The sequence below is a fragment of the Papaver somniferum genome, unplaced genomic scaffold (assembly GCF_003573695.1).
Source record: "Papaver somniferum cultivar HN1 unplaced genomic scaffold, ASM357369v1 unplaced-scaffold_132, whole genome shotgun sequence".
In the NCBI taxonomy this organism is placed as follows: Eukaryota; Viridiplantae; Streptophyta; class Magnoliopsida; order Ranunculales; family Papaveraceae; genus Papaver; species Papaver somniferum.
In genome coordinates, this window is record NW_020622381.1 from 2,239,544 (window position 1) to 2,311,632 (window position 72,089).

At 37.0% G+C, this 72,089-nt stretch overlaps 5 protein-coding genes across 8 annotated transcripts; 2 read left to right on the top strand and 3 right to left on the bottom strand.

Moving 5' to 3' along the window:
* Positions 1-7,002: 7,002 nt before the first annotated feature.
* LOC113333081 (putative exopolyphosphatase) lies at positions 7,003-9,919 on the top strand. Its single transcript, XM_026579571.1, has 8 exons — positions 7,003-8,234; positions 8,355-8,528; positions 8,630-8,671; positions 8,767-8,847; positions 8,967-9,086; positions 9,279-9,383; positions 9,501-9,648; positions 9,771-9,919. The coding sequence occupies exons 1-7, from the start codon at positions 7,134-7,136 to the stop codon at positions 9,543-9,545; spliced, it is 1,668 nt and encodes a 555-aa protein (XP_026435356.1). The 5' UTR covers positions 7,003-7,133; the 3' UTR covers positions 9,546-9,648; positions 9,771-9,919.
* Positions 9,920-10,070: 151 nt separating this feature from the next.
* On the top strand, positions 10,071-13,789 carry LOC113333082 (heparan-alpha-glucosaminide N-acetyltransferase-like). Of its 2 annotated transcripts, XM_026579572.1 has the most exons (12): positions 10,071-11,002; positions 11,158-11,295; positions 11,377-11,458; positions 11,535-11,611; positions 11,724-11,830; positions 11,909-12,041; positions 12,273-12,389; positions 12,477-12,568; positions 12,745-12,811; positions 12,993-13,163; positions 13,291-13,434; positions 13,562-13,789. In XM_026579572.1, exons 1-12 carry the CDS (start codon positions 10,772-10,774, stop codon positions 13,700-13,702), a joined length of 1,500 nt encoding a protein of 499 aa, XP_026435357.1. In that variant the 5' UTR covers positions 10,071-10,771; the 3' UTR covers positions 13,703-13,789. The 2 variants fall into 2 exon arrangements, with proteins under 2 accessions (XP_026435357.1, XP_026435358.1); XM_026579573.1 differs by lacking the exon at positions 12,993-13,163.
* A 1,180-nt stretch (positions 13,790-14,969) lies between these two features.
* Positions 14,970-19,104, bottom strand: LOC113333066 (protein FAR1-RELATED SEQUENCE 11-like). 3 transcript variants are annotated; one of them, XM_026579561.1, is made up of 5 exons: positions 18,804-19,104; positions 18,120-18,203; positions 16,922-17,929; positions 16,124-16,567; positions 14,970-16,038 (listed from the first exon to the last, which is right to left on the bottom strand). In XM_026579561.1, the coding sequence occupies exons 3-5, from the start codon at positions 17,888-17,890 to the stop codon at positions 15,172-15,174; spliced, it is 2,280 nt and encodes a 759-aa protein (XP_026435346.1). In that variant the 5' UTR covers positions 17,891-17,929; positions 18,120-18,203; positions 18,804-19,104; the 3' UTR covers positions 14,970-15,171. The 3 variants fall into 3 exon arrangements, with proteins under 3 accessions (XP_026435346.1, XP_026435344.1, XP_026435345.1); XM_026579559.1 differs by having other exon boundaries at positions 18,120-18,233; XM_026579560.1 differs by having other exon boundaries at positions 18,120-18,245.
* A 21,603-nt stretch (positions 19,105-40,707) lies between these two features.
* LOC113332744 (F-box protein CPR1-like) lies at positions 40,708-42,789 on the bottom strand. The gene is made up of 2 exons (XM_026579256.1): positions 42,685-42,789; positions 40,708-42,588 (listed from the first exon to the last, which is right to left on the bottom strand). Exon 2 carries the CDS (start codon positions 42,529-42,531, stop codon positions 41,335-41,337), a length of 1,197 nt encoding a protein of 398 aa, XP_026435041.1. The 5' UTR covers positions 42,532-42,588; positions 42,685-42,789; the 3' UTR covers positions 40,708-41,334.
* Positions 42,790-44,917: 2,128 nt separating this feature from the next.
* On the bottom strand, positions 44,918-45,391 carry LOC113333213 (zinc finger BED domain-containing protein DAYSLEEPER-like). The gene has a single exon (XM_026579726.1). The coding sequence runs from the start codon at positions 45,389-45,391 to the stop codon at positions 44,918-44,920; it is 474 nt and encodes a 157-aa protein (XP_026435511.1).
* Positions 45,392-72,089: the final 26,698 nt, after the last annotated feature.

A 72,089-nucleotide genomic window follows, 5' to 3' on the forward strand; every position in this document is an offset into this window, starting at 1 on the left:
GAGCTTTCCGCCGTTCGTGCTGAGTTAGAGCAAACTCGCGGCCAAGTTTCAGCTTTCACAGGTTTGGTTCTTCTTCATCTTTTATCCCTCGTAATTCCTCTCTACTACTTTTGTTCTGTCTGAGCCTCCCCACCCTATCTTCAGTGGGTGGCGTCCCCGAGCTGATATGGCTTCGAAACGAAAGGGCCCGGCAAAAATCTCGTATCAAAGAGTTGGTCGAAAAAATTAAGAGCGAAGCCAAAAAGTGGGACGCTCGAGCTGAGGGATGGCGCGCAAGGCATGTTCAGATGGTTGATATGCAGAATATGTATAATCATGACCGTAATTTGTTCAATGGCACGCTGCTGTGGACACGTGAGAATCTGCGGGAATCCCGTGAGCGTACTTCGTTGTTGGAGTCTAGAATACATCTTCTGGACGAGGAATTACAAAAGGCTCGCTCCCTTCCTTTTCCGGGAATTAAGGAGAGTATGTTGTGCCTTACTAGAGAAAGGGACGATGCCAGAGCCGAAGTTGGGGCTCTCAGCAAAGCCCTTGCTGCGTCTCGCGCTGAAATAGCCCGCCAGGCTGAGTCTGAGAGGAATCTTGAAGTATGTATGTACAGACTTAGCAAAGGGGTAATAGAGATAAACAACGAAGTCAACCACCTTCGTCACATGGATTCGATGAAGCAGGTAGAATTAGATGCCAGTTAATTTACTCTCACCAACCTTCAACTAGATTATAAGAAATTATCCGAGCAATATGACTATCTTGATGAAGCGCGATATGCGGTTGTTAATGAGTATGAAGAGGCTTCGGCTTGTGTCGAAGGTATAACCCTATTTCGTCGAGTGTGATTGTGTCTTTTCTGTGCTAACTCCCTTGTGTTGTCTTTTTCAGAGCTTGAGGGACAACTCCGCGTTGCAAATGAAAAATTTGAAAAGGCTCAATCTTCCTTAGCGCAGCAGGAAGAACAGACTAATCATTTTAAGAGTTTGGCGGCATCCCGCGAGGAGGCCGTTGGTGCTGCTTTTAAAGGAGTGAATCGTCTATCTTCGTTGTTATCTCAAGCCCACCAGCGGACGACAGTTATTATGCATAAGGCTCGGTGTCAATTGGATGAGGAGACAAACAAGATGCTGGAGAAGATTGATCTTGTCCTTAAGACCGAGCATGGCCTCGTGAAGAGCTATCCGCGTCGTCCTGTACCTTCCTCCTTGCCTGGCTCCTCGGGACCCTCATCTGGTGGGAGCGTCCCTTCAACTCTTCGGAACAACCCTACTGATGGGGCGACATCATCTAAGTAGAGACCGCGGCATCATTAGCCTTCCGTTAGATTTTGCTAGTATTTTGTAAAAAGAATATTTTTGATGTGTTTTCCTTGTATTGGCTTTGCCGCTTTTTGTAACCAACCTTTATGAAATGGATCATTCTTTTGATATACCTGCAATATCAGTTTGTTGTTTATTTTAAGCATTGTGAGGAAGGACACTAAAAACAAAAGAAGAGTTTTTTAAGTGTTTGGGTGCGATACCGAAGGGAGGTACCTTCGTGATCGTCTTGAGACCTGTCACCCCGCTGGCGAACCCTTGGCCAGAGGATTCCCAGACGGTGGGGGTCGAGGCAACATTCTAGGATATGGGGTAAAAATATTTACATACACCCATTCCGTCGACCCGTTGCCTTAAGATTGGTTGGGTATCTCTTTCTGCTGGGTGCCTTCTCCCCGGTCTTACACTTATGGACACTGATGGGAGAGCCCTGAGAGATTGTAGGTTGACTACTTTCCCCAATATTGTTGATTAGTTTTGTTTACTCGAATTTCAGAAAGCTTGTTTGATTGATAGGTTGAGGCTTGCTACTCCTCGTCCAGAGATGGAAACATGTAGAGCGGTTACGCTGCCTTCTTCTTCTGGGATTCTTCACGCAGATGCAAAGCTGCGTTGCACCTATGGGTAGTATGGTTTGAGACACTTAGCATTCCAAGGATGTCGGAGAACTTCTCCTTTCAGATTGCGAAGATGGTAGGAACCGTTCCCCGCAATGTCGTGTATTATAAAAGGTCCTCCCCGCGTAGGTGCTAGCTTTCCCTATTTCTTTTCTCGTTGATACTGTGGGATTGTTCTTAGCACATACTGCCCCTCTACAAAATTTCGAAGTTTTACCTTTTTGTTGTACTCCCTTGCTAGTCTTTGTTGATAATTTTCCATCTTCTGCAATGCTGCTTCCCTTTTTCCTTCCAGGTCATCCAATCTCTCCAACATCATGTCTGTTGTGAGATTTTTCTCCCATGCTTCAGTATTTGTGGTTGGCATGAGGATATCTGTTGGGGTGACCACTTCAGCTCCATAAGTGAGGAGAAACGAGGATTCCCCAGTGGCAGATCTTCGTGTTGTCCTGTATGCCCATAACACATTGTGCAACTGTTCACACCATCGCCCCTTATGTTCGTCTAATTGATTTTTGAGGATAAGGGCGAGGGTCTTGTTAGTGGCTTCCGCTTGTCCGTTGAAAGTATCGAAGAGCATGTATATATTTTTCCCTTGTAGCTGCTTACCATTATCGGACACGATTTCTGCTGGTATGCTGAACCTGCAAATGATGTTTTGGAATATGAAAGTAAACACATCCACGTCTCTGATCCTGGCTAAGGCTTTAGCTTCCACCCATTTACTGAAATAGTCCGTGGCTACTATCAAAAATCGTCTTTTCCCTGATCCCTCGATGAAAGGCCCGACGATATCTATGCCCCATTTTGCAAATGGCCACGGGCTACCTACAGAATTTAACGTTGTTGCTGGCGCGTGTATCTTTTTGGCGAAACGCTGACATTCTTCACATCGTCGGGACATTCTTGCGGCATCCTGTATCATTGTGGGCCAGTAATATCCTTGCATTTTTGCTTTGTCGGCTAGTGATCTCATGCCACTATGATTCCCTGCGTCGCCATAATGGATGTCGTTTAGAATTCGATGCCCCTCTTTCCTGGACAAGCAGCGTAGTAACGATAATGGCGTTGTAGGGGGATGGGGCGTCAACCACGCTGAATCGTGTTTCTACTTTCATGGGTCCGGCGTTCACTTGCAACACGATGTCTCCCAATGGCTTCGTGGGTGCCCCATTGAATCCGTAGATGGTGTAATAAGAGGTCATCAGCTGTTCTTCATGGAGTTTCATTCGTTTGAATGCGTCGTAGAATAGAACGTTTACTGAGATTCCCCCGTCTATGAGGATCTTTTTGAGGTTACATCCAGCCACTGGTAGTGTCAGGACCAGGGGGTCATTATGGTCTTCCATATCTTCTTCGATATCTTCAGCGTCGAAGATAATAGGTGAGTCCATCCACTCTTCGTGCTCGTCCACTTCTACACCATCAATCTTATACAATTCGCAGTGGTCCTCGAACTGTTTCCGTAGCCTCTTTCCTATATGTGCTGTAAGTGAGGGCCCCACGGCTTCAGAACACGAGATGGTATTGATTGTGCGGTTCCCCTATGGAAGTTGGACTTGCTTTGTTCGTTTGGATCTGTCCTCGGTGACCTCCTTTCGTACGTATTGCTTGAGTTCGCCAGCATCAATCAATTTTTGGATCATTATTTTGAGGTTTTTACATTTCTCGGTCTGGTGTCCGTTGAAGCAATGATATTCACAGTAATCTTTAGACTTCTCGGATCTAGGGGATGTTTTCCCTTAGACCATGGCCACTCCAAATTTTCCCTTCCTTTGATCTCTCGCAGGATCCGGGCATAGCTAGCATTGAGCTTCGTGTAAACTTGATCTTCGAATTTTCGATCGTCTTTTCGTCGTTCATCCCTTCGTTCCTTCCTTTCTTCGTGGGGAAGTTCCACTGAGCTATTCCTTTTGACTTTATTGGTTTGTTCTGTGGAATTGGTACGGTGAGACCTCTGCGGATACGCCCTCGGGTTTTCACGCTGGATTTCTCCAAGAAGAGCGTGCTTTTCAATAATTATTCGAAGATCTCCCTCTGTCTTTGGCACGCTTCCATGAATCTCAACAAATAGTGGACTCATTCGGTCTAATCCCCACTTGTAGCAGTTGATACTTACCACTAGGTCCACACTTCCTATGGCTTGGCAGATCTTGTGCCATTTGTTAGTGTATTCCCTCGTGGTTTCCTTGTAGCCAATTGCTAGCGAAAAGAGCTTATCCATTCCGGTGTTAACGGCTTTGTTGTACATGTAAGTTCTTAAGAACTTTTTTGCGAGTTGGTCGTAGGAGTGGATGGAGTCCGGCGGGAAATTATCAAACCAAGACAATGCCGATCCCTTCAGGCTTGATGGGAAGTATCTACAGAGTACGGTGTCATTATGACTCCATCTGGCTAAAACACGGTTATAATACCGAATATGTGCAGCGGGATCACTGGATCCGTCATAGCATTCGAAGGTCGGGACAGGGCACTTCAACGGAATAGGGGTGTTGGCCAGGCGATGAGTTAGGGGCGTTGAATTAGCCTCTCTCATGACCTCCTCTAACCTTCCCCCGCCTTGTCTAGCTTTTAACTGCCTGATCTCGGCCATCATTTTATCACGTAGCTCTTCCATCGCACGGTAGTTCCCTACGCTCTTCTACTCGTGATATTCTGACTCTGCGTCATTAGAATCCGGGTCGGACGCGCTACTTCCCCTAGTCGCGTCTCCATTAGCTGCTACGATGACTCTTCGGTCTCGATTAGGTTCTGGTACCTTTGAATTGGCTTCATCAAGTTGTTGGCTGGTCTTCGTACTTAAGGCAATCCGGTCTTTTAAATCTTGGTTTTCTCTGGCCAGCGGAGCTACAGCATTTGCGTAAACCTGCTGGCTCTTCTTCAACTCTTCAAGCTCAGCCATCAATCGATGTGATTGGTTTGACCCCTGATTGGGAGTCCCAGCTCGTGCTACTACGGCCATGGTGCCTCCTTCTTCTACGGTCTGTACTAAAGGTGGTAGAGGTTCAACTTCGATTGTTGGCATTTCCAAATCGGGCTGAGTGCCCATCTGCGGTGTTAGAGCCGCCGGCACAGTTTGATTCTGATCGTTTGTTGATGGCATTCCGAAGGTTGGCGGGTGCGCGGGTTGATGTGTTCTGGATTCATCCACCTTTTCTTTTGGCTGATGAAATTGATTCGTAGCAAAAGTTCTGCTGGCTTCTGCAGCCTTCAGGGTTGCCGCCGCCGTACTGTACTTTGTCGCCGCTGCTCTGAGAGCCGCGGCTGCAACGGAGTTAGCATTCATCGGGGAAGTGATATCCGCGGTATCCTGCCTCTGACTAGTCATTTTGGCTTTGTCCCCTTTCTGCTTGCTTCGGGTGATGACCGGGGTTGTTCTTGGTGCTTCCTTTGACGAGGCTTTGGACTTTCCTGCTTCCTGCATCTTTTCCATAATGGGTCCTTTTGTCGCTTTCTTTCTGCACAAGGGAATTTCAAACAGCGAGAAACAGAAATGTCCGTGCATATCGGGTTAGTTTGTGAAATACCTTACTCCAAGACAGGGAAAAACTGCCCGATGGCCACAGAGAGAACTCTTAGGGAGGCTCATTCGATTAAAACACATGAGTTAAAATACACGGGCTAAAGTCTTACTAAAAGTGTGGATTCATTGAAGTACGTGGAAACGCGAGAAGATCCCTTTTAAAAATGCCTGTAGATCCTTTGAAAATTTACAAAAACCCACCGGGAAGACATGTCCGTACGAGATCTAAAAAAAAATGTAAATTCATGAATCTAGGTAGTAAATCTTTTAACCAATAAACGAAGATACTGCCGGAACTAACGAAGATAACGGATGCGTTTTTTGAATATGGTAAAATAAATACTGTCAGAGCTAATGAAGCAGAGCAATCATATGCTAGTTTAAGATGAAATCACAGGATAAGATAAATCTTTTACCGGGACGAAGTCCCTGTTTCTAGCGCAAAATTGTGAACACGTAAATCACGAAGGCATCTATATGTTCACAAACAATGTTCGCACTCTAGGTACATACTCGCACTGATGATACAATTGCATTGATTCCTTGGATCAAAACCTTCGGGTTTATCATAGCCTCATCTAATAATATCGCGAGAGGCGTTTACGCAGGGGAAGATAAAGAAAACGAAGTATAAAAGTAAAACTCATGGAGCGTTAGACGAATATAAAGTGCTGAAATGTAAATAAGACTGGGATTTACGTGGTTCAGCACTAGGGCCTACATTCACGGGGTTGTTGTTTCACTATGTATTTGATGATTACAGAGATAGTCGAATGACTTTGGAGTTTACATAGGTCTGTGTATTGTAAATGACAAACTTACACTCACAATCCTTCTCTCTCCTTCTCTCCCTCCTTTTTCAGATCCCCTCACTCTTGGTGGAGAGGGGGTATTTATAGGGTTAGAGTGTGGGACCCATTTCTGAGGGCCGTTGGAACCTTATCTTCTTGTGTTTTGTGTCCATCACGCGTGGATCTTCGCTCATTACTTGATCACGCAGAGTCATCCTCGTTCGTTCCACGGGTTGATCGACACCTATACTGCTCAGAGTGTTTAATGCGGGTAGTTGAGACGCATGCTCGTGTCAGACAAGTGTCTTCTGCCCCTGTCACATCCATGTCAGTTAACCTTCTCTTCACCGTTGATCTTAGTTTCTTTTGGGGATGAGATAAAGTAACTCTTCGGGAGTTATTTGGTGCTCCGCAGTACATCGTGTTTTCGATACATCTTTTAACTTCTGTCCTTAGATTTGTTCGGGCAAAGATCCGACATCGACGGGACGGGCTTCTTAGCTGTGGGCGTGTGTCATCATGTTTTGATGACTTTGTCCGTATGCTCTCCACGTGTCTTCCTATATACACGTGATGATGAAATATGTACACACAATCAAATAAGTAGTTATTCTCCTTCTCTATCTTTATCTCTATTTCTTGCGTTATACTACGAAAACTTTTAATTTTTTTTGACTGGATTACACCAAAAAGTCATTTCTTTATGCGATATATCCAAGCACCCTATGATTCAAAAATAAAATAAAATATCCAAGCACCCTCGTTATCTCCTAGCAAATGAGCTAGGCATCACGTAGGATGTCAACGGTTACCTTCGTTGATTTTCCGCGCCGGTCATAATTTCCCAAACTCCCCAAAAGCAAGCTCAAACCCCAATTTTATACACTACATGGAGATGGATTTATCAAACCCTAAATTTTTAGCGGCAATCGATATGGGAAGCAATTCTTTCAAATTGTTAATAGTCAGAGCAGAATCAAATGGTAAATTCTTAGTAATTGATCATTTCAAAGAACCTGTTGTTCTCGGCCGAGGTATGATTTCAAATTCATCATCTATTTCCCCAGATTCAATAATCAAAGCAACTTTAGCATTAAAAAAATTTAATCAAATATTACAGAAAAACCACAGAATTTACAGTACACAGATTGTTGCCACTTCAGCTGTAAGAGAAGCAGTGAATAGAGGTGAATTTTTATTTAACATTAAAGAGAAATCAGGGTTTGGTGATGATGAAATCAGGGTTTTGTCTGGTGTGGAAGAAGCTAGATTTGTTTATATGGGGATACTTCAGTTTTTACCTGTTTATGATAAAACTGTTTTAGCTATTGATATTGGTGGTGGTTCTACTGAATTTGTTATAGGGAAGTCTGGGAAAGTGTTGTTTTCGATTTCTTTAGAACTAGGGCATGTTAGTTTAACCGATGAATTTGGTAAGGGGGAGAAAATGATTGTTAATTTGCGGAATTATATTCGTTCGGTTATTTACGACTCTGGACTAGTTGAGAAAGTTAAAGAAATTGGGTTTGATATTGCTGTTGGTTCTTCTGGAACGATTAAGTCGATTGAAAAAGCTGTTTCTTTGAGGTATGGTTGTGATTTGAGTGGTTCGGTTGTGGTAAATGCCGGGGAATTTAGTAGAGATTGGAAGTTTAATAAAGAAGAATTGGTTGGTGTTGTTGAGAAGTTGTGTGAAGGTGGAGATGATGATGAGGAGATTAAGAGAAATGGATTTTTTAAGAGACGATCGGAGTTTATACTTGCTGGAGCTGTTTTGTTGTTGGAGATTTTTGAGATTCTTGGGATTAAGGAAATGGAGGTTTCAGAGTATGCTTTAGGAGAAGGAATTATTGCGGAAACACTTGCGAGTTGTTGTGAGGATTATGATATTAAAGCAAATGCTAGGTGGCTTTCTGTTACAAAACTCGCGACGAGGTTTAATACTGACAAGAGAATGAAATTAGCTTCTCTCTCTGTTGGTATTGCTAAGGTACTACTCAACTTTTATCCTTGATGTTAACTTGGTCTAACTTCTTCAATTATTTACCTATTTTGGTTTGAATGAAAAGAAGCACAGGAACCTTTTCTCACTACTAGTGAAATCTTACAGGAAATGTTCAGAGGTTTAAGAAAAAGTGATGGGCTTGCTAATCATCAGTTTTTGGACACAGTCTCATTGGATGAAAAAGATCTTGAGTATCTGGAAGCTGCTTGTTTGCTTCATAACATTGGATTGTTTATTGGTAAAAAGGGGTATCATAAACTTTCACATCGTATTATCAATGTAAGTTTCCCTCACTGATTAGAAGCTCCAGTTACGTCAATGGATAAGATTTCTGTTATTCAACCTTTGGCATGAGTAAGAGAATCTCCTTTTCTGAACAGAACGGTGAGCATCTTCATGGTTATAGTACCGAGGAGGTAGAGGTATGCTACTTATCTTTGAGTACACTTCTTATGTTTTCTGATATTGGTCTATCAGATTTAGCACTTTATGCTGACTGATATTTATATATCTGCAGTTAATAGCACTACTTGCGAGACATCATCGAAAGAAGTTTCCAAAATCTACTCAGGGTTCTCTTGAAGGGTTCCCGAAGGAGGTCTCATATTATGTGTTTTAATCTTTGTATTGTGCTTCAGTATATTGTTGTTTACAATTGTTAGGTTTACAAAGTAGTTTGTCTTATAAAATACTAATTTATTTATATTGCTATTTCAGTTGAAAGAAAAATTCAAAGTCCTCTGTGCGATTTTGCGAATATCAATTGCGGTTCAGCATTGCAAGTTAATGACCTTTCATGGATTGGAAACTTCAAACTGTCAAGAAGTTTTCAAACTGGTATGTGCAAAACTTGAAAATCTACGAAGTAGTTGCACTGGCAGATGGCAAACAGTTCCTTCATTTACCTTTTTCATGAAAATCATCTTTTTAGCAGTTAAGCTAGTATTAGGTATTGCCACTACCTGAGGGGAGTTTTCTGTTATCAGTTAAACATTGCTGTCCAGGGTTGACACTATCGGTTCTTGACAGGTGTTTAATGAGAAAAGCGGTCAATCTCTGCCTCCTGGTGAAGTGAAACTTTCTGCAGAGGATGTGGAGGCTGAACTAAAGTCAGAATTGAATTATTTTCAAGAGGTGAACAGATAAAACTTTTTTTTTTTACATAATGATGGACAGTAAATTTTCAACCGAAATCAAGTTTAGAACAAAAATTCTGCTAATGTCAAATTTGTTTTTGCCTTTCTTCTTCAGGTAGTTAAAATGAAATTACTAATTGCAGTTTCACCGAGCTCGTAAAAACCATCAGCATTATGTACATATACTTCGAAACAAATACTTGTATTGTGTTGTCTTACTCAACTTTGAAAGTCTTTCTTCAGAGGCCAATAAGCAAGTTCAGGTGAGAAGTTTTACAATTACTACCTCCGTTTTTAAAAAAAAAAGAGATTATCTATGTAATAATTACTAATTCAGGTACATAACAACCCGTTAATTTATTATTATTATTTTTCTTGATTGTAGAACCTCTTATTCTGTGGACATAAATCAACTCTAGCGACTGATGTTTTGATTCTCCATGGCACTGCTTGTATCCAGCAAAAAACCCTCAAATGCTAGAATTCACCGCAGAACCGATTTGCAGGTGCTTGATAACCCCATAGTTTACTGCGGAAACCCCAAAAAAATAGGCAAAGTTCACTGCGAAAATTCGCAGATCTTAAATCAGTGCGAGGTTCCACTGAAATCTGCATTTGCAGCTCTGGATAAAAAGCTGAGATGTTACTTGAACTTGTAAGCTTAAGTTTCGATGCTGTTTGTTGTTGCTGCTTATGTTGTACTCCCTCCGTTTTTTGGAAAAGAGTTACCATCACTTTTTCATCAGAAACAGAGGTAATACATGTGTAACAGGTGCTGCTGTATCATAATTCCAAGTGTATATATATCTCACATGAATGGAAAATATAGATGTGTTGCTTGATTAAAGATTGACACAGAGAGGGAGATGTCTGAACTCCGGGGTGATGTTAGATTGGATGATGAAGTTCATCTTCCCCCTTTCCAGTTGTACAACTTCTTCTCTGTGTATTGTCGTAGGTAAAGATGATAGAAGACAGTGGTCTCAAAAGAAAAAAGTTGTTCATTCAATTTAATTCCTGTATGAAGCTGATTGATAAATTAAGCCCCTTTTCTCTGATCAGCTTTACGACTGGGATAGAGTTCATCTTCAAGAATGACCATCACCACTGCAAATACAAGATGATGAATTCAATTCCCACAGCAGAATTACCATGTATGGAGTTTCCCAGTTAAGGGTGTCAGCCAAGCGTAAGAATCCCAAAATTTTAGAAGAACTTGGATGGAAATATAATGTCCAAAAGGACTTTGTATAAAGTTTCGAAGGGGCTGTTAGGTAGGCAAAAGACCATTTTGACCCCAACAAAAGCTCCAACTGAAAGTGTGAGACAGAGAGAGAGAGAGAGAGAGTCAGAGAGAGAGAGAGAGAGAGAGAGAGAGTCAGAGAGATGGAGAGCTCAGTTGGTGTGCGTACAGAAGTAGAAGAAGAACGAAAACCTCTTCTTCAACAGCAACAAAATTCATACAGAAATTCCAACGAGCCAGAAGAAGAAGAGAATTCATCATCATCACTCATAACAATTGAACAACCAGAAGAAGAAACTGTAAAACCCATCATCTCTAATGATCAAAATCAACGTCTGGTGTCTCTTGATGTCTTCCGAGGTCTTACTATTGCGGTAAAACACAAACCCATACTTTAATTTCCTAAGTTTCTCTTTATTTCTGCTCAAATTTCACTTCAAATTTACTTCCTTTTTTCTTAGTTCACTATAACTTTCATTTCAAAGATAGTTAACTTGACTTTAGACTTTGAACTTTCCCTTTTGAACAGTTAATGATTTTAGTTGATGATGCTGGAGGTGCGTTTCCATCGATAAATCATTCTCCGTGGTTTGGTGTAACACTTGCTGATTTCGTCATGCCATTTTTCCTCTTTGGTGTTGGTGTTTCTATCACCTTTGTTTTTAAGGTACCTCCAAACATATTTTTTTTAATCATAAATTGTTTTGGCATTCTATTTGGTTTGTAATGTACTTTTAACATCATGTAGAGAATACCTAACAAAAAGACTGCAACTGAGAAGGTTATCACAAGGACAATTAAGCTATTTCTCTTGGGTTTGGTGTTACAAGGTACTGTATGCACTTTAAAGTTGTTGCGTTGTTTGTTGGAAATTTGACACTGAACTACTACTTTACGTACTTTTAGGTGGATACTTTCACGGGCGCAATCATCTGACATATGGGGTTGACATAGACCGTATACGATGGCTTGGTGTGCTACAGGTATGATTCTTAACTATGTGAGCTTCGTCAGACTGTTTCATTTGGCATTTGCAGTTTACGTGTGGTGTTAGCGGTTTTTTCTAACACTCAGGAATTGTGTTTGTATTTTCAGAGGATAGCGATTGGATATTTTCTAGCTGCGATTTCAGAAATATGGCTTGTTGGCAATGGTGTAGTGGATTCTGCAGTGTCATTTGTGAAGAAATACATCATTCAATGGTTTGTAAATGAGGTTTTTTATTGACTCGGTGTTTTAGATTTAGGGAAGAAGGTGCTAACTTTTACTTTATTGTGCAGGATGTTTGCCGTCTTACTTTGCTCTTTGTACGTTGGTTTGCTGTACGGATTTTATGTTCCCAACTGGGAATTTAAAAGTCCAATCACAAATCTCAACTCGTCAGTGACAAACTACAGCTCTGGTAATCAAATGGTGAGCTATAATCTCCACAAGTACTTTAGAAGATAAGTTAAGTAAGTCAAATAATGAGTTTGGTATATCTAAAATTCAAGTGACGGATGGATCTTTGAGTCAACAGTGCGAGTCTTGAACTTACCAATGTTCCTATGAATTCTTGCAGTACATATATATGACAATTTTATGATGCAAGGTTTATTTAATGTAATTCACGCATGTTTGGGTATACCTCTTTGTGGTTATTAGGTGAATTGCAATGTGAGAGGAAGTCTTGAACCTCCTTGTAATGCAGTTGGTTTAATTGATCGAATTCTTTTGGGTGAAAAGCACCTTTATCAGCACCCTGTATATCGACGGACAAAGGTTAGTTTATTCTCATTTCTTTCTGAAAAATAAATTTTTAGTCCTTCAGACAAGTTAATTATCTTTCCCTATTTATTGTTTTTGCAGGAATGCAGCGTTAACTCTCCAGATTACGGGTCACTTCCACCAAACTCACCTGGGTGGTGCCTTGCTCCATTTGACCCAGAGGGCATCTTGAGGTTAGTTATATGTGTTCTGAAGTGAACATTTATGCTCTTTGGAATTCCTGCTAAACTGCAGTTCTTGTGTTGGAGCAGTTCGTTTAAGATAACATGTAGAAATGTCTTTTCGGTGTTTCTTTTATTTCTCTCTAGACGTTTCATTCCTAACATTTACTTTATTGGTAAATTTTTAGTTCATTGATGGCCGCAGTAACTTGTTTCATTGGGTTGTACTATGGACACATAATTGTGCATTCTAAGGTATTACTCTTATCTGGTTGTGCACAAATCATGTTTTTCATTTAAAGACAAAATTTTCTAGTATGTATGAAAAAATTGCTGGAGTCTTCTACAGTTGTTGTGTAAAAAATTTGTGGCTATTTTTTTTCCTGATCCAAAACAACTTTTCAGCCTTAACTTAAATGAGGTCTTCTCTGAACAGAATCATACACACAGGATTCTCTTCTGGTCTGCATCTTACTTGCCCATACTTCTAACTGGATATGTTATGGAGATGCTAGGTATGCCTGTGAGTAAACCATTGTACACACTGAGCTATATGTGCATTACAGCAGGAGCATCAGGACTCATCTTGACCATTATTTATTACATTGTGAGTTCAAATCCACCAAAATCATCGCTGCATTCGTTTTAAATTTTGATTGATGTGCTAATCTCCAAGCTTTACATGCCTTATCACCTACCATTTTTGTGATGTAAAAAGGATTTTGTTTGTGCAGGTTGATGTCAAAAAATACAGAAGACCGACTTTGTTGTTGCAGTGGATGGGGATGAATGCACTCATTGTTTATGCTTTAGCTGCATGTGAACTATTTCCTGCACTCATTCAAGGATTATATTGGCGCTCGCCTGAAAACAACCTTGTATGCATCTGATTCCTTGTTAGTTAGTTCTTTAATTTTCTCTGGTAAAAGCTCACTTAGTGCCAGTTTTTCCCTGTTCAAGTTCACATATTATCCAGTTATCTTAAATGGGTTATTTGAATTGCAGGTCAACGCTACAGAATCATTATTGCAGATGGTATTTCAATCTAAGAGATGGGGTACTCTAGTTTTTGTATTGGTTGAGATTGTATTTTGGTGTCTTTTTGCAGGTTACCTCCACCTAAGAGGCATATATGTAAAACTATAGCCTGTTGTTGCTATACTAACCACATTTATATAATGCCCTTACATGTAATGAAAATACAGTCTTCTCCAAAAACACTGATTTGTTTAAGTCTGTATTTGTTTCATAGAAATCTTTCATCTTGGGTATCGTGTAACTGGCACTGAATGTTATGCCATGGTCGGAGGCTTGTTTACCCCTTACCAACATTTTGTGTGTGTGCCGGATACATGAATTTCTGACTATGCCCTAGAATGCAGTTCAATCTCTTTAATGTTGCTCAGGTATATACCTCTTTAAGGTGAGGTGAGCTTCCTGTAGCAGCAGGCTTTCAGGTTGTAATGTGGACAGCTTTCAGGGTCGGGAGGCTGATGCAGTGACAAAATCAATGGCCTGCCATGCGCTAGCTTTAAGTTTCAGATAGTTATCTTTATTCTTACAGGTCATTGCATTATTAGGATAAAATACCAGCATGTATAAGGTGGTCATGGTCCTCACATACACACCTTCAAGTTTCTTTCATGACTGGTGCCGACACATCAGCCTCAAGGATTTCCAAATAGTCTAATTGCTTCGCCCAAAAGTTAACAGAGATTCTCATCCAGCTGAACAGGAAAAGGTGGAAGAATGATACTTCAGTAGGATAGCCAAGTTACGTGGTTAAAGATTTAAGCTGCATGATGAACACTTTCCCCTGTTTCCATTTATTTTCTTCCTTTATGAGATGCTTTTCTCATGCCTTTACACCCTCCCTCAGAAATGAATCGTTTTCACTGAACCCTATAAGAAATCATACTTCACCTAGTGATGCCCAACTTCACCACAAGATATTACTCACTTTCTCCTTGCATCAACTGACGACTGACTTCAGCCAAACATCGGCTTATCTAATGGCATCTAAGAAAGAAAATACCTAAATTACGACCACGCACATGAACGATGACCGAGAAGAAGGTGAAACTGAAAGATCGCTGAATATCGAAGCTACACAACAATCCCATACCGGAAAAGCCATTGCACAAAGAGCACTTTATGGGTCTAATCGCCGTAGAACCGGAAGCAGAAAGGGGGTGAAAAATGATACTACCCGTTCGTCGTCCAGCAGGTTAAGTAAGGTCTCATTCGCTGATAACAGTTAACACGGACAGGTAGTGCATTTAACCTAGTTGTAGTTCGTATTATGAAGGCCTAATAGAACAATTCCATTGAAGAAGATGAAGATCATAGAAGTGATGGTTTAAAAAATAAGTCCAACTGTACTTGTAAATACTATTAAGCAATATATAGGAAATGTGAGACAAAAAAGCATATATCATTGCATGAGACAAAAAAGCTTATATCATTGCATTCATTTTTCATTGCATTTGAATAGGTTGAGAATTTCTGTGTTGGTGCAAGATCATTGTGGGTTTTGGGGAGCAAAAGGTTGGTGAATGAAGATTCATCACTACATAGTTACTACTGTAAATGATCGACCAAAATCAAACTCTTACCTACAAGAACCCAAGGCCATCCACATTCAAGCCTTCACCTCCCATCATTGGACAATCAGTAGCATCAAGCCCAAACTGCCAATAACAGGGAACAGAACGTCTTCGTTTTCTACAGAAGTCATGTCCATCCTTCTGCCATCTTTCTTTCAACTTCTCTGATATTATAGGAGATTCATGAGTATTCCCAGCAGTAAAGCTCTGAACAATACCATCTGAATCTTCCACTTCAGGTAGAATCAATGAATCTGATGGACTATCGTTAATGACATCAGTTAAATCATGTGAAGACGATCTAGGAAATTCCTTAATGCTAGATAATACCATAGATATTCCTTGGCATGCAACTTCTAAGCGCTCTGTTCCAACTGACTCAGCAAGAAGTGTTGAAACCATAGACTGCAACGTCTGAAATTTCTCTCCATGTTCCATATCTGAAGTAGCTAGATTAGATTTCATTGAAGAAGACAGGCTGAAAATACGCCAACGACTGGGTAGATATTGGTCCGGAATGTTAAAACAGTTATTTGTTGAGAGGACATGAAGAACATGTCTACAAACAATGCCAGAAAACTCAAATTGACGGCAACTGCAGCTAATGTGGTCTTCAGTGGGGACCCAGATAACTTTGCACCCTCCATCTATCTGGCTATGGTGCCTCACATGAAAACAACCTTCCTCTATCTGGAATGATGCATACTGTGGAGCTAAAACAATCTCTTCTTGGAGTTTACTGAAAGCATAAGGTGTAAGAACACTAGCAGCATGTGATTCAATAGGTGATCCTGTTTTTAGATTTACTTTGCGGAGCTTTCTTTGCATTTTTTGTTTCATTCCCGCATGATCTCTAAACTCAGCAATAACCCCCACCTGCAGTATAAAAAGTTGAACAAGGTAAGCTTTTAATCAGTAATATTAAGTTTAAATCAGGTTTAAAATTTTATAACCACCATACTTGATGTACAAATTGAGTAAGTTGAGACTGTGCGTTTAAGAAACATTGGATGAAGGTATTTATCGAGTCTGATTGGGCTGTGCTTGTCAATCCTGCGAAAAAATAACGCCTCAAGTATGATAATGCCCAGTACGACCTTAATGCATATAAGCTAACAACATGCTTATTCTCATGAAGCTGATATGCATTAACCATCTCCTGCCATCCCACCTCAAAGTCCTCCGCTGTTTCCAAATTATAGAGCCGATGAAACTCAGCTTTCCAGTTATCATAGTGAGACCCAAGAAGTACAGAAAACCAATCTGAGAACTTTGCGATGATGTGCCAGATGCAAAAAGCGTGTTTGGTAGTCGGCAGTTCCGTGGCAATTGCCTCTTTCAGCCACATATTTTGGTCAGTCAAGATGGTTTGTGGAGCCTTCCCTTTCATAAACCCCAAAAATGCCTGTGAAAAATACAAGTATAATTAGGCATGAAAAGCATTTCGGATCAAACTAAAAATTTGACAGATGATGAGATATCTTTATCATCTTCAATGGACTATCCCTCACACACTACATGCACTTCCCAAAATCATTTCTTCGGATTGTTAAATTAGTCTACAGCTTCCTGACTAAAGGATAGGGAAGAATCAAGATGGAAAGTTTACATGTCTAACCAAACTATACATAGACATGTAATGGGCCTTTCTTACTTTCTCTTTCTATCTCGTTCGGGTTGATTGTGAATGTATAACCTGTACGAACAATTGAGTGAATTGACTTTGCGAATGAAGTATGATTCTAAAAAAGCAGATTACCTTCAACGCCCATGAGAAAGATTGCATATTCTCATCCCTTAGAAGTACACAACCAAAAAAACAGTTCATTCCATGATTGTCTACTCCAACCCAGATTCCTACAGACATATCATAGGCATCCAAGCGATGGGTTGTATCAAAAACCACAGCATCTCCAAAGGCCTCATATGATCGAAGAGATGAAGAATAAGACCAGGCAATGTGCTCTAATCTGTTATGCACATCAATCTTGTAATCATATTTAAAGTCAGGACTTTCATCCTTGATGTTCTTACACATTGCAAGAAGGTCAATAGCATCATTATCTCGATCGACGTTTCTGAATGACTGCAATAGGTTTCTTACATCTATCTCCGTGAAAGGTAAGCAACCTAGCTTTAAACCTTTCTCTAGCTCCATCAATCTTAGCATTTGTCGCACAGACATCCCAGCTTTTGCAAACATGCAGATGCGAGTCTTGTCATCTGCAGATATGATACAATATGCAGGAAGAAGACCCACTTCACTTGACTTCAACAGTTCATGGTTATGCGTGTTACTAAAGCCTGTAATTCGCCACTCAGGGACATCAAAATCAGCCCTTTTAACTATCCGCATGTAGGCTAGACAACCACAACGGGACGATTTCCTGTTCCTTTGTAGTTTTCCATCATCTGATGGTTTCATTTGTGGATAGCCACCACAATGGCAGGTAAAATCCCTCCTCGTTACTCCCCTCCCAACTCCATCTTTCCCTCTAGTACGATGACGTCTGATTGAAAAACCACATTGCTTTGCAAAGCTGCAGTAGAATTCATATGCAGCATCTTGAGAAACAAATCTTTGTCCAATAAATGGAACAAGGTTCACGGAAGTTTGATGAGATAAAATTGTGTTTTCGGGTATTTCCTCTACAGTACTAGCATCATCTGGCGACATATCTGTGCCATTCTCAGAAGTTTCCATCAACAGACTTGTTCCTTCAGACATTCTTTCCACAAAAGATAGTTGAGATTTCAAATATAATACCTGAACACAACATGAACATTTCAGAACACAGAATCTCAGCTTAAAAGTATATATGAAGCAACAGCGAAACTGTAAAATGTATCACAAGGCAGCCTCTCAGCCATGAAGCTTGACTTATATTATGAGACTTTAACATAGGCAAAAATATGGACTAAACTGCATCCATGACAGCTTAGGGGAAAAAAATTACCTCAAACCAAACTGTGTCGTAATGCCTTCTCTCTCGATCAGATAGAATGTTTTATGAATGCCTTTACAAAACTCTAACGCTTCACTGTAACCAACATTTTTGTCAGGAAAATACCTGGCCAACAATCTCAAAGAAAAGGAATTATAATTAATCTCTCGCAAGAGATAAGTAAGGATTGTTTTAGCTTTCCTACAAGTGGTCTTAACTGATACATAGACAAATACTCAATTCCAGAAAAATCCTACAGTCTATACCTGACAATGGCAACATCTACATGCTTTGCCACAGTCAAATTAAGTGTTCATAATGGTTCATACATACATTAAGAACTATGCAAAACACAAAATTCAATAAAAAAATGGGGCAACACAGTATCAAATTTGAATCAAAATGGGGCATGCTTGAGAGCTAACTTCCTACATGCAGTTTTGATCCCCAAATTATTTGAATCCCTAGAAACTCCCAATACTTCATATGGATATTTCCTAGTTCCAAATGAGGTTTTCCATCAAAAATAAAACAAGAAGTTAGATTCAAATCATTCCTAACGAATATCACCAAATTACAAACAATAATTGAAATTTTAATATACAAATTAAATAAAATCCATTGCATACATCAACTCAGAAAATAAAAAACCCTAATTCTAATTGGAATTCTATTGATTAAAAAAATTCTACGTACCAGTTTGATATTGTAAACACTAATAACGACCAATAACGAATCAGGCGGGGGAAATGGTAAAATGGGAGTAACGCGCATCCATGGAGTTAAAGATAATTGTTCATATGGCAGTTGAGCTATTGTGCGCTAAATCTAAATACAAGGTTATCAAGCGCATACTTGATTATTGACCGTTGGAATCACCTGCTAACCACACACCGTTTCCAGTAGGTCCATTCTTAGTGTGTTTTGACCGGAGAAATGGTAGTGATCGACTGACCGCAAGAAGTTTTTACCGATTTAGATTATTTATCTTTTTTAAAGAGAAAAGAGCTCCACTGTATAAAAGGACCTGAACGGATACAAGAAGGTGGAGAATCAACATTCCACCACATATTTACATTTTCATGTGTAACATGTTCGCATAACATATATGCCAAATTGTTCGCACTTTTAGGAACCGAAACAAAGTTTATATCAGTGAGAGAAGTGGATAAATCTCTAACTTCCAAAATCACATACCTAATACTCCAGGGAATGTCAGAACCATCACCAAGCACAGCAGTAGTACATTGAGAGCATCACCTTCTATTATTACTTTGGTTACACCAAATCTTTTACCCAGTTCAACTCCCAGTTTACAGGCCATAGATTCCGCTAATAAGGAAGAAGTAGAATCAAAAGTGCTGGTAACACAACCCAGAAACATACCATTATGGTCCATAGCAATTGCACCCGCAACACCATTATTTGGAATGAAAGTTGCGTCAACATTGATCTTAATAAAGGGGTGAGAAGGAGGAGACCAGTCCGATTGTCGATGACCCTGTAAATCAGTTGCAGAACTTTCTGATACATCATGGGAACACAAGCCAAAGTCATGAGTTGCATTTTTGATAATTAGGGTTTTTGAGAAAGTAGCCTGTGAGAAGACAATAGCCGATTTAGAAATAAATTATCTTTTATGTTGTAAGTTTTTTAGTCCTTTCTCGTTCCAAGAGTCAAATAGCCGGAAATATTAGGATGTGTGCTACTTAGGATGAAGTTCTAAGCTTTTGGCCGTTAATAATTCAGGTATCCCATGTTTTAGGGCATACTGAATAAAGACAAAAACGGGTGTTGATGGTGGTTTTTAGCTTAGGGTTAAAATCGTAAAACTGTACATCTGACATGACGTCACTATGACCATTAGCACATTTATTGAATCAATCAGCATGCCTACGTAAGAATTAACGGGGTACCTTTTTTTTACATGGGTCATGTTTCACGGCCACCCTTCAATCCTAGATGCAAATCCTAGCCGTCCAAGGTCGCCAAACAACGCATGGGAACCTTTGGCCCAAAACCCTAGTTTTGGCCACGCCAAATCGCGCCAAGGCATGCCATGCCACATGTGTCAATGGCATGCCCACCACATTTCCGCGCCATACCATGCCGACCTTCCCTATGCGGCTACCAAAAACGAAGGCGTGCGACGATCAACGATCACCCTTCAATCCTAGATGCAAATCCTAGCCGTCCAAGGTCGCCAAACAACGCATGGTAACTTTTGGCCCAAAACCCTAGTTTTGGCCACGCCAAGGCATGCCATGCCACATGTGCCAATGACATGCCCACCACCTTGTCGCGTCATACCATGCCGGCCTTCCCTATGCGGCTGCCAAAAACGAAGGCGTGCGACAATCAACGGCCACCATTCAATCCTAGATGCAAATCCTAGCCGTCCAAGGCCGCCAAACAACGCATGGTAACCTTTGGCCCAAAATCCTAGTTTTGGCCACGCCAAACCGCGCCAAGGCATGCCATGTCACATGTGCCAATGGCATGCCAACCACCTTGCCGCGCCATACCATGCCGGCTTTCCCTATGCGGCTACCAAAAACGAAGGCGTGCGACGATCAACGACCACCCTTCCATCCTAGATGTGAATCCTAGCCATCCAAGGTTGCCAAACAACGCATGGTAACCTTTGGCCCCAAACCCTAGTTTTGGCCACGCCAAACCGCGCCAAGGCATACCATGCAATGGCATGCCAACCACCTCGCCGCGCCACGCCATACCGGCCTTCCCTATGTGGCTCCCAAAACGAAGGCCTGCAACAATCAACGACCACTTTTTCATCTAAGGTGCAGATCTTAGCCGTCCAAGGTTACCAGCTAACGCATGGAAACCTTTAGCCCTAGTTGGTCGCGCCTAAACAAAGCCAAAACCATAACTTTTGGCCGCGTCTAAACTAGGCCATATTAAAGCCATATTGATCATGCTTTCATGCCACTGGCTACCAAACGAAGGGTTGCAATAATCAACAGCTACCTTTCCTCTTAAGATGCAAAATCTCGACCGGCGAAGGTCACCACTGAGCCGGCAAGTATCCCAATCTCAACTTGCCAGATAACAACAATGTGCTACATGTTTTCCCTGAAAACACTCGAGACATCAACACATGTCACAAACTGGGGGATACTCATTGGGTATTAGTTTGGCGGTTTACAGCGTGCGGCGTACACTACGCCCGTTATAAGAAAGTGTCATAAGGATGAGGCGGTTAGTAAATACAGGGAGTAATGGTGAAACGCTTTCTTTTATAGAACACCAATTCCAGGCGTTACCGTTTACCACCTCCTCCCATTTACTCACCCGTTTTCCATTTCTTAATGAGACCAGAGTACGTTTCACTTCGACTTGTATAAATAGGCATTACCTATTTCCACCGAACAACAGGTTCAGGTCAGGAGCATACAACACTCAGAAAACATTTTCTAGCTTTCCATTTGCTAGCTTCCCACTTTATGATACAAGTCGTAGAAAACAACTACTCTTCCAGAATCAACTATTCTAGTCTCAACACTTTCTTCGCTTCCCTCCCCAAAACTAACCCTTCTCCTTCACTTTGTGACCGAAGCAAGTATGGAACGACCATTTCTTGGTTTAGGCCGGATTTGTACAGATTGATCTCTCGAATATAAAGTACTCCCTTGCAGTACATTGTTTAGGGTTTAAATTCGTTTCTCACCCATACACCCGAAATTACCAAAATCAGCAGAAACCGTTTTCACCCTCAAACAACAGGTTGGAAATAATAAAATCAAAAGCCCCTTAACCAAATATTTTCGATAATGAAAAATCTGCCCTTTTAGTATTAGTGTTAATAATTTTGATTAGTTATTAATAATCTTGATTAGTGATTAATGATCTTGATTAGTGATTAAGATAATTTAGTTATAAAAGTTGAGTGTAGATGAAAAATTTTGAGGAGGAAAAAAAAAGTTAGGTTTTTTTTTGAGAAGGAGAGGGTGAGTTTGAGAAAAAAAAATTGTATCTTGATTCAACGGATGAGGAGGGTCATTCTTCATCTAAAATACGTAGGAAAACACATATCAACTACAACAATGATCCAGAAATGGCTGATTTCTTAGATTATGAGAATGATTTTACACAAACTCAAGCACAAACTCAAACTCAAGGTGATGATTTTTATGAGACAAATCTAGATGATGAATACATATATGAGGAACCCAATGCTTCTAATACACAGGTACACTTCTATCTTATGTTAAATCTCACTTTTGTAGCTTAAAATCATCAAAAGTTTGTGTTAGAGCATTGCTCGGTCGAACTCGCAAGTGTTGCTATCTCAAGCTTGTTGTCAAGTTTAGTTGCCAAAACTATAAGTCTTAATTTCTAGTCTACTTATAGCTAAGTCTCGGACTAGGATAGAAAGTGTAGTTGAGATCTAGACTCCATGGCGATCATCATACAAAGACGAAGAACTACTCAAGGAACTGGTGGAACTTCATCGACTAAAAGGTATGTTGAGACTTGAACTTATCTATCACTCAAAAGTCTATCTACTCTATCTCCTATCTTGAGACAACAGTCGTATTGCTATATAGACTTTGATTATACACATTTGCTATTTCGAGCCGAGTTTATCTCGCTTATCTATTTCTCGAAATATGTGTTGGTAAGCTTGCGCTTTGGCCAAATTCATCTTTACTAGTGACGAAAGTCATATTAAGTTTCAATTACTTGAAAATTGCTTTGACGAAAAATGGTTTGTGAACAACAACTATATAACGTCCTCTAAAAAATGTTTCAATGATTGAAATGAGAGTTTAGAATATATAACCATGGTTGGATATAAACATTGTGTGGTAACTCATAGGTGTGTAAGTCATTAGTCCTTGAACCAAAGTATGCGTACTTTGCTGCTCAGGAAAACCGGAACTAAAGTCCTCGTACCAGTAGGCGCACTATCGGAAGTTCACATCCCGTGAATTTCTGCTGGAGTTTGTGAACCGAAAACAAACTTATTCTGGGTACTTAAGTCCGCGTACCAGTATGTGTACTTAAGTTAGTTATTTTCTAAAAACAATTATTCGTGAACTTAAACATATATAAACTACGGAATGCATATTTTCAAACTGTGGCTATAAAGTTCATGAATCGATTCGAGTGAATCAAATAGTTTTTGCTTCGATTGTGTCTTGTATACTTCTATAAGATCTAAGCAACTGAACAACTCTCTAACTAGTTCATTTGAGTCATTTGAACTAGTTGTGGTAAAGAAGAATAGGGTTGAAATGAAAGTGCTCATATGGCTAACCATTTGGTTAACTACTTTTGAACCAACTAGATGTACATGTTTGGGTACGGTTATACAAACCTAAATAAACGTGCATTTCATTTGTGTGTAACAAGCTAAGTTTCGATCTAACAGTTGAAAGATATTAGCTTGAATCTAATCAGGTTTTCATCTAACGGTGAATATTGAATGCTTCGTTACTAAGCTAACATTGATTGCAAACCCTGATTTGAAAGACTATATAAAGGAGAACTCTAGCAACTGGGAAACCTAATCCCCACACCTCTTGTGTGATACTAGTTGTATTAGCTAGAGTCGATTCTCCTTTAACCTTAGGTTTCTATCGAGATCCTGTAGGTTAACGACTTGAAGACTTCATTGGGATTGTGAAGCCAGACCGATACTACTTTTCTTGTAGTTGTGTGATCTGATCTTGATGTTTCTATCGTATTTGAGTACAATCGTAAGATTGGCTAGAGATTTATTTATCCAATAGGCAAGATATAAAAGAAGTCACAAACATCTTCGTCTCATCGTTTGTGATTCCGCAATATTTTCTTTCGCTAGTCGATTAAGATTATTGTGAGGTGATTGATAATTCTAGGCTGTTCTTCGGGAATATAAGTCCGGGTTATCAATTGGTTCATGTTCACCTTGATTTATCAAAAGACGGAACAAAAACTCGTAGGTATTTATGTGGGAGACAAATTTATCTATTACCGTAGACTTTTTTGTGTGATACAAATTTGTTTATTAAAGTCTTCGACTTTGGGTCGTAGGAAATCTTAGTTGTGGGTGAGATCATCTAAGGGAATCAAGTGCGTAGTATCCTGCTGGGATCAGAGACTTAAGGAGCGCAACTGTACCTTGGATCAGTGTGAGATTGATTGGGGTTCAACTACAGTCCATACCGAAGTTAGTTTGTAGTAGGCTAGTGTCTGTAGCGGCTTAATACAGTGTGTGTTCAGTCTGGACTAGGTCCCGGGGTTTTTCTGCATTTTCGGTTTCCTCGTTAATAAAACTTATGGTGTCTGTGTTATTTCTTTTCCGCATTATATTTTGTTATATAATTGAAATATCACAGGTTGTGCGTTGAATCTATCAATTGGGAAATCCAACCTTTGGTTGTTGATTGAAATTGATTGATCCTTGAACATTGGTCTTTGGTACCGTTCAAGTGATTTCTCTTGTATTCAATTAGACTCGCAGATTTCTATTTGCTTGAGTAAGTATTGAATCGAGAAAGTGAGGTATAACTCTTTGATATAATTTTATTAAGATTGAGTCTGACTGTCTAGTTGATTCTCTTAAACGTATATTGGAGTTAGTCCATACAGATTGCTAAGCGAAATATTGGGTGTGGTTGTTAGACCCCCGCCTTTTCAATTGGTATCAAAGCAGGCAAACACGTTTAAAGACCTTATAAGTCTGTGTTTGTAGCGATCTGATTATATGGACAGTAATCTCTCTGATAACGCAACATCAGATCAAAGTTCCCCTGAGATGTTTCGAAATCCTGAGACATCGAAGAAATCTCCTGTTTCTGCCTCTTTGTCTGAATCTGACTTTAACTGGGAAAAGTCTCTTGATGAACAGTTGGATGATCTTTCAGATGAGAGTGATTCAGAAGAAGGACAAACTATTGATGAGGAAGTCTCTCAATATATCAAACTGTTTGACCGTGATTTGAAAGAAAAGAAGTCAACATCTTGATTGAGAAAATATTTGTCACCCCTCTGTCAAGAAAGCAGAAAGATGAGAAAACTCTTTAAAGGTTATGATTGTGCATATAAACTGTTACAATATACCGTTAAAGATCGAGATGAAGACTTACACTCAAAAAGGTCCGAGTGTGACAAACTTCTTCAAAATCTCTTTGTGTTGAAAGAAAGACTTGCAGAATCTGAAACAAGATATGACTCTCAACAAAAATGTTTTAATGACAGAGAACTCAGTCTCCTCGCCAGAGAAAACTCGTTGGAGACTGATCTTGTTGCTGCTCTTAATAAGGTAAAATCACTGGAAGAAAATCTGAAAAGATTTAATTCTAGCTCTACAAAATTATCTTCTATGCTTGGAGTATGTAAAGAACATTGTGATACACGTGGTCTTGGCTATAAGGTAATAGACGCTCCAAGTACTGGTAAGATTAATTTTGTTCATGCTAATGAAAACTCTTCATGTGAAAAAACTTTTCAAGCAGTAGACAGTCTTAGGAACAAGGATTGTCCTCCTTCAAAATTAACTCGCATGAGAACAGTCAAGAACAAATCCTTTAACTGCTATTATTGCGGAAATAAAGGACATCTTGAACGAAGATGTCATTTTCGAATGAGGAATGAGAAACTTCATAACATTCTTTAATGGATGTCTAAAGAAGTAATTAAACCTTTCTCTCACATTACTGGAGTAAAAGGCAATGCCTATAATCAAGAGAAATGCTGTGATGAGTCATCTCTAGATTATGATGTTAGGACAAAAAATGCCTACAATTGTAAAAGGAAGAATGTCAGGTGGACAACCGACTCTTTAAATTACTCTGGGAAGAGAAAAAGGCATAGGAGAAAGAACGAAAAGCCAAACTCCTTATCTCCTTCTAAAGAAGACAGTGAACCCTAGGTGTCTGCTCCAGATTCCATTCATATAAATAATCGAGTCTCGGAGCTCAAGATCAGCATAAACAGACTCAAACGGAGCATCAAAAAGGCAAGGAAAGCGGCAGGTTCAGGTATTCCTTGTCCTCATCTGGTTAAATCTCTTCCTACTAATCCTAGTGATTTTTATGAAAATCTTCAAAAAGTAAAGAGAGAAGAAGTCAATATGCTTGATGAGAAAAAAGCTCATCAAAATACAACATGACTACTCAATATAGCATCCTTCTTGTAATATGGAAGGATGCTTATAATTCTCAAGAAACTTGTATGTCTTGAGAAAGTAGTTGTTGTTATATTTCTGTTCTTTTACAAAACGATGATTATTAAACTGTTGAGCCTTGCTCCAGTACTTTACATGATGAAATGTTTAGTTTCACTCTTGAGAATAATTTCTTGTTGATTGCCTTGATTTTCAACGATTCTCTTATGTTCTCTTGAACTAAGAAGGTCATCCCTTGTTTAGAATGATTCTTGAGTTTGTCAAGATCCCTTCTAAATTTTGCTCCACTATTCTTTTGGTCTCTTACCAAGGTTGTAACCACATGTGCACGTTCAATGGACCCACATGGAATGTATACGAGTATCTCTAGGGTTTTACTAAGAAACACTCATATATATATATATATACATGTATCATGCTCAATTTTGGTACATACACGTTCCGTAACGTCAAAAGGTTCACCTGATTTCTGTGTACACAATTGATGGATGCAACAAGGAAGACAATGTTGATAAGGGCAAGCCTATCGAGTTTCACGAGAACCCTATTTTCATAACTTGCTATCATGCTGTTTATCATGAAAACAAACTACCAGTTCAGATGTCATCACAACTGGTAGGAAATCTTCTTCGAGGTTTTGAGGTCGTTCGTGAACAACTCGGAATTGCAACAAGGAATCTTGATATTCTGAAAAACGAACTGAAGAAAGCAACTGATGAGCTCATCCATGTCCAATCTCTAGTTGCTGACCGCGTTTAATGTTTTTCAAATCATGTTCTCTAAAAAGTTATTTGTCTAGTAAATCTTCTGATGAGAAGTTTATTTCTTGTTTTGTTTAGAAGAATAACTAGAGTTTGGAATAGCCATTATTATAATTACACATAGCTATGTCCAACGTTTTCATCTTCATTGTTTTTAGATTTATTTGTTTAAATTCTAAAAATTTGTTTGGAAAATGAGTTTTGCAGCAATTTGTTATGGGATATGTGTGCTTGCGTCCGTGAACTATGATTGTCCCATACCTTGTCAAAAGTTAAGTCTTTCATATGTCGATATGCATGTATTGATAAAAGAATGAATGAAGTTTTCACATTACAAAAGTTTTAAGCCTATTATATGTCATTATGCAAATATTGATGGAAGATAGGATGAACTTTTATTTGCGAGGATTATGTCTATTGTATGTCATTGTGCAAATAGTGATGGAAAATAGAATGAATCCTTGTCTATTCCGAAGTATTGATCTTCCCTGATCCATATTTTATGTATATACTGTGCGGCTCCGTAAGTTCTCTTATGTTGAGCAATTCCAATTAAATTAATCATAGGTTTTATTGTGATTAATTTAATTGAGTATTTTTGGATTCAAATTCATATTAGTATGTGATTTGTTATGTCCAAAGAAATCCTTCTTTTCTTATGAAAGTAAGGTCGCTCTTGTTGTTCTTTCGGGAATGACATTTTATGGGGGAGAGTTCTTAATTGAACTTGTGCTTAATTGCCAAATCTTTGTGGGGAGTGCGGCTGTGGAATATTATAGAGGTTATCTTGTATCTTTATAAACTCCTTGATGAAAGCATTTAGCTTCGGCTATATGATTGCATCTAAAAAGTTGATATGTACTTTCTTTTAGTCATGAAATGTCTCTATAGAAATTTCATTAGGATCCCACTAGTTTTCGTACCTTTGCCAATTTTATTGACAAAAAGGGGGAGAATTAATGTGTAGTTCACACTACAAATACATATGGTTTTCAGATCATTATGTAAGGGGGAGTGGTTTCCATGTGAGATGGAGTATTGACTAAGGGGGAGTGATAGATATCACCATAGTATTGTTGTCGAAGTTGTGATACAATTGAACTTTGATGTTGTGTAATAATACTATGACACTGTGTAAAAATGATTGAAAATTCTTGTTTTCTCATTGTTATAGCTACGAATTTTCAACGACGATGATGCTAAACTTACAACCTTTGGAATCATTGGAGTACTTGGAAGTGACGAAGATTTCGAGTAATGTTGAAGAACCAAGAAGATCAGGCATGTGGAAGAGAAGCTACAAAAGTTTATTTATTTATTTTGTATTCCAAATGTATTGATAGTTTTGTCAGTAAAATTGACAAAGGGGGAGATTGTTAGAGCATTGCTCGGTCGAACTTGCAAGCGTTGCGATATCAAGCTTGTTGTCAAGTTTAGTTTCCAAAACTATAAGTCTTGATTTCTAGTCTACTTATAGCTAAGTCTCGGACTAGGATAGAAAATGTAGTTGATCTCTAGACTCCATGGCGATCATCATACAAAGACGAAGAACTACTCAAGGAACTGGTGGAACTTCATCAACTAAAAGGTATGTGGAGAGTTGAACTTATTTATCACTCAAAAGTCTATCTACTCTATCTCCTATCTTGAGAAAAAAGTCGTATTGCTATACAGACTTTGATTATACACATTTTTTATTTCGAGCCGAATTTATCCCGCTTATCTATTTCTCGAAATATGTGTTGGTAAGCTTTCGCTTTGGCCAAGTTCACCTTTACTAGTGATGAAAGTCATATTAAGTTTCAATTACTTGAAAATTGCTTTGGCGAAAAATGGTTTGTGAACAACAACTATATAACGTCCTCTAAGAATGTTTCAATGATTAAAATGAGAGTTTAGAATATATAACCATGGTTGGATATAAACATTGTGTGGTAACTCATACGTGTGTAAGTCCTTATTCATTGAACCAAAGTATGCGTACTTTGTTGCTCAGGAAAACCGGTACTAAAGTCCGCGTACCAGTACGCGCACTGTCGGAAGTTCACATCCCGTGAATTTCTGTTGGAGTTTGTGAACTGAAAACAAACTTATTCCGGGTACTTAAGTCCGCGTACCAGTATGCGTACTAAGTTGGTTATTTTCTAAAAACGATTATTCGTGAACTTACACTTATATAAACTACGGAATGCATATTTGCAAACCGTGGATATAAAGTTCATGAATCGATTCGAGTGAATCAAATCGTTTTTACTTCGATTGTGTCTTGTATACTTCTATAAGATCTAAGCAATTGAACAACTCTCTAACTAGTTCATTTGAGTCATTTGAACTAGTTGTGGTAAAGAAGAATATGGATGATATGAAAGTGCTCATATGGTAACCATTTGGTTAACTACTTTTGAACCAACTAGATGTACATGTTTGGGTACGGTTATACAAACCTAAATAAACGTGCATTTCATTTTTGTGTAACAAGCTAAGTTTCGATATAACGGTTGAAAGATATTAGCTTGAATCTAATCAGGTTTTTATCTAACGGTGGATTGAATGCTTTGTTACTAAGCTAACATTGATTGCAAACCCTGATTTGAAAGACTATATAAAGGAGAACTCTAGCAAATAGGAAACATAATCCCCACACCTCCTGTGTGATACTAGTTGTATTAGCTAGAGTCGATTCTCCTTTAACCTTAGGTTTCTATCGAGACCCTGTAGGTTAACGACTTGAAGACTTCATTGGGATTGTGAATCCATACCGATACTAATTTTCTTGTAGTTGTGTGATCTGATCTTGCTGTTTCTATCGTATTTGAGTACAATCGTAAGATTGGATTGAGATTGATTTCTCCGATTGGCAAGATATAAAAGAAGTCACAAACATCTTCGTCCCATCATTTGTGATTCCGCAATATCTTCTTTCGCTAGTCGATTAAGATTATTGTGGGGTGATTGATAATTCTAGGCTGTTCTTCGGGAATATAAGTCCGGGTTATCAATTGGTTCCTGTTCACCTTGATTTATCAAAAGACGGAACAAAAACTCGTAGGTATTTATGTGGGAGACAAATTTATCTATTATCGTAGACTTTTTTGTGTGATACAAATTTGTTTATTAAAGTCTTCGACTTTGGGTCGTAGCAACTCTTAGTTGTAGGTGGGATCATCTAAGGGAATCAAGTGCGTAGTATCCTGCTGGGATCAGAGATGTAAGGAGCACAAATGTAAGTGTGAGATTGATTAGGGTTCAACTACAGTCTAGACCGAAGTTAGTTTGTAGTAGGCTAGTGTCTATAGCGGCTTAATACAGTGTGTGTTCAATCTGGACTAGGTTCCGTGGTTTTTCTGCATTTGCGGTTTTCTCGTTAACAAAACTTATGGTGTCTATGTTATTTCTTTTCCGCATTATATTTTGTCATATAATTGAAATATCACAGGTTGTGCGTTGAATCGATCAATTGGGAAATCCAACCTTTGGTTGTTGATTGAAATTGATTGATCCTTGAACATTGGTATTTGGTACCGTTTAAGTGATTTATCTTGTATTCAATTAGACTCGCAGATTTCTATTTGCTTGAGTAAGTATTGAATCGAGAAAGTGAGATATAACTCTTTGATATACTTTTATTAAGATTGAGTCTGACTGTCCAGTTGATTATATTAAAAGTATATTGGAGTTAATCCATACAGATTTCTAAGCGAAATATTGGGTGTGGTTGTTAGACCCCCGCTTTTTCAGTTTGTATTTTTTCACTATGGTTCGGCGAGCCAGGAATATGTTCAGCTTAACTTTATCAGCCGAACCCACCTGGTTATTGACAAATGATGAACAGTTCGGCTAGCTTAAAGTGTTATGATCAGCCGCCGAACCTTTCATTTTGTTACTTCTTGCCTATTTTCTCGATTCTAGTTCGGCTTGTTTTAAATTTTCATAAAGAGACGAACGTACTCTTGAGAGTTTTGGATGAAAAATTGTTAAAGGTTCGACTTATTTGGTGAAAATCGTAAGCGCCAAACCTTTTGGAAATACGTGGTTCGGCTTTCTACATAAGTAGAATACAAACAGAACATTATCATTTATATTCCTGAGAATTGTTGGGGTTAAAATTTTGTACTGGTTCGACACATATTATGAATATCGTAAGAGACGAACCTTGCAAATGTGCTAAGTTCGCACATATTAATATTATCGTAATATCCGAACCTCACCATTAATTTTTCATTGTAGTATCTTACCTTGTGTTTTTCTTTGTAGATCGTGCTTGATGGACCTGTACCGATGAAAATCAACCTGATCCCGTAGACATAATTCACGAAGATATTAAAGATCACTTCCAAAATGATTTGGTATGTAAGAACTTGTTGTTTACCTTAATGTTGTCGGAATATTCCGAAGTTTTTCTTACTAATTATTTGTGTTTGAATGAACGTAGAGATGGAAAAGTAATACCGAAGCACAGGATTGTTTCCAGATAGGTATGGGAAGACAATTGGCATTCACCTTGTTTCCAGATAGGTCTGGGAAGACATCTCTGCCAAGAGTATAAAGCAAATAGGCGGTTGCAGTTTGCTTCAATTTGATCTCGTCTATTACCGACTCCCCATTCTTTACTTTCTCGGCGGCATTCTCAAATTCCTTTTTCAAATTAGTAAACTTCACCTTCTTGAGCTTCTTATTTGTCCCACCGCTAAAGTTAACAGAATTTACATCTTTAACGTAACGACAAAACTCGAGTTCGGTATTATAATCATCCCAACCAAGACATTCCTTGTACAACGTATATATCTCATCCCAACTCATATCATAATAGTCAACATCCATGCTTCTACCCCTCACTTTAAGCCCTGTAATCTTGTTCGCATCATCGGGAGTGATTGTCATCTCCCCAAAGGGTAGTTGAAACCAAGGTTATGAAATTGTAAATCGCAATGCAAATCGTTTTTTCAATTTTGAGAATCGAATCGTATATTGAATCGTGAATCGAAGATTCTTGGTCATTTTTATGTTACCCTAAAATATAAAAATTAAGAATGATTATATAAAAATCTAATGAATACATATCATAAAATATGTATAAGTATATTATAAATTGAAGATAATCACAAAAAAATATGGTAGTCTGGTGGTTTGACTACGCGCTAGCAGGAAAGGGGTCGGGAGTTCGAATCTCATCAACTATGTTTATTTTTAAATGTATTGATGATCGCCAAATTAAATGGTCAACGCAGTCAAAATTGTATATTTGAAGAATCTTCACGATTTTGGAATGGTTCGATTCAACATGACGACTTGAATCATTATGGAAAAAAAATGAAGCGAATCGCACGATTTGTCGGAAAAGGCGGAGGCCGTCACACTATCATATTCCTTATGTCCATATTTAATGACATGCCATAAAGCAGAGGATTGTACGTAAGCAATCACCTCGGGAACCTCTTTAGACAATTTTCATTCCGCTGCCCTCTGGTGTCTCAATACTCGGACAGCATCGTTGTGATCAGGAGTCTCATATATTCTCTTTGCCCAAGATTCGGCGTAACCGATCAACACCCTTCCTCCATCTTCCGGAATTCCATGGGGCAAACCATCAGCTCGAGCTGGGATTACGTTATTCTCATCAGGAATGTGCAAACCTTTAACTCGGCGTTCAGCAACATGGCTTATAATGAAAATATCATAACACGCCAAACACATTAAGTTTCTGGTTCGGCTAACCCGACAAACCCAAACCTGATAAGCTTCTCCCAGTACCTGCTCGAAAGCTAACACTTAATAAATATTCCAGTAATTGTGTTTCATAAACTTATACACACATCTATCTAAACTGTTAGATACCATTAGTACAAAACAAATCTAGGATAAGTTAGTCTGTGTTAGTGGTGGTAAGGATTTGTCCAGACAAAGATAAATCAAGGGTTGCGGTTCTCCTGACCACCCCCTACAACTCGCACGCGTGGCATTAATTCCAATATTATGAATGAAAAATGAATACTCAAGTCAAGATATGGATTTTCAAAAATTATAACGGGGAGGTTCGAACTCATGACCTATTGTGTCATAAGAGTGGCCTCTAACCAGTGTTCCACCTTGGTTGGAATTAATAAAAAAAATAAATCAACGGTGGTGGTTTGTTCAACTTAAATATCATAATTGCTTTATTAATTAGTGTTTCACTAATTGCACATAATAAATAATCTATTCATTATAAAGTGTTTTATTAATATGTGTTTCACTAATTGCTCATAATAAATGACTAATCATTTTTTAATTATAATTTTTTTCTTAATTAATTATAATATGTATTTCTATTAATAAGTAATTTTGATAAATAATATCAATAGACATTTTTGGCGACAATGAGTAGTAGAAGAGGTGGAGGCCGAAAGATTAGTGGTGGTTAAGGGCGGCGCCAAGCACAATTATATTTATTTTTGTTCTTTTATCATAAAATGGGATACAAAGTCCATTTTTCACATGTATCCAACTTGCCAAGAGTTTTTTCTCCCTCTTTCCTCAAAATCCTGGCTTCGCCCCTGGTTTGTGGTGGAAGAAGTAGTGACGGTGAGTGCTGGTGAGTAGTGATGGACAATATTAATTTTATGTTGTCGTTACAACATCGATAACATCGTAGTGTGGAAGATGTGGTTGGTTGTTTTTAACACTTTTGATAAAGGAAGGTACCATATATTTCCGGGATGATATCATACAAGATAATATTTTCATGATCGTAGTTGGATCACCCAAATGGTACCCCTGTTATCTTTAGTACTATATCGTATAAATCATAATTTTTTAATGTTAAAGTAAAATTGATTGCAATACAAAAAAGAATATATACACGGAAAAAAATAATGAAACCAATCAATTGACGATATTTTGTTTAATCAAAACCTCATACATGACATTTGTGATTGAAAATTAAAATTGCGTCCAACAACCTACATGGGGTGGGCGGCAGTGGTGGAGTAAAAAATTGACATTGAGGAGGCCTACTTTAAAAAAAAAAAAGAAACATGTAAACTTTGGTGGACTAAAGCATAAATATATATGGACAAAGTACTATTTATAAAATAAACTAAAAAATTCATGTCGTTATTAAAAATTTAAGGGGTTAGAGCCAGGTTAGTCAACCCTTGGCTCTGCCACTAAGTGGTGGTGGATAAAAAAAATGGATTCATATGGTTTTATGGTAGTGGCGGGTATTAGTGAACAAAAATATATTATGCTAATTTTGTAATGCCACAAAATATGTAACGTTATATTATAAAGTATAAAACGTGGTTGATCATTCTAATGTTAAAATAAACTCGATAAAACACATGTCCATTTTAAAAAATTGGTGCAATCAATTGTCATGTTATGTAATAACTAAACGAACGACACGAATTAAGATCAGAACATATGAAATTATTTATTATCGATTTGTCTATGTAAAGAGTGGTCAGGATTTGTCCTTGGCAAAGATAAATTTATCGTTGGGGTTTGTTTAACTTAACCATTTTTAAATACTTTGTGTCTCATTGATTGTCCATAGTGATTAATTAAATTTCTATTATAAATGTCTCTTTAATAATCTAACATAAATACATTATTTTATTAATAAATAATTGTACTGAAAGCTATATTAATTCTAATGGTGGTAGTGGAAGTAGGGTTAGTATAAACAGTGGCGGGTGTTTGTGAATGGTGGAGGCGGTAACATTACTATTGGTGGAAGAAATAGTGGCAGTGGATGGTTTTTATGGTGGTGGGTGTTGGTAATAGTAGTGGATAATAATGGTTTTTGCTTTTTAGTGAGTTTTATTGACCGAGTAAAAAAAAATCTTCACAAAACATGTAACATTGTATTGTGAAAGATGTAATTGGTAGTTTTTAGCACCATTGATAAGGACAAAAATCAAATATTTCGAGGATGATACCGGAATGTATAAGACAATATGATCATGACTGTTGGATCACCAAAATGGTATATGTATTATATAAAGGCAATTGGTGTGCCCGCGTAAGAGAATATTATCGCTCTCTCAAGTACTATTACATTTTTTTCCTGAAAGACCATCAATATCGAGTTGTTTCGCGACAACTACCTACAAAGACAACAACTGTATGAAATATTTGTTTGTTCATCAAAATCATCATAAGAAACTCTAAATCATAAATCTAAATTTCGCCTCCGATGTTTATATAATATTTTTTATATTTTACATTCTCAAATCATGCGACCTCTTGATTACAAATCAATAATATCAAATTACGGATCAATATGTATAGGTTTCATTCACTGGGTTAGAAGGTAAAGTAGATACAGATGGGTAGATCACACAAAGCAGAACATGACTGAGAATATTTCAATAATTTGGTCAAGAAATAAGGTCAAAATTTTAAGATTAACTTTCTATAGGACTAATTAAATCGGCTTCGATAGAAGCCGACTAAAATATGGATTAATAATAATTTCCACGTAAGACAATTTCAAAACATAGTTTGGCTAACTCTGCCTATGTAAAGAGTGGTCAAGATTTGTCCTTCCTCAATTGCTATGTTATGTGAGAAGAAGGTGACATCTAAGATTGAGGTACAATTCAAATCCATTAGATTCATACCATTTACAACTGGACGCCTTGAAAAAAATTGACGTGTTGTTATTATTATTACAGTTAAGGGATACATTGACCACACTTGCGTAAATAGCTCACTTCGCATGTAATGTCTAGAATGCAACGATGAATTTGAGGAAACAAGGCACCAGAAGCAGTGTCCGGAGTATTTTGTCTATAGTAACTTAGACCCGATGAAATACTTATGTTCTTTTTTTTTAGTTTTTCCACAATCTATTTATTTAAGAAAAATGAACATTGCAAATACATAGCATCAACAAAAATTAGACAGATTGCATTTGACTACCGATGGTCCGGAAACGGCAAAAGAAAGGAATTGTTGTAGAAGAATTGTTGGGATATACGATGGATTACTTGATACGAATGAAAGAGGTATAACTATTTCGATTCTGAAATCACATAAAGTTCACAGTAGAAGATGATATCAAGTTTAAAGTTAGTAACAAACATAATATGGCTAACTAAAATGTTAAAAACAAACAAGATATATAAACTTAGAAAGTCATGGGACTTGAAGAGGCCAATTTTGAAAACTACAATCTTAGAAAGCAACGATCCACAATGCCATAAACTTTTTATAAATATTCAATGTAGAAGATGTCAACTTTTGGTAAAGGATCTATTGACAACCTATAAATTTGAAATAGGATCAGGGAGTACAATATGTATTCAAGGTTCTTTATGAGGTAATGTGTCGCCAAATTGTATTCCAAGTGAAGGTAGGAAACGAAATGTCCAAGACTTTTGAAGTTACCAAAGCCTTCGTTAAGACGAACTGTTAGGCACAATACTTTGTTGAAGATTTAATGGCAGAGGTTTTCATATATACAATCCCTTCGAAAAGGTAATTGGTACACATTTTAAACATTGTCATCTGATGGGTGTTGAAAAATTACAGGAAAATCATGTCACATTGGAGAGTTTGTATCATCCGTTCGATGCAAAAAAAATATTATTCTCTGCCTATTTGGAGGATCGACAACATGACCATGATAAATGAGTCAGCTGGAGCGAAATAGGAGCATGGGGAGACTTTTATGGACAATATTGATTAGTTGATTTCACTGAGATGAGCGCTGCTGACGACATATTTCCAAAAAAATATTTAAACTTCCATGTTCATGTAGAGCATTATCTCATTATAATAAATGAACCTAAATAAAAAATTGTCTGGAAGTTAAGATTATATTTCTTTCGTTTGAGCAAATCTCCGACGGTAAAATATTAAAGGAAAAAAACAAGAAAAAAATAGAGGAAAATCCCGACTATTTTTATGACAAGCCCATATTAAATCATAAGGAGTTGATAAGTATTCGGCAGGATACTACTATATATAATCAACCTCGGGAAAGAAAATGTAGAAACTACTATATAGTCCTAGGAATAATATAATAGAGTGAGTTTGATCCTGTTGACCTAGTCAACTGTCTGTTTGGTCCTTTTTCAAAACTAAAATACTGTTTGGTCCTAGAAAGTATTATTTGGTCCTATGGTGGACAATACCTACATAGGATGACGTCATGGATGATGTAATGATCTTTTGATAGTGGCAAAAATAACCTTTTGAGACCATATATGTACTCAATTATTAAGAGAGAGTGAATCATTTTCAGATTTGTTTTCTCTATCCTCTCTTTTTTAAGATCTACTTTCTCTTTCTCCCCTTTCTTCTTTTGTTGATGAAGATCTTCATGACGAAGAAGAAGATGATGAAGATCTTCATGACGAAAAAGAAGATGATGAAGATGATAATGAAGACGATATGGAAGACGACGACGACGATGATGAAGACGATAATGAAGTAATTCTTCTTCTTCTTCTTCTTCCGTTTTTCAAGGTTTTTTGATGAAGATGATGAAGAAAATAAACTAGATCTATGATGAAGATTTTCTATTTTTTATTTTTTGTTGTTGTTGTTGAAGATGATGAAGATTTACGTTTCTCTGATATTTGTTCTTTGATTTCAAATGGAATTTTCAATTTTTATGGATTTTTGTTATGTGTTCATGTTAAAGAATGGACTCTGATCTTGAATTATTAGGTGTGAATGAATTTTTTTTTTTCATTTTAAAGAATGAACTATGTTCTATATGTTTGAATTAGTCTTTTTTTTTTTTTTGATAAATGTTCATTTTGACGAATGAACTATGTTTTTTGTTCATAATAATGAACTTTGATTGGGTGTTCATTTTGACGAATGAACTCTGACTTTTGTTCGTAATAATGAACTTTGACTGGGTTTGTTCATAATAATGAACTTTGATTAAAAGAATGGACTATGATTTTTGTTCATAATAATGAACATTGATTCGGCGTTCATTTGAAAGAATGAACTCTGTTTTTTGTTCATAATAAATTTTTTTTTGTCGTGTGTTCATTTTTAAGAATAAAGTCGAATCTACAATAAACATTACCAAACACCTGATAGTTCATCAAATAGAATGAACTCTTACAAGAAAATAAGTTGGAAGTTTAGAGTTCATCAGAATTATGAAAAAAATTATGAAAATAGAAAAGTTATGGAAATTTATGCTAAAATAGTACGAAAAGGTATTTATGTCCGTTTTATATTTTCAAATAATTATGGACCAAACGAGAAACGCATTTCCTGCTGGACCAAATAATCTTGGGACCACCTAAAAAGGACCAAACGATAATTTCCCCAAAGAAAATCTAGCTTCTCTTCTTTCGCGTCTAATTTAGTCAGCAACAAAAAGTAAATAAAACAAATCTAGGTCTGTTTTTTTATGGTTTACAAAACTAAGTCTCTTTTTTTATTTCTTACAAAACTAGGCCTTATTTGACCAAAAACGATGGATGGAAAGTTAGCTGCAGTTATCTTCCAGCTGTCCACATCTTCTTAGCTAAAAAGACGTTTTAGTCCTTCAAATCTTCATAACACACAGATTGCATGATTAATAAAAAGAACGGCTAAGATGTCCCAAATAGAGTACACGTGTAAGAGATCTAGCCACATAAACTCAAAGGCCAGGATTGGTCTTACTCCAACAGTCATCTTCACATTCACTTGTAACACTAAATCAGTGAACAGCTCTAAAAATGATTAAGAAAAATCCAGGATTGGTCCGAATGCTTGCTGCTTTGTTGCCGTAGCTCGTTAATTGCAGGTGGAATAGATGTAATAGTAGCCGATGGAGGAGGTGATGTTGTGCTGCTATTGGTATGCTGATGGTGGTAGGCGGAGCTGAACTGCAGATGAAGTTTGTAACAGTGGATGAAGTTGCGACCGGTGGTGGTGTATGCAGGTGGATGCAGGTGATGTTGTGGAACTGCAGGTGGTATATGTTGGTGGAGATGCTAGTGGGTGTATGAAGATGGGTTTTGGAGATGGTGGATGGTGATGGATGAAAGTTGTTCAGCGAGCTTTCTAGGTCTTCCTTTTATAACCTCAGTTTCTCAACTTCTAAATTAACACGAAACCAAGTTTCCTAATCCCAGCCATTCACCAACCTGTACCAACGACTTTCACTCTTGTTCTTAGCTGTTAAATCGGCAGAAAACAGACCCTACCTTCTTCAGCTCATTACCCAATTTCTTAACTTCGAAATCCATGTTCGAGGTTTTGTGTGATATTAGGGCAATGATATTTTATAATGGAAATCATAGCTGTTCAAATATTTTAGAGATTTCCGGATCTTGGGTTCAGGCTTTCTGATTGACACGAGAAAATAACACAGGTACTGAAAAGGTATTTTTGTAATGTCAGCACCTCCACGAACACAATGTAGTCACTCGTTAACCCAAAAGATCAAAAAAGCAACATAGTGTATATACAAATTCACCTGGAATCTTTCAGCAGCTATATTGTTTTTCTAGTTTTCTTTCGGTGACTCTAATTTCGCGGGGCGCCCACATTGATTGATATCTCTGCACTATGTACTAAGAAGAGAGATAGAATGCTACTTGTGCACATCTATTTTGTGAATTTGTATTTCTAGAAGATATACCAATGATGTTGTTGACGTGTGAATTCTACTATTCATGGGCCGACCGACCTGAGGGCTCGAAGGGAGAGAATCCATTTTATGACCATTTTTTTGGAAAATGAAGGATAACACAAATGTTCAATTTTATAAAAATATTGGAAATTCCATGCCCATGGTTACTTTTTTACTAGACAAAATTGTCCCTCCCTTTAATCCAAATATTATAACTCTTTGTATATCCTATTTATTCAGGGGTATAATTGGAATGTAAACTAGAATATTACATATCTAAAAATCCGTACCTTAGAATTTTACAAATTTTATCTCGTTGAAAAGGTTATAAAAAAGTCTACGCAATTAGTACAAACAACGATATTAAATTTAGAGTTTTTACGAAAAAGTTCGGAGCTATTTATCATTTTAGGCACAATTTTAGAAAATTAAATGTATATCAATTACGCAAACTACCACAAATGATATTTTGGTTTATGCATCAACTAATTTTCCGTTGCACCTAATAAAACGATGTACACCCTACATTTCAAGAAAAGTGATACTTTCACTTTAAGCACAATTCTCGAAAATTGAATGCATAGCCATTATGCAAACCACCACAAAGGATGCATAACACATCATGCAACCATATTTTGGTTTAAGGATCGACTAATTTTCCATTTCAGAAAAAGTGACACTTTCACATTCCGTTTCAGGAAAAGCGATATTTTCACTCCGTTTAGGGAAAAATGATACTTTCGCCCGTTTCGGGAAAAATGATATTTTTTGCTCTGTTTCGGAAAAAAGTGATATTTTTTCTGGAACGGAACGAAAGTATCACTTTTTCTAAAACGAAGCGAAAGTATCATTTTTTCTGAAACAGGACGAAAGTATCACTTTTCTGAAACGGGGCGAAAGTAGTCGTAGACAAACCACATCTTTAGATTCTTCTTCGGTCGGCCCTCCCACCGTGGCAACGGTTGACCTGGTTATTTTGAATATTTGTTATGAAGTGAATATGCAGCATGAAGAGTACTAACCTGGATTAGTAACACAAAATAACAAAAACTGAGAGAAAAATCAGAAAATTGGGAGACCAAAGCATTTTAAAGCAACCAACAAATACCAATCATCACATAACAACCGTGAAACGACATTAAATTGCTTTTCAGCAGAAGTAAAGTATTTCAAACTCAGTTATGGATTATGGACATTGATCACTAAATTTTGAGTCGTGCAGTACCTTCAATTACGTACATGCATGATCACAAAACTTATGGAGGGTAAACGAAGGATCCTCTATGAAGCTACCAAGTGCAGCACAACCACCACCAACTTAGTATCTGTTTTGAACTTAGAAACAGCAGATCCACGGAATCCACGACTTCAAATTGACGAATCAACAACTAAAAATGCAAACGCCCGAGCACCACAACCCTAGAAAACCTTTACAGATATTCAGATAGGAAATTCAATTTAAAACTATAAAGCCACACACCAAAACTAACGAAGATAACCACAACAATTAACTCCAGAACAACCCTAAAATTTTGGAATTGACTCTAATAACGCCAACATACAGTGAGTACCACCACTAACACCAAGAATACATATATCTTGAAGGATCAGATCTTTTACATCAAATAAGTTGATAACCCTACGTTGATTATCTGCAATACGAAGGATCATATCTTTTACTTCAAATAAGTTGATAACCCTACGTGGATTATCTGAAACCAATAACAGTCCAAGCCGATGTCGTGTTCTAGTTCCCTACAATGGAAGCTTATTCTCAACAATTCCTCCCCGAATAATATCAGAGTGAAGCGAAACTAAGCTTTCGACATAATTATCTTCTGCGAGTATCCATGCTAAATTTCGAACCATTTTCGTTGTACATGTGTTCTGCTTCGGGTCATATAGAACCAAGTGTCCTTCAGTTGATAACAGAATCTTACCATCAGCGAAAGACCAGATGACCTTGGTGAAAATAAGTTGAACAACCCACTGATGGCGGATGACCACATGTTTAGTCCAAGATTCTTGAACACCATAATCCTGCATCATCCATACTTCATGCTGAATGCAAGGCCTAATAACAGAAGCTAGCAGATAGAGGCAGTCTTCCAATACTCCCAAGGTCATAACATAATGTTCAATCTCTGAAAATTCTTTTGGCAAGTGCAATTGTTCAAACCTCTCCTTGCTAAAATCAAAAGAGACTATAAATTCTTGCGCTAAATTCCTGCTTTCGCCATACCAATGACGAGCTCCATTAACAAGCACCCCAGATAAACTATCATAAGGGATAGAAGAAAACATATAAGGGATGGTCTCAATGCTTCTCCATGAGTCTGACTGTAAGGTATAAATTTCAGCAACATAACCATTCTTACTTCCTCGCATGCTTACCGAACCATCCTTATTTCCTTGCAATTTTACAACTGTTACTAACTTGTAGTCGTCAATCTTGGGATCATAACCAAATGAATAAATAGAGCGATGGTGGTTTACAACTCCAATTTTTGAATTGGGTAATATCTTGCATTCGGTAGTTGTTGGGTTCCAAACTACAATGAATGGTGCAGTACCAACAATAGTGGCGTACATCATACAAATCAAACCATGACAAGTTCCCAGAAAGCGAACTGGATAAGCGGAATCTTTGAATGGGAGAACCATTTCCACAATAGCATCGTCACAATCTCCCATTGATAATAGTGAAGAATACAATAAATCATAACTTATGGAGCTAACTAGGGCATAATTATGATCATTATCGCCAGAAATTAGAAACACGAACTTGGATTCGTTTTTTTTCTCGATAGTGCGATGAAGGTGCAGTTTGACAAATTTAGGGTTTGAAATTAGGGAATACCATGTCTTGCAAACAGACTTACAGATAATTGCCGATTTCGCAGGTACCCATGGAAGGATTTCCGAGTAGACATCTTCTGGCATGTTCGACATTGTTGCTGATATTGACCTAAACACCAGTATTTGAGATAACTTTAAATAAATATTGACCTGCAAAAGGAAAACAATATGAGTATCAGTAATCAACCCTAGAATTCATTCTCATGTCTTTGGAAGTTTAAGTCTCTGTTTTATATATATACATACAGTGAGAGGACGAGATAAAATTTCCAGATTTTGTCTCTGGCCTTGCAAAATCCAACTAATACTAAATGAAAGAGAATTCCTTTAGAACTCATCGGTAGGGATGGTCATGGGGCCGGATCTTGTATCCCAGTCACTGCCCCGTTCAAAAAAAACAACCACACCCTCTCCATTACCCGCTTGATCTGGGACGGGTATGGGAAACACCCGTATGGGGTGGGTTTTTTACGAGTTACCCATAACATTAAGCTCAAATATGATGAGTTAATTTAATAATCAATACCCAAGTTCAACCATAATAATAATAATAATTCAAAATTTCAAACTCATAAATTCATCGCAAAGAAAAACAAATTGGTCTATAAACGAGCATCACTCATTTTAGTTCTTAATTATTTCTTATCAAGTATCTTCCTCCATGTTGATCACCTCATCGTCTGCTTCAGTTTCTTCCCAAAATGCTTCACCATCGAATTTTGATCCACCTATCCAAAATAAGAAAGTGTATCATATAACCATAATGATGTATTAAATGAAAAAAAGAAACATTTCAATAAAAAGAGAATTTCATTACCATTCAGCATATCCCATAGCCAGTCTTGAGCGCACATCAAAGCTTCCAACGTTTTTGGATGAAGTCTATTACGTTGGACACTCACAAATCTACCTCCGGTACTAAAAGCTGATTCAGAAGCTACCGTTGAAACTGGAATCGCTAAAATATCTCTAGCCATACACTGCAAGACTGGATATTTAATCCCATTTGTCTTCCACCATGCTAGTATGTCAAAATTACCAATCCTAGGTAAAAGATCTTCTTCTAAGTAATTGGTTAATTCTGACTTAACAGTACTAGTAGGAGCAGTATTAGAGACAAACATATCAAACTTTTCCAAAGGATCTACGTCATCGTTAAAACCATGCATCTCTGAAGTGAAAGACAAATCATTTTGGCTAACAGATGTTTCAGCAAATTTTACTTTCAGTTCATACTCCGTCGCCAAATCAACGCATAAATCGCGTACTCGATCAATTTCGATTTTTGAAAAAGCTTGACCATAAATTTGTGGAAAACAAAACTCAATCAATTTCATCTTAAACCTTGGATCTAACATAATTGCTACGGCCATTACTCCATTGATCACAAACCAATACTCTTCAAACTTCTCTATCATTTCATATGCCATTTCCTTAATCACACCAACTTTAGATTTTTTCCACTCATTTAATGACAATGTAATATCACAAAAACTTGGAAAGAAAAGGTTGGTGGTAGGATATTTTACTCCGGAAAACTTCTCTGTGAAGGTATAAAATATCTTAAGTTCGTCGCACATTTCCTTTGCCAACAACCAATCTTCATCATCTGGCAAACAATCATACTGTGGCTCACATTGCTTTAGTCGAGCAAAAACCTTCTGATACTTAATAGCAGTATTAAGCATCAGGTATGTTGAGTTCCATCTTGTCTCACAATCAAGAACTAACTTATTTATACTCGAAATATTTAGTTGACGGGCGGCCTCTTCAAATTTCTCAACTCGTTTTGGTGTTGCTTTCCAGTAAGCAACACTATTACGAATCAATTCGATTGCTCCTTTGATCCCCTCTAATCCTTTCTTGACTATAAGAGCTAATATGTGTGCACAACAACGCATATGAAAAATATCTCCACCCGACAGTAAGTTACTTGATAATTTTTCTAGGAGAAGTTGGATCATAAGATCATTAGTGGAACAATTATCTACAGTAAGAGTGGATACTTTACCATCGATATTCCAGTCTAGCAGACACTCCATCAATGCGGCTGACAGGACTTCAGCCGTGTGCGGACATGGCACATACATAAACCTAATACAAAATAAAATTCAGATGGTTGATTAGACCGTACTACGTAGCAACTAGTAATTAATCAGTAACAAAATTAATGGTAGTGATTTTTCATTTATGACGTGCATATCCAATGCCTGAAATCATTAAATGAATACGCGTACCTGATAATTCGGCTTTGCAAGATCCACGATTCATCGATGAAATGAGCCGTAATAACCATGTATCCTTTCTTTTGCTTACTAGTCCACATATCAGTAGTCAACGCAATTTTACCTTGATGTTTTCGTAGCACCTCCATTGTTTTAGTTTTTTCTTCATCATAGATTTTAAGGATATCCCTTTTAATTGTGCTCCGAGATACCACCTTAAACAACTGTTGAAGCGCATTTGAATATCGTCTAAATCATGCATGTTCAACGATGGAAAGCGGATACTCGTGTATGATTATCATATAAGCAAGTTCCTTCCTAGCGAACGATTGATCAAAACTGTACGTGTTAAGCTGACTTCTTCCGTCACTTTTTTTACTCGGAGTGATTATTGATTGTCTTATGTCTTGCTGTTTACGTCGAGGACATCTTTTCATGTGTGCGTGTAGATGCTTAGTCCCATTTGTGCTTTTTCCTCCTAATGGTTTATGACAATATTTGCAAACTGCTTTGTCTTCCCCTTTTATCTTTTTCTTTTCAAAGTGGTTCCACACTATGGATCTTTTCTTCCCTGAAACTATAGAAATTTCACCTTCGACATTATCACAATCACCTGTAATGTTTGCCTCGGCAGTTTCACCATGGTCATCATCCATTGGAGAACTTGGAATTGTCTCGACATGGTGTTCAGACTGTTCGGATTCACCTTGTGTGGATATAGTTGTCATTTTGGGATCACTGTGTAATATACACATAAAATAATATAATATATATAATAAAGAAAGCTTAAATAATATAATATAATCAATATAATAATTAAATAATATAATATAATATAATTTCTTAGTTTAAATATAATATAAATAATTAATGATATCTTATACTTTTACGTTTTCTTTTATAATATAATATAATATAATTTCTTAGTTTAAATATAATATAAATAATTAATGATATCTTATACTTTTACCTTTTCTTTTATAATATAATATAATATAATTTCTTAGTTTAAATATAATATAAATAATTAATGATATCTTATACTTTTATCTTTTCTTTTATAATATAATATAATATAATATCTTAGTTTAAATATAATATAAATAATTAATAAAAATATAAAATCCTAAAATGGGAACGTACGGGGCGGGGACCTAGAATCCCATCCCCGCCCCATCCCCGCTTCACTAATTTCGGGTATTACCCATACCCAACCCCAAACCCGTTTGTACGGGTAAAACCCTACCCAATAGGGGCGGGTACCCACGGGGATGAGTTTGGGTGGGGCAAATGACCATCCCTACTCCTCGGTTTTTGCTCCGCATAACCGTTTTTTTTCATTTTTATTCTCTTTCTTCCCCATCTTTCTTCCAAATCAGACAACATTTTGAGTTAAGGGCTGTTTGGTAACCATTATTTTAATGGATTATCAGCCCATAATCCATTATGAGATTATAATGAATTTTATATACGTTTGGTAACCACTATAATACTTGTTTATTTTAATCATAATTGAAAAAATCCATTATTTTCATATCCAGGAAAAAGTTGTTTTGAAAATTTATTATAATCAATTATTTTTTCTAGCAAACTCAAATTGAATTTTTTTCTTTTTATTTTCTCTAAACTATCAAGATAGAAAAAAAAACATAGGACTAGAAAAAAATCCTAAATCATTGTTCTTTCTTCTCCTTTTCGAGATCATCATTCTAAGATAATCAATTATTTGAAAAAATATTTGGAAAAATTTATTTTTAAAATGATTATACCAAAATCATTTATCTATTTATGATTATAGATAATCATAAATAGATAATCATAAATTTTACCAAACAAGGCCTTAAAATTTAATCTCCTTCTCAATTAAGTTTCTGCCCAGATTTTAATCATATATCTCTAAAGATCTGGGCAGAATTTAGGGTTTGTAAATGGCTTTTCTTAAATATAGCCATGCTTTTATTAACTATAACCCACATAAAATAAGTCATTAATTCAACCAAACGGGTTCTTATGATTATTAACATAGCCCATTAAATTATACATGATCTATAATATAAAAGAGGTCATGTCTAAGTTAGCCTATACAACTAGCGGTCCAGATTAAATCTATCTCAATATATTCCAACAGCTCAAAGTTAAAGTTGGAGCATGTGCTCTTAAATATTGCGCATGTGGCGTTCAATCATCTGAGCAGTTTTGGTTGGGCTTTGGAGGGCTTTGACGTTCAATTATCGAGTTTTAAATACGACGACCTATGCGTCCCAGACCTAAAAAAATACCAACTGCATATTGAGCCAATAGGAAAACAATCAAATATTAATTTCTAGGGTTTTCAGCACATAGAAACCTTCAAATAGAATTCATGGACGGTGCCATATAGCCTGCAATGTAATCTAGCATGCAGTGGTCAGATTTTTTTCTTGAGCTGTAAGCTATTATCTACTTTCAGAAATCTTAAAAAACTATTACTACACCGGCTTATTATATTTGAATTTACAAAAAAAATCTTTTCTCCAATCTGTCAACGAAAAATATATGTAGGAACTAAGAGCATGTATTGGTTGGTTCACCGGTGAGTTAGCTCCAGAGGTTGATCAAGTTATAGCAAATATAATTTGCAGATGTGTATATCTAAATCCCTCTACCAATTGGCCATCAATGTAACGTGAAGGCAGCATTATACGACTATCAAGATTTAAAGTACGACTGTCCCAACCTCACTCATAATTTGATATTGGTTACTAGAATTTTAGGGTGCATCTTCAAAAAATAAACCAAATAGAGATGGAAGTCACCTATTGAGATAGAAGTACGAGATGGAACTCACATGCAGCAGAAACAGAACTCCAACGCCAAGGCAAAGGATGAAGGGAAGTACAAAGGACCGACACTACCTACACCATGATAGGTACGAGGACCTGCACTACCTACACCATAATTGGGGAAACGGGTACAACTAGATCTTTTGAGGAGAGTTGACCCCATATGAAAACAAACGAAACTTCAATTGGCATGTACAAGGCTTTGTCGGGTCTGTAACAACCTTTCATTTTTAAATTAACAACCTAAAGGTTACATTTAATGTGATGTGTTAGCGTATCAAATAATACCAGGTAAGTGTGTGAAAATGTGAATATAATGGGAAGATAAAAGATCCGGGTTGCTTAAATTTGTGGGCTGCATATTGACTGATTTTACCGTTCATCTGTGGTAATTGATTCCCATAAATAGGAATTTCCTATAATAAATTTCCCATTGAATAATAATGTACATGAACCGAAAATGGGTCTTTGGATAGGATGACTCGATGAAAATTCGGAAAGTATTTTTTATATATATGAACGATCGACTAGAATGCGTATATAATCCCGATTGACTAGAATGTGTATATAATCCCATGCCGTTACGACACGGGTTGAGCGCTAGTTTTTATATATAGCACATCAAATCCCTAAATCAAAAAAATAAAATTAAGTTAATTATGTAATAATTAGGTTTATGTAATATTTGTGGCATATATAATTGATGATCTTAGAATACCCAGTTTTATGCAGTCATGATTGAGAAAAAAAAAATCATCTTAGAATTTTTTTATAGAATAACAATGGTTATGGAATTTAAAAAATTGATTTTAGGAAAATAATCAAAACCTTAGTTGATTTAATTTCTTTTCTCGATTGATATTGTTGTGGAGAAGTTTTAAAGGAATAGTTAAGATATATAACCTCAATTGATAATCATGATTTGGAAAAAATAACATCGTTTTATAGAAAAGGTGAAAAGTTGGGTTTAGTTTTTTTTTTTTTTTTTTTGAGGAAAAGTAAAAAACTAAGGTTTATATTAGTGTGATTTGTAAGAATAATGAGAGAACGATTATAATAGGGTGATTTATAATTGAAATATAATTTAGTTTGAATCAAAACAAAAAAATCATGATTGCTAAAGGCTGATGCCGCAATTGCTAAAGGAGGGTACCAATCCATGATCCAACGGCCAGGATTATTTTGTCTTATATGGTTTGGTGCCCGCCCCACTAATAGCGGTACCCGCCTTTAGCAATCGTGAAAAAAATTAGAGTTCATATTTTAATTTGGGGAAGAAGTAGGATTATAAGTTAAAAAATTAAGACTCGTTTGGAAATTTTGGTTTTTCGTTTTAACTTAAAATTTTTGGGCCATGGTTAACAAAAACATGGGCTACAGTTAAGAGAAGCCTTGTAAATATACTAATTATTATTATCTAAATAAAGTATAATCCCTAGTTTGGTGATTATTCAATTTTTTTTTTCTTTTTTTGATACGAAACAACAAAATTATATTTATAACTTAAGATTTGTACATAACTTAAGTTGATAGGCTTGCTGATCATCCCTGATTGCAGTTTGAAATTTGTCTTAGATGTTTTCAAAATAAGCAAAAGATTGCCTATCAGACCTACTAGAGTTAGCTATTACATGAGCAGCATTGTTTGCTGACCTTTTAACATAGTTTACTGAAATATTACTAGCAAGAGACAACATATGACTTATTTCATCTACAAGACCTTGATTCATCCACTGAACAAAAGTTTTGGCAGATTTGATTGAGTTTATAAGATTTTGAAAATTACTTTCTAAGATGGTGTTGCTGAAACCGCAATTCCTAGCCCATATGATAGCTTCTTTCATGGCCAGGTATTCATCTTGTTCTGGGTCTATTCCTCCATCGAAGTATTTGCCTCTGATGCCGCCGCAGTTCACTGTTGAGTCATGGATGATCAAACCAATGCCAAAGGAATGAGTATCATAATCAAAAGAAGCATCCATATTGATTTTCAGCTGAGCATGCTTAGGTGGAGACCAAACTTCAGGCAAATTGTTTTTAGGAGGCTGAACTAATGTAGTGGGATAGGCTTTCGGGATTGCCTATATGTATATTATAACCGCAATCGCACGACGTCTAACTAGTAGACAACGACAAGTACGGGTCGTTCCCACAGGGAGCGGTGGAAATAATGAAATCAATATCTCTAATAAACCAACCACAAATGATGTTTTTTTTGGATTTTTAGAATGAGAAATGTAAAATGAAATAATAAAATTAAACTAAACTAATAAAAGAAATTCAATGAGAGAGTTGGTAACCAGGATTTTATTGATATCCACCACTATTTCCTTTAAATACTGAAATGAAAAATAATTATGAATAAGTGTTTATTGTTCGTTCTATTGCAATCACCTATTATAGAAATTAGAGTCGCAAAAATCACTGGTATACCCTAAGCATGGCACATCAAAAGACTAAATCCAAGCATGAACCATCAAATTGCATCAGCGAGAAAGTTGTACGAAACTAAATAAAGGTTCACAAATTCTATATGGCTTTTCTAAGAATAATCCATCAAAGTTTTTAACGAAGCATGGGTTATCAAATAATAAGACATTTGTATTTGTAAAACTACCAATAAAGCACAAAGGTTTTTTAAAACCGGAGAAGCAACAACGTATGTTTTCGATCAATCAATAAACATTATTCAAAAATTAATCAATTCAAAATCATATTGGTCTATTGCAAAATCATTCAATTTAGAGTTGCCTAATACCCAAAGTGGTTTCAATAATAAACCCTAGTTACGAAGAAATCTAGCAATACATCAAAATGGATTTATCAAAACCCATAAAAATAATCAAGGAATGATAGAGAGATTAAACCAAAAGAAATGTCGTATCCTCTTCCCTTTGTTATGCGCAAACCTCCACGACGGCTCCAAGTTCCACCTCTCTGGCCGCCGGCCTCCTCTCTCCAAAACAGAACTCTCATCCCCCCTCATTTTCTGCTTCTGTTCAGTTATATAGGTGATGTCGTGACTCCAAAATAAGACCTAGCCATCTGCCAAGGCCCATTCCAACAAACACAACCCATTTTCCAAATTATTACCGAACTCCAACTGCAAACGCAAGTCTTCTAAATCACGACCACGACCAGCTTTAGTCGAGCTCACTCGCACCTTCCTGTGTAACACACTCAAGCCAACACCAGCAAACCCAAGCTGTCCGCAATATACAGTTTGTATTTCATCACCAATCCCAATCTTTCACACTCTGTATCCATCACCTAGAGACCATGACGACAACAAGAAGCATTTTGTTGCAGTTAAGGAACGTCTTCATTCTCCCTTCCGATCCAAACTGCAGACTACGACTCTTCTTAGTTATCACAGCAATCTCAACTTCAAACTCCTCTTCTTACTGAGCTCCAGCACCTTCGACCACATACCCAAGGCATCAGTTCGATGCCATCAAACTCTCATTCTCTGACCCTCTAACTACCTTCACTGATCGAACCCAACCCAGGCATATTTCCGGATCATCTGAACATTACCTCCACCGGTAGCACAACCATCATTCTTTGTCCATCTCATCGTATGTCAGCACTCTGAGCACAACCAACCACATCAAATTCAGACCATCCATTGCCATTATTTCGCCGGCAGACGCAGCTCAACCTGAACTCCACAATTCAAGTTCAAACTTTTGGCAGTATGAACCACGGTACCACTTAGAATTAGTCTTCATTCACATCTCCATTCGACAGTGACTGCTTTGCTCCATCGAATCACCACATTTCTGCCAAAGACCCGTGGAAATCCTTTCTAACTCCCTGTACACAAACACCATTGTAACGACTCCAATCATCTTTTGTTGTTGTCATTAGGCACTACGGAGACCACCACTGCCTGCACTGTTGTAACAATGAATAAACTTTGTTCGTTGCCGATCCATTCTTCTGTCCATCTAATTTCAACCTCAATCGATCATGAGATGGAAGGAGAGACAACAGCTCTGAATATCATCCCCATTTATATGTTTAGATCCATGAACTCGCAGCACAAATTCATCTTTGCTCGGACATTGATAAGAAAATGAGAATACTCTCATTGACAAGAACAAAATTTGCTATTCCTCAATAAATTCCACACAAAAATGTGGAGTAAGTTCCACGTGCCCTCTTTATCTTCATGAGGTATGTGAAGTGAACAATTAAGGTCACAGCACACTAGTTGCTTCAGTTCCTTTGCGTCACTGCCTTGATCCGTAGCCCTGAAATGGCTTGGTTCGGTTAACATAGAAAAATGGCAAACCATCATCTCCTGTGGATATCGGCCATTTCGTGGCAAACGCCAATTAACTCCATCTTTAGTTGTTTATTTTCTGGTGATTGGAAATATGTTTGTACTTTCTACAAAAGTACTAAAATAGTATCGTTAGCCAGAATATAGAGTCCTAGCTAATATAAATATAGGTATAAAATGTAACATAAACGTGCTTATCAACATCCCCACACTTATGTTTTGCTAGTCCTCGAGCAAAACAAATAATTGACCCGCTACACAGCTGGTCATATCATGAAAATTCGAAATACCACACACAAGATCCGTTATACAGCTGGTCATGACAAATACCATACACAAGACCCGCTACACAACTGGTCAAAACCCTAAATATATATATATATATATATTTTTCTTTTCTTAAGACCCGCTACACAGCTGGTAATTTTTTTTTTTTTAGACCCGCTACACAGCTGGTCATCATTTCACCTTTTATTTTTATTTTGAAAATACTTAACGAAAGTGCCACTCCCCCACACTTAAACATTACATTGTCCTCAATGTAATTGAGTCATCCAACGTAGAAATTAAGATGGGAGATTCAATCAAACAAATAAAAGATGGAGGAAAGAAAACAAATTTGATGGGTTGACTCCAATGAAGCGAAATAGTATGGGTTGACTTCCATGAAGCAAAATCTTTGTATCCCTGCTTGCGCACATAAAGAACCTCAAACAAGGTGAGGTTGCACCAAATTAAACAACAAAGCATATATATAAAGTCTGAAAAGTTGGGGATCAATCCAATGAATCAAGTCAGCTGCGAATATGAACCTGCAAACACTATAAACCTCCAAAAGATGTGTAAATCCATTCCCAACAGAAAACAGTCCTTAGTCGAGATAAATAAATCACTCACATGGACAACAAACATAGAATGTATCTTATTTTCTATTCGGGAAGCACACTTTATATCAGGTTCTAAATCAGCTGAAATACATCCGGTCGACACATTTTCTTCACTAGAAATCATAGGAAGCAATGTACTAACAATGCAAAAAGGTACCGGATTATCAAACTCAACACAATGGTTTAAACTTGTATCTAATGGTTCAAGTTTATCAAAATCTGCAACTCCTAAATCCGGTTCTAAGTCCGCGGAAGTAACTTCTGTTGTTGAGTTACCTTGATTATCCATTGAAGGTCGCAATGCATTGATAATATCAATAATCATAGGGTCATCGGAATCAGAAAAGTGGGCTAAACAAACAGATAAAGGCTCAAAATCATGGACACAAGTTATCTGACCAATATCAATATGTTCAACATTCACATCAGCATTCAGAAAATCACTAGATGGATCAGAAAAACAAGAGCACAATGGAGCAACAATATCATGAATAATCGCCTCATCACTATCCGCAACTAAGTGACTTATAGGAAACTCATTATTTGAATGATTAGGAAATATCTCATTATGGACGTCTACTGTCTCTAAGTCATCAGACTCAACAATAGTATCTTCTGTATAAACATGTTCTTCTAAGTCATCATTATCTGAATAAATGGCATCTCTAACACAACTCTCGTCCTTTTGAATAGACAAATAATCGATTAGATCATGAGTTGTGTAAGATACAATAGATTCAGATATTATATCAGTATCATAATTCCTAAAATCACTTCTAGTATCAAGTTCCTTTTCACCCTCATGGTATTGGGGTTGATACTCATCTGAATAACCACCCATAACGAAATTACGTGGATTCCAAGTTCCATACCTGAGACGATTATAAGAAAGAACTTCCTTATACCGTGACCCATACATGTATTCCCCAAGCGTCATAGCTGACGTCTCGCGCAAAGCATTCATCGTTCTCAAAAAGGCTCCTGAAATAAAATTCTGAAGCACAAAACAAGTCAAAAGGAAAAAGAAATCCTTAAAAATAAAAAGAATACTGTACAATGAATAAAAATGAAAATATATTTACAAAGTCAAAAATACCAATCACAGTATTCCACAACCGCTCCCCGGCAGCGGCGCCAAAATGATACTATTTTTTTTAATGATGTTGTAGTAATGAGGTTCAAACTCTCGGACTTGTGAAGATTAAATTTAAAGATTTAATAAAATTATATACAAAAATATTAATAAAGTGGGCGAGAGGTAACCATGACACTAGATTCCACTATGACGCAAAATTGAATGATACATATTTCAAAACTCTAATTATCTTTTAAGACTCTTATTTCTTAATTCACAAATAATCTGGAAAATTCTCAAAAATTAATTGTATCCCCTAAGCATAGATTATCTAAACAAAGCATAACCTATCTAATTGAATCACAACTAATGAAGAAATTTTTTGGAAACAATTAAAAATTCTGCAAAAGCAGTGATTGAGTGAATTATAAATTATAAATTATAAATTAGAGAGAATAAATAATTACCAATTATTCATGCATAAATAGCTTCCTCATTGCCTTGGTTGTGAGAGAATTAGCTGCTCATCATGTTGGAAAACCTCTCAAAGAATTTCATTGATGCTCAAAAATGGTTTACAAATGATGAGAATATGAGAAATACAATAAAACCGGGTTTGTAACAGTTATAAGTGTTACAAACCAGCTGTTACAGAAAACGACAGACAAAAAGTGTTGTAAACACTGTGCTGCGACCCTCGCCTCTGTGTCGCTGACACTGTTAAAAAACGACTGTCTCTGCAGGTCCGTTCTTCGTGTTCTTCATGTTCATCAGCAACAGCAGCAGCAAAAACCGAGTTTGGGAAAACTCGAATTTCTTCTTCCCTGGCTCTCCTCAGCCCCCCAGACTCTCGACACCCCTTCTATGATACTTCAAGACCCTTTTTATACACCTAAAACATAAGAAATCTCCTCCATAACTCGAGATAATCCTCTCTTTACTCGGTGATAAAAAATATTTTCGGGAAGATTTTCTTCCCTGTTTTATGATTTTCACGCGTTCTCAGCTGTGTTTCTTTCCTTTTATACCTTCTTCACGCTCCAGAATATTGATTAAGTCTTCCAATCACGAGCAGTACACGTTTAAACTCGTGTAAGTTTGTGTTTATCCTCCAACTCACTGTTTGGATTAAACCAAGTTATCCAGCCAAATTTGATCGAAACAAACACCCATACCAGCTTTCTATGACATATCACATCTACCCATGAAGTTTCAGCGATTGAATCGCACAAAAACTCCTCCAAAATCCGATTGAAAAATGTGCCGGTGAAAAGAAATATTTTCCCTCCAATTTTTTTTTTTTTGAATTTGTGAAGAAGGTCACCCCTTATCCAGTGGTCGCCCCTTATCCGTTGTTGGAGTCCGAATAACACATGTCCTTTGGGGTGCCTTAAGTAATTTTTCTGGTGTGTTTCCAGCATTTTTTCTGGGTTCCTCCGGCGCATTTCTGGGGTATTTTTAGTCTCTATCCTGGGGTGTAAAACACCACTTTTCGAGCCAATTTCGCCGCAAGAGCTTATTTTTCGAAAAACATCTATAAAAACCTAAAATAACACAATAAGTATTTAATCGAGTCTAACAATACAGAACATTGAGGACAAATTAGACACAAAAATGTGTCTATCATAGTGCATTGCCTGATCATATTATTTATATAATGTACTGTATAACATAAGTTGTGAGTTTTGTTTTCAAAGACCTTCAGACACCTGTTCTTCCACAGTGACCAAGCAGTGATCATAAGAGTGAGCATCCAAATATGTTTGTCTTCTTTATTCAACATTGAATTTGAGTCTGTGTTGAACCAACTAGCAATCCATTCGCAGACTTGTATTTGTTTTCTTTGTAAAGAATCTATATTTATGATCATGGCAAGCCAAACTGATCTAAAATAATCTCACTCTATCAGAAGATGTTGTAATGTTTCTGGTTCTTGAGAACATCTAGGACATGTTGTTTCTATTGCTGGATTATATAAATGTAGCTTTTCCCTGGTGGGAACTATTTTCCTAAGACACTTTCATATAAACAACTTAACCTTGTGCGGCGCCTCTGATTTCCAGAGTGCTTTCCAGTTAATTTGTGCACCTGCTCTACAATGATGCTTATATTGTGTTAGTGCCTTATAAGTTGATTTTACTGTAAATTCTCCTGTTCTATTGGGTTCCTATATAAGCTTGTCAATCCCCTGTTCTACCAAGTGCATTCGAAGATTTAACTGAGCTATCTCATCTGGAAACAATGACCAAATTAGTCGCTCATTCCATCTTCTTGGTTGTTCTAAAATCAAGTCTGAGACATACACAATTCTTGCTGGTTCATGAAAAGTATCTCTAGGAATTGGAGGGCTATATATCCCTAAAATCCACTTTTCATACCAAACTAGAATTTTTGTTCAGTCTCTCACATCCCATCTATGGAACTGTTTGACGGACTGAAGGCCAACTTCTATTCCTTTCCAAATCCAAGATGAATTTGTGGAGATTCATGAAGATGTAAAAAACTACAGTAAGGAGAATACTTTGCTTTCATTATTTTGACCCAATCCTTGTTCTCCTCAGTACATAACCTCCAAGACAGTTTAGTAATTAGTGCTATATTAAATTGCTCCAAGTCTCTGAAAGCTAGTCTACCTACATCCTTAGAGACACATAAAGAATTCCATGCAGTGAGATTAAGACCTTTGTTTGTTTTATGCCCCCACCAAAATTGCCTTTGAGATGAGTCTAACTTGTTAATAATATTCTTTGGCAATTTAAAGTTGCTCATGTAATGAGAAGGGATTGAATTTAGCACTGATTTGACTAAAGTTGATCTTGCCGCCTGGTTCAGTGTTTTAGAACACCATCCTTGAAATCTGTTTTCATAAGCGTCCTTGATTGAGTTAAATGAGTAGCCTTTAGATTTTCCTAAAAGAATAGGTAAACCCAAATAGTTATCTGAAGTACCTAGTTTTTTTGACTCCCAGTTGGTTTAAGATGGCTAACTTCTCATTCCGCGAAATGTCTCCTGCGACAAAAGCTGAAAATTTAGAAAAGTTGATCATCTGTCCAGAAAGGTTGCCAAATTCCTGCAGACAAGTTTGTATTTTAGTAATACTATTCTTATCAGCCTCAAAAAACAAGATACAATCATCTGCAAAGAGCAAATGATTTATAGAGATTGAGTTCTTTGCCACTCTGATTCCACGTAATTTGTTCTTCGCTTCTGCCTCTAAAAGAGATCTAGTAAGATACTCCATTGAGATGATGAACAGGTATAAGGATAAGGGGTCCCCTTGCCTGAGGCCCCTAGATAGAGTGTAAAGGTGACAAAGATTACCATTTAAGCGTATAGACACCGACGTTGTGGAAATACACTGGTGGATAATGGTACGCCAATCTTGACAAAATCCCATAGCAGAAAGCATGTGATCAACAAAAGGCCATTCTATTCTATCGAATGCCTTCGGCATGTCTAATTTGAGAGCAACTAGTCCTTTCTTTTTCCTTGATTTCTTCATCAAATGTATTAGTTTATGAGCCATTAGAATGTTATCATTGATGTATCGTTGAGGCACAAATGCTTCTTGAGTAGGAGAAATTAACTTATCCATCAATGGCTTCATTCTATTGACTATTAACTTTGAGATAATCTTGTAGATGATATTACACAACCCTATTGTCCTGTAATCATTTGGTGTTGAAGGATATTGCGTTTTTGGAATAAGACATGTTATTGTTTGATTGATATAAGAAGGCATTATTTTTGTGTCAAAGAACTGTTTTACCGGTTGAATCACGTCATTTCCCACAATATACCATTGCATGAGAAAGAAGCCGGCTTGGAACCCGTCCGGTCCTGAAGAGTTCCAACTAGGCATTGATCTAAGGGCTCTTAGAATTTCATCTTCATCAGGAGAAGCTAATAAAGCTACATTTTTAGCTTGTGTAATAATTGGATTAATGAACTCAAATGAACCTGCAGATAATTTCGGATGTGTAGACTTAGCAATAGAAGAAAAATGGTTTGTTAAAGTATATTCTAACTGTTGAGGAGAATTGTGCCAATGACCATGTTCATCCTTCAAAGCTGAAATATGATTTCTTGCTTTTCTTCTATTTGCTAAAGTATGGAAATACACTATGTTATTGTCCATGTATTTCATATAAGTCTTTTAAGGTGTTTCTATCGATTGATTCAATCGTTTCAAATACACTCAAGCGCAATTAACACTGGAGTGACGTAGATCTGCATACTTATGAAGATCCATGGCTGCTGGATGTGATTGCAATTTCGATGCACCTGGAAAATTACTCCTTTTTGGATCATCTTATCTTCATGAAGAAGAGAAAATTGTTCTTATTGAAGAACGAAAATCCAAATGGTGGAATCAGCAGTTTCACGCCATCCCTCAATCATCATCATCAACCTCCCCAATGGAATGCATGTATTTAGTACTTTTGTTGTATTTTATAATACATAATATTTGTATTTCTTCATGTATTTCCATTACAATGTATTTGATTGATGTAAAATCTTCTGGAAAATATATGAAATTTGGGAGCAGTTTTGCTCCTGCTTTCCTTCAAAAAAAAATTCCTTTAGAATCAGGCGGGTGCTGAAACGTTTGCAAATAGCTACCCCCTCTTCCCAAAAGTGGGCAGCCTACTTCTAAAATTTAGGCGCTTTTATCAGTACTTTGTCAGGCGTTGTATACATATGCACCACGTGTTCAAAGACTGAACAATATTTTCGTGGAAACATTATTTAAATACCCCTCAAAATCCGCCCCTTAAAATATATTTTATTCAGTTTTTAAAAATATCCATACCTCCTGAAGAGTGGAAGCAACTAGCACAAGTTGTTTTCAGAAGTGGACGCAACTAGCACAAGTTGCTTCCAGAAGTGGACGCAACTTTATACAAGTTGTTTCCAAAAAGTGGAAGCAACTTTCTTAAGTTGACTCCAAAAAGATTATTTTTCACCCCTCGGTGGTATTTTTACAAAGTCAACAAAAATTGAGGGTATTTATAACATTCTTCCTATTTTCGGTCCACTCTGTCAATAATCCATCTATATATGTATAATAATATACTTGCTAGTTTTCTCTAAGTAGTATCTAGATTGAGCCGGTGGTTTTATAAGCTTTTGATTTCCACCTTTTTTTGCTTGCTCACTTGGTTTATGTTTCATATATATATTTCTTGATTGTATGCACCTACTTAATTTGTTCAATAGTGGTATATAAGCTTCTAATTTGTTTCTATTTTGAGATAAGCTACATAGTTATTTAGCTTTTAGTCAGCTCTGTTTCAATTGTCTATAACTGCCTTAATAATCTGCCGCTGAAATGCTTTTTAATCTGAACTTGCACTGATAGTTAACTCAGTACCTATCTCTAAACTGCTTAGAACTTGCACTGAACTGCCTTTTGCACTGAACTTGCACTGAACTGCCTTTTGCTTGCTCACTTGGTTTAGAGATCTCTTTTAACTGTTGATTTCTGTTAACTCAATACCTATCTCTATATCTGTTTTTTGATCTGAACTTGCACTGACAGTTAACTCTATACCTATCTCTAAACTGCTTAGAACTTGCACTGAACTGCTTTTGGCACTGAACTTGATCTGAACTTACACTCAACTTGCACTGAACTGCTTTTTGCTTGCTCCCTTGGTTTAAATATCTCTTTTAACCGGTGATTTCTGTTAACTCAATTCCTATATCTATATCTGAATTCTGCAGTCTATTTCCATTTTGATTGTTAACTTCTGTTGCTATTAGTATTTGGTTTTAATTTAGTAGATAACAAAATTCTTAACTATAAATTTGAAAACACCTTCTTTGCTTCCTCCTTGTGTGAACTTTTAATCATCTAATTCATGTTCGTTTAAGTGATTTAAATCCTTTAAGCTCCTCAATTGTCTCTTTTCAATTCAATCTTTTTAACTTGTTCATGCACTCTAATTTATTCTCTAAATCTGCCGTACATAATTTCCTTATTTTTTAGTTATCACTAGAGCTCTGGCAACCCAACATTGGAGGACGACAAATCTACATACAACAGTTACTCATCTTCCAAGAATAGCATCTGATCAGGAGATCTCAACACAACCTTTTTCCACACCAAAACTACCATTCACATAGCCTGTAATAATATACAATAATTACAAGACCCACAAAACAATTGGATTAACAAAAAAGAAGACGTTTTTCAGCTCATTCTGGATCACTACTCTCAACAATATACAACGCCGCCTATAATAACAAATGAAGATCACTTTACAAATATCATACCAAGATAACTTCCAGACAGTCAGACCTACTTACGAAGGAAGTGACCAACGGAAATCAAACAAGCCCTCTTGGACATACTTACGAAGGAAGTAACTACAACAGAAATCAAACAAGCCCTCTTCTACATAAATTCTGAAAGTGCTCCGGGTTCAGATGGCTATACAAGTAAGTTTTTCAAAGTCTTATGGGAAATAACTCACACCCAATTGATAGCAATGGTTCAGAGTTTTTTCAATAACTAAAATATGCATCGTATCATGAATCACACGAACATAACACTTATACCTAAAGTCGACCATCCTTCAAAACTTTCACAGTTCAGACTCATATGACTCTGTAACGTCACATATAAAATCATTTTACAGTTGGAGAACTCTTCCATCATATCAGAACCTCAAACCTCACCAAAGACCCAAAAATAGCTCTCAAACTAGACATCCAGAAAGCCTACGACAGCTTAGACTGGGGATCCATCAAAACCTCATTTACAAAACTTGGATTTCCACCATCCTTTATAGATTACATTATGTTATGTGTCACATCAGCTACATACTTGATCAACATAAATGGTACACCTCATGGCTATCGGCCCAAGTAGAGGTATCAGACAAGGAGACCCACTATCTTCCTATATTTTTTTTATCATATGTGCTGAAATCCTATCAAACCTAGGAAACCTTCAAAACCAAAAATTAGTTCAAGGACTTAACATAAAAAAAAAAAGAACCACCAACTATTCATTTAATGTATGCGGATGATTTACTGGTCACATACAAAGCTTCGGATCAGAGTAACCAACACCTTAAAACCCTACTCCACTCTCATAGCACTTCTGCAGGACAAGTAATTAATACTACCAAATCAGTAATCATCCATCACCCAAACATAGACCCAATAAAGATAAACAATCTTCAGCAATTCTTCAACATGTCGGCTACATCAAAACCTCCAACCTATCTGGGAGTCCTGTTCAAACACGAAAGGACATCAAATCAAAACTTTTCTCCCCTCCTACAGAGATTAGATTGAAAAGCTAAAGGATGGATGACAAAATGCCTAAGTCCAGCCGGATGACTCACTCTAATCAAAACCTCCCTAATTCCCACCTCAAATCACATCATGCAAACACAAAACCTACCCAGCAATATCCACAAACAAATAGATCGTATCACCAAAGATTTTTTTTTCTGGGGACACGACTCAACAACTAAAAAACTCCACCCTATAATATGGGATAAGGTAACAAAACCTTTATCCGAAGGAGGATTAGGAATAAGGAAGAACAGTGATCATAATAAGGAATTTCTCATGAAAAGAATCTGGAATCTACATGAACAACCTAACTCTATCTGAGAAAGTCTCTTCAGTGCAAAGTATCTTGATCAACAACCAATTCTACAAGGCAGTGATTCTATACCCTCTTCCTCCAGTCCTCAATGGATACAACTGGATTCAATTGTCCCTACCATGCAACATCTAATATTTCATCGTATTGGAAATGGATTATCAACCCCAATAGAAGCCAATTGGCTTCCACACTCAACAAATCTAGACCCGACACAATGCTACCAATCCGAATGGTAGCGAATATCATCGACCCAATATCCCATTCCTAGAATCATGAAAAATTAAGCATCCTTCCAATCCTATAATCTAAAAAATTACAAACATCCACCTTCCCCAAAATAGCCCCCAGGATAAAATTATCTAGCCACACTCAAAATCTGGAAACTACACTACCTCATCAGGATATAAATGTCTAACCCAGGGTCAAACAACTCACACCCCTCTACCACCTACCAAATTTCTATGTACATTACCATGTCCACAAAAAATTCGGTTTTTCTTGTGCAAAGCCATCAATGAAGGATTACCAACCTTCTCTCTGTTACATCACATCCATTTAACCAACTCAGACATATGTCTGAGATGTAACGCGGAGCCAGAATTGGCAAGTCACCTTCTAATTCATTGTCCAACGACAACTAATTCATGGAACATCTTATTCAATCAACCTACAAACTCACCAACCTCCAATCCCCCCCAACTTTCACCTTAACACCTCAAACAACCATGTCCCAAATCCTTCAACAACCAGCGTCAACATCTGCAATCTCCTTTTTCTGTTTTCTATTATGGACCTTATGGATGGCTAGGAATGATCTAATATATCAACAAAAGCAAACAACTTCAGAAAAAATCCTATCCTGGGCACAAAAGCTGCAACAAGAATACTACGAGACTCTACACTCTTCACCACCAATCATTCCAGGAGATACACCGATATTTAACCACCCAATAAGAGTAAAAAGATATCAACAATATCGGTGGGATGGTCCATTCCGAACATCAACTGGATCAAGATTAACACAGATGGAGCATCTAGAGGTCATCCAGGTATTGCGGGGACAACGTTCATCTACAGGATTTGCGGGGGCAGCTCAACCACTGAGAATTACAACTACATTAACTGCAGAAACTTGGGCTATGCTTTTGGCCTCAAGAACAACACAGAAAGACAATGGCCAAGAGTTCTCTTTGAAACCAACTCAGAAAACCTAATGCACTTAATCACTTCGTCTAACCCTCCACCTTGGCATATAGCAGTAATGATAGAGGAAATAAAAATTAGATTTCAACAAATCCCGCAGGGCGCAGGCTGCGATCATTAATTTTGCACAAGAGAAATCAAATGCAATTCAATAAAGGAATCTGACACGATTTATTTTTTTTGGGTTTATTGTTTACTCACAGACATGGTAACAGTGTAGCAGACAATTTGGCAAAGAAAGTTGGAGAACGAGGTTTTCTGAAGTATCAACGGTTAACAATGTCAAATTTCCTTATTTTCATTAATTACTTTGATAAAAAGAACTTAATTTTGAATGCTAGTTTATGTAATCTTTTGGAGGTTGTTGGAAGTTAAACCAAGATATGGATTTGGGTCGTGGATCAACATATGATGTTGATCCAGTCCGAATGGATCAACTGCTGCAGTTGACGCAGTCAAGTTGGATCAACAGGAACTTTTGACACACTGTGCGATATTTGGAAACTCGAGTTAACTAGAAGAGCAAGTTGTGTCGGTTGCTGTATTTAGAGTTTCTTTGTGTTTCTAGAAGTGTGCTTTATTTAGAGTTTGTTTTTATTAGGAAAGTACTTTGAGTGATCGTCAAGTTTGTGAGACTATAAGTAGGCTATTAAACCATGAGTTAATGTACACCAAACTGATTATCAATGTAATCGTTTTATTACTTCCGCGTGTGCTCTCCTCTCTCTTGCTCGATCCTACATTTGGTATCAGAGCGAGGTTAGAGGAAGGGAGAGGAGAAGGAGATAGTGTTAGAAAATTGTTTTCATTAAAAGAGAAGGAGTTGTGCAAATTTCTGATAAGTCAAAAGAAAAGAAGGGAGAATTGTTTGAAGGTTTGTCAAGTCGTGCTGCTGCTGAGTTGGTGTGTCTTCACCAGGGTTCGAGAGTTTAAAAAAGGGTTTTAAAAAAAGGATGAAATTGTTGCTGCCCTAGATTTGACGTCCAGCGATGATGTTTGGCTGCTGTTAGTTCGATGGACAGATATGGAAACAGGGACGTTGACTGTTTTCTGTTGATGCTGTTAATGATGATGAAGTTTGGCAAGAAAACATGGTATGCTGGTGATGACATGGATCGATGGACTGCGGTGGTGTTGGGGGTGCTATTATACAGCTCATGAAGGAATCTGTCGCCGGCAGAGAGTGGTTGAACGGTGCTGTGGCTGGAATTGACGATGAAGTCAGTTGAGATGAAGAATTTATTGCTGCTGGCGAATTAGGAGGAAAGAATTAGGGTTTCTGAGTTGAAGAATGGGTATTGCTGTTCGATCAAGATGGAATTGAAGGTTACAGAGAAGATGACATTGCTGTCAGCGATAGAAAGATGATGGGGTCGAAGCTGTGACAGAAGAAAGAAGAGAGTAACGTTGTTGCCGTCGATTAACAACGTGGATTGATGGTGATTACGAGATTAAACTGGGAAGAAGAGCTTGCTTCCGTCGACGTTTTTGTGAAGAATGGCTTGAGCAGATAGAGAAGAAAGATGGTAGTGAAGCTGTTGGTTGTGATGATTATGTGTTCGTTGTGATTGGAGAGATACTATGGTCGAGCAAGATAAAGATGGTCTGGTTCGTTTATTATGAACCAAGATTTGAGATGAAGATGTTTCTGATGGGTATTTGTCGATAGACAAAGGAGATTAAAGGCTTGTTTTAGAAGATCAGAACAACAAGGGATTGTGGAGAAGAAGAAAGGAAGTTCTGGTGTAGTTTAGTTGGAATTATAGGTGAGATTTAATTAATCAAATCCGTGAAGAAGAATTGCGGCCGCCATTGACGGCTTGGACAGTAGATGCTGTTATTGTTTCTTTAAACTTACGAAAGTCATGGAGAACCGCAAAAAAAAAAGAAGTGTTATTGGAATTGTTACAAAGAAGTATCACAGTTATGGAATTGTTACAGAAGAGTTGTAACAGATTAACAGAAGCGTGACAAAAGAATGGTCACAGTTTGTGACAGCAGATGACAATAAAAACCTGTGATGTGTTCTGTCAGAGACGTTGCAGATAGCAGATTTGATGTTTGTTGAGGTAAGAAGTTTTTGGGTGAATGGTTGATTCAATGGGTTAAGTCATGGATTCGAAATAGACGCAAGAGAAGATCAAAGTTGGTATTGCAGTCAAGAAGGACTGGTACAGTTTGATGAAGTTGATCGAATTCAGAAACTTAGAATGACAAGGTATGTTGGATGGTGATGTTTGAGCTTAAGGGAGGATGGTAGGAGTTTAAGATAAAACATGGTGATTGAAGAGTTTGTGGCAGAAACTTGGAAATCTTACAGAGTGTGGCAGACTTTGTGTTAGTTGTTGCTTGTGGCAGAAGCGTAACAAGAGAAAGATTGTGAGAGAATCTTGAAAAACAAAGAAGTGTGAAAGTTTCGACTCTAACAAGCGTGACTGGAACAAAGAAGTAAAGTTGAAGAGAAGTATAAATACAACAGTAAGGTTGTGAAGTAAGAGAAGTAATCATCAGGGGGTGATGTGTGAGAAGACAACAAAAGGAGGTTAATACCTATGAGTTGTTGAGTTTGAGACGTCACAAGGTTGTGAGCGTAAAACAAGATTGTAGGCGAGTAAAGTCTACAAGTTAAGTGAAGCAATCCCAGTGGGGATTTGGTTAGAGTTGTGTGAATCAATCCCAGTGGGGATTTGGCTAGAGAAGTGAAGAAATTCCAGGGTGGAATTTGAAGTGTTGAGTGGAAATCCTGCGAGTGAAGTGGGTAAACAAGTGTTGAATTTGAGCTACAATGCTCGGTGATGAGTTATTGGTTTTGTGTTTGATTAGCAAGTTGAATAGAGCACAAAGAGGTGTTTCTAGCTTGTTAAAAATGGTGTTCCGCTGCGATGAAGAAGAAAGTGAAAGAAACTTGTGCTGGTTGCGATGGTATGAAGATTGTTGTTAAGCAAAATTAGAAGATTGCTTCGTTTGATTTGGTTTGCAGTTTGAGTTTCGTTTTTTAGTTAGTTTGTTGTTTGTGCTTTGTTTTTTATTTGAGTTTGAGTTTGTTGACGGAATTCCGAAGTGATCATGAAGTTGGGATAAGCTATAATCGAGTATCAAGGAGTAAGGGTTTGATTGGTGGTTTCTTTGTAGAAGAATAAGAAAAGACAAGAATGTTTTAACGTTTATCTATGGAAGAAGAGGTTTGTAGAAATGAGAAAAGACAAGGACGTGTAAACGTCGATCAATGGAAGAAGATGAGGAGTAGAAGAGGGTTATGAAATTCTCGTTGAATGATATCTTGGTTTAAGGGAGGATGTTGGAAGTTAAACCAAGATATGAATTTGGGTCATGGATCAACATATGATGTTGATCTAGTCCGAATGGATCAACTGCTACAGTTGACGCAGTCAAGTTGGATCAACATGAACTTTTGACACACTGTGCGATATTTGGAAGCTCGAGTTAACTAGAAGAGCAAGTTGTGTCGGTTGCTGTATTTAGAGTTTCTAGAAGTGTGCTTTATTAGAGTTTGTTTTTATTAGGAAAGTACTTTGAGTGATCGTCAAGTTTGTGAGACCATAAGTAGGCTATTAAACCATGAGTTAATGTACAACAAACTGATTATCAATGTAATCATTTTATTACTTCCGCGTGTGCTCTCCTCTCTCTTGCTCGATCCTACAGAGGTTATTTTCGTTATTTACTTTGATAAAAAGAACTTAATTTTTGAATGCTAGTTTATGTAATCTTTTGGAGGAAGAAGACATATCGAGGGACCATTTCTCAGCTATTTCTATTGAGATAAGGGCAACCAATAGGATTTCGAGCATACTGTAATTCTTTTGTGGTTTTGAATGAAGTCTTATTTATAAATCTAACAAGATGATAATTGAAACTCAATTCTCCATTCTCATTCATTCTGACCCTACCAAAATCTGATGTGGACAGTCTAACTAGAGAGTATTAGGAAATACAACTTTCTCATTAATTCTAACCCCACAAAATTAACTTTAGTACTTCCTTCCACGTCTTTAACATCTCCCACTTAACCCATTTTCCCATAACCAAACTTTCTCTATGTAACTGACGATCCCGACTAAAAACAAACTACAACAGCATCAGAACTGCTAGCTTTGTTTTTCACAACGCATGTTTGATTTTATCTTTGTTCTTGAACCTGAGTAATTGGGTGTATGGTATTCTTCTCCTTGAAGAATCAAATAAACAATCACCGTAAACAGGTTTGGAAATTCTTCCATCACCGTTTCTAATCTCTGTGAATTCATCATGGTTATTAATTTTGATTTTTAATCTCTCACATATTTAGGTTAGGAAATTTCGGATTCTGTTGTGATGATTATCAATTTTGTACACTGTTTTTTGAGGTAAGCCATTTCAAATAGTATTTACTTCCAATTTGAACTATGTTTTGTACACTGATATACAAATCACGGGTGCCAAGATTCGCATCAACACTAATCTGTCTTTTTCTAAATTAACCTCCACTTTCTCCACCAGTTCATCTTACTGCTCAACGTCTTCTTACTGAATTAATTCATACGCAAAAATATAAGATCTTCTATTCATACGCAGGTTAGTTTTGGTCTCTACATTGGTTTTGATTCAGATTATTAAATTTAATTGTACTAATTAAGTAATTTCTATGGGGTTTTCTCAATTCTTACAAATTAAATGTTTGTGGAAATGTCGAGCAGAAACTCATCATAAGCTTTCACTCTATTGGTTTATGACACCATCGGTAACATTGAGACAAAGATTCAGGTAACTATTCTTCTCTTTTATTTCTTTATTCTTCTTAATTTTGTGATATTTCATTCAAACACCGTGTTATCTCCTTGCTTTATTTTCTTTTTGCTAACACCAATTTAGTTTCTTCTGCAATGTGGTTGATATTCTGAGCTTTTTCATAGGAACCAGAACATCTATGAATTGCTGCCCCTTGCGCACAACTTTTTTTTTTTTTTTATTTCTTAAAGGCAGAGGTTAAAGATAGACTAATGATGGTTAAAGATAGATTAATGATGCCTAATAGAGGTAAGCAGAAAGAGGCCCTTATAAGCTATGTGTTTCTTACATTTATAATTTTTTATTATTTATTTTCCTCAATCAATATGTATAAGCTAATCTCTAGAATTCGAATAAAATTTCCAGGAACTTCCCCATGTAAGACAGAAGCAACAAGCTGGAATAGTATGCATAGACATGCAAATGATGTAATAATTCGTCTTTAGTTCGTGAAAGAATTTCAATCATCGGAATTAAAACTCAGAGTCAGGTTATTTGAGGTAATTTAATCGAGAAAGTTCTCCGATGCTGATAATACCCACGTAACCCACCTTTTGTTTAAATATAAACATATGCTAACCAGTGAGCCAGTTAGAAAGATGAGCTTGAAAGGAAACAAAAAATGGACACGATGTACACAGTTATTGGAGGCTCATTACTAGATATTGGAATATCTTTCAGCAGCCACTGAATTAACATGACCGAATGGATCTTCTTGTGGTTAGTCTTCCACATATGCATTTGTTTCGTTAACCATTCAAAAAATGCTTTTTTAAGCTTGAGAGAATTTTTACTGACAATCTATCTAATAATATATGTTCATAACATTATAGTGTAAGAATTTCTTCATTCTGTGTTTAAGGTCCATGCAAAGGGTCAAGAATATTGATAATTTGAGAATTCCATATAGAACATTGTTGTAAATTTTATTATCATCTATTGACTTTGAAAATAAATTCATTCTCATTTTTTTTGCAGCCATTTGAAGCCTTTCTGTTGCTGTAAATAAATCCAGTTTGATCAAAAATACTTGCTTTGTAATGGCAAGAACTCTTCTAATGATCCAAGATGAGAATTCTGCTTACTCGCTTACGAGGTACGTCCCTTTGCTTCTCTAAACCTCCTTGTGTTCATGTAATGTTGGGTCACTTTCACTCCACATAAAGCTATCTCAGCATAAGCCATTATCAGGAAGAATTTGTTGTAGAAATCCGGTAATATTGTGGAGCAGAATGGTCTATACATCTATCTTGGTATCACCAATTCAAATGGAAAATTTAATTCCGAAAGGGATTTTTTAGGGGTACTCATGGTAGAGTAATGAATTTGCATTGAAGGAAATATTTGCAGAAGAATGACTTAATTTGCTAATGTTGTTGATAATGATGGAATGCTTCGACTATGCAGCTACCAAGTATTCTTTTAGTTGAGATTTATCATGATTCATACCACTTCGATGAGACATTGGTGTACAATGATTATCATTCTTCCTGAATCAATTCATACCATATATGTGTGCTCAACGAGTACTTACTACGTAATATGGTAATTTATCTATATAAGGTCTGCAAAATGCTTGAGAGATTATCCAAAAAGCTGGCGACACAACGTCATGTTTTTTTTTTTTTTTTTCGAAAATGTTAGGCATGTGAATTTTTTTATAATGCTCTACTGAAATGTTTTCACATATATGCTGTCATGTTAGTTAAATTTGCACCGCCATTGTATGATTCAGTTATTTTGTTTTGGATTTTTGAAGTCAATGAAAATTCTAAATAGACATAGTCTAATTTACTGTTGATATTGGTTTCAGGTCCTGGTTGTTCATTGGTAACGTATAGTTATAGCGACATGGATCCTGTAATGTGGAGGGAAATTTTAAAGTACTCAGAATATGGAGAATTAATTAGAGTTCCATTTTATGCAGTTTTGAGTTGCTTGAGAAATTGTTTCCATTAATAAACTAACACAATTTGATAGAAGGCTTCCTAAACCTCTTTTTTTTTTTTTTTTTTTTTTTTTTGTAATGCTGTTACACCTATCTACGATATACAAATTTTTTTTGTATTATGCCGTATAAAAGCAAGCACGATCACAATTTGATTCCGGATTCTCCATTTTTTCTGTGTATGTTTTAGTCTTTTGATTTTCTCTCCACTAACGACTACTGAAATGCGTCTCGCATCATCGCCTCAACATTTTGCTTTTTTCATATGCAAAAACTTTTATCAGATTGACACTACTGTTACTTCTGCCATCGTGTCTCGGCTCACTGGCAGTGTAATGAACTAATATGGAGCCGAACGAACATAAAAGCAGACAAAAGCAGACCCGGTGTGAAGCACGGGTTACTATCTAGTAAATAATGATGACGCGTTCTGTACATTATTCATTTACCATTCTCAGCCGCGAGACCTATTACTTTCACAAATTCGTGGAATACATCGTGGGCCTTGTAAAGTGCATGTCATAAGAGCAAGTCCAGTGAGCAAATAGGCAGATTTTCCCATTTTTACCCCATAGTGGGACTGACAAACTAACAAAATGGGTGGGCAAACCCTCGAATAAGAGAGTGTGCCCACCACGTCTGAGGTTGATCCGGGCACCTCTACCCGAGGGTATCGAATCAGTTTGAGTGGCTCGGCATCTCTTAGGCCAGTGCTCGTCTGACATAGAGACAAGAAACGTCTCATCATAAGATGACTGGACTAGTATGAGCCGACAACGTCTATTCCTATCCAACGAATCTCATTTCACTTCATATAAATTCAAAATTTTCAACTCCAAAATCACACCTTCTACACCCAAAAATTCTTATAATTTCGCTTCAATCTAAATCTTTCAATCCAAAAATCTGTCGGAACAAAATAATTCCAAAAAAAAAAGGCTACCATAGTTTGTGGTCCTAAGTATGCTCAAGAAGAGGATTTATCTCTTTGCGCAGTTTATGTTTTTTAAACAAGAGATAATATCCATAATGATAGGATTATTTCACAACCGACTTTTTGGCAAAACGTTTTTTCAATGTGCGCTTCATAAATAGGGAACCTGAGAAACCGTGATGCTCTTGTATTGTCTGCTCATTTCCTAATGCAAACTAAACGAAATAGATTTAACGATGAAACTGAAAATAAAGTGATCTAAAGAACTCTACTGGTAAGGCAACAATCTAAGGGACACAAGTTCAACCCCTTCTGCCTTTTAGATGCTCTACCAGCCTCTCCATAAATGAGGATGTTATTTACCATGGTTTTATGATTTAGTAGTAATTGAGTCTTATATTATTTCATTTAATCTAATGTACTTTGATTTAAAATAAGAAATGTTAAAATTAGTTATGATAGTACACTGATGGTGCAAATACAAAGAAATGTTAAAATTAGTTATGATAGTACACTGATGGTACCAGGGTTTGAGAATAATGGTCGTTTGTGGCTTCTTAAAGTTGGCTTTAAGTTTCAAGTTTTTTGCATAATGCTGCTAACTTTTCATCTTCTTGCTAATTCATAACATCATCTATCATCCCACGACAATTAGGATCTTGACATTGCAAATACCTGATATATTGTAGTTGTGATTCAATGACCATTATGTTAGCTGAATAACCTACTTGTGGACACTTAAAATACATCTAAAGGCATTGCATCAGACTATGTTCATCCATCAAACATAATTGGCAAACCTATTTAGCTTCTACATATAATATTTGTTTCCCTTTTTTTTAGAACACATGATCTTGGTTGAGAAACTTTTTGGTTGGGAATGTTTTTGGTTCAAAGTGTTTTTGGTTCCTGATGTTTTCGGTTGAGAATGTTTATGGCTATATTTGGAAAATATTGGTTGCAATGTATGACTTGTTGATGAGTGCTAAAAAGTGCATATTTCTATATCTTTTTCTTGGCAATTAACTCATCTTTTGTGCTCTAATTCTCCATTTTATCCCATATTCTGTATTTTCATTGTTTTCAAGAATAAATACTTTTCTTAATTAATTTTGTATTTTTAGGTTCTAAATAAAGTTTGGATGGAATTACGGAGCGAAAAGAGCAGAAAAGTGGTGGAAGCCGAGAGGAATTACGCAAGGAAGCCGCGAGGAATGTTGTGCACAAAACCAAAAGGCTAGAAATGGGCTTAACAAGGAAGAATTGTTCTTAAAGAAGATATGGGCTTGGCATACCCAAGGTCCAAAACCCTTACCCAAACCCATTTCCTATATCCATACCCGTTTCCCTTTCTAGCCGTCAGATTGGATCATCTCAGCATCCTACGGTCGCAGCATTGTCAGTACATCAAAGTCTGAAGCTCCTGTCTAACACTACAGCACCTAACCCCATCTTGAGCCGTCAGTTTCGTTGTATCAGGCATCCGACGGTCGGTACCAGCCTATTCACTTGTAGCCGTTAGATCTATCTATCATTTCCGCATCACACGGCTCAGCTTCGCTGGACATCGAATTGGCTACACCCGCTTCACACTGTAACAACCTACACCTATACCCATCGCCAAACACTCCCCTCCTTCTTTCCATCGAACCCATCTTCTTCCTCCCACTCCCTCTGCAACTACTCCACTGCCACCACCAACTCCGTCTGCACCTTCCATACCGCCACCACCTTCATCATATCACTCTAACAACCAACACCCATCACTCTATCTACCTATTAAATCAACCTCTCGATCTTTTTCTCTCTGAAACCCTAGTTTTAGGGGTTGATGAAATAGGTTAGGTTAAAGAT

Coding starts and splice junctions, on each gene's coding strand:
- LOC113333081 (XM_026579571.1), top strand. CDS start 7,134: ATGGAGATGGATTTATCAAACCCTAAATTTTTAGCGGCAATCGATATG. Junction 8,529..8,629: donor TTTCACATCGTATTATCAAT/GTAAGTTTCCCT, acceptor TTTTCTGAACAG/AACGGTGAGCATCTTCATGG. Junction 8,672..8,766: donor ATAGTACCGAGGAGGTAGAG/GTATGCTACTTA, acceptor ATATATCTGCAG/TTAATAGCACTACTTGCGAG.
- LOC113333082 (XM_026579572.1), top strand. CDS start 10,772: ATGGAGAGCTCAGTTGGTGTGCGTACAGAAGTAGAAGAAGAACGAAAA. Junction 11,003..11,157: donor TCCGAGGTCTTACTATTGCG/GTAAAACACAAA, acceptor CCTTTTGAACAG/TTAATGATTTTAGTTGATGA. Junction 12,042..12,272: donor ACAGCTCTGGTAATCAAATG/GTGAGCTATAAT, acceptor TGTGGTTATTAG/GTGAATTGCAATGTGAGAGG.
- LOC113333066 (XM_026579561.1), bottom strand. CDS start 17,890: ATGTCTGAAGGAACAAGTCTGTTGATGGAAACTTCTGAGAATGGCACA. Junction 16,568..16,921: donor CTTTCTCATGGGCGTTGAAG/GTAATCTGCTTT, acceptor TATTTTTCACAG/GCATTTTTGGGGTTTATGAA. Junction 16,039..16,123: donor TTACTCAATTTGTACATCAA/GTATGGTGGTTA, acceptor TTTATACTGCAG/GTGGGGGTTATTGCTGAGTT.
- LOC113332744 (XM_026579256.1), bottom strand. CDS start 42,531: ATGTCGAACATGCCAGAAGATGTCTACTCGGAAATCCTTCCATGGGTA.
- LOC113333213 (XM_026579726.1), bottom strand. CDS start 45,391: ATGACAACTATATCCACACAAGGTGAATCCGAACAGTCTGAACACCAT.